Here is a 72,089-nt window from a genome sequence, read left to right as displayed (position 1 = left end):
GAAGGGGTGAGATGTCCCTATATTATCAAGGATGTGAAGGGGTGAGATGTCCTATATTATCAAGGATGTGAAGGGGTGAGATGTCCCTATATTATCAAGGATGTGAAGGGGTGAGATGTCCCTATATTATCCAGGGTGTGAAGGGGTGAGATGTCCCTATATTATCAAGGATGTGAAGGGGTGAGATGTCCCTATATTATCAGGATGAGAGGGGTGAGATGTCCCTATATTATCAAGGATGTGAAGGGTGAGATGTCCTATATTATCAAGGATGTGAAGGGGTGAGATGTCCCTATATTATCAAGGATGTTGAAGGGGTGAGATGTCTCTATATTATCAAGGATGTGAAGGGGTGAGATGTCTCTATATTATCAAGGATGTTGAAGGGGTGAGATGTCTCTGTATTATCAAGGATGTGAAGGGCAGAGATGTCCCTATATTATCCAGGATGAGAAGGGGTGAGATGTCCCTATATTATCAAGGATGTGAAGGGGTGAGATGTCCCTATATTATCAAGGATGTGAAGGGGTGAGATGTCCCTATATTATCAAGGATGTGAAGGGGTGAGACGTCCCTATATTATCCAGGATGTGAAGGGGTGAGATGTCCCTATATTATCAAGGATGTGAAGGGGTGAGATGTCCCAATATTATCAAGGATGTGAAGGGGTGAGATGTCTATATTATCAAGGATGTGAAGGGGTGAGATGTCCCTATATTATCAAGGATGTGAAGGGGTGAGATGTCTCTATATTATCAAGGATGTGAAGAGGTGAGATGTTCCTATATTATCAAGGATGTGAAGGGGTGAGATGTCCCGATATTATCCAGGATGTGAAGGGCAGAGATGTCCCTATATTATCCAGGATGTGAGGGGGTGAGATGTCCCTATATTATCAAGGATGTGAAGGGGTGAAATGTCTCAATATTATCAAGGATGTGAAGGGCAGAGAAGTCCTTATATTATCAAGGATGAGAAGCGGTGAGATGTCCCTATATTATCAAGGATTGAAAGGGGTGAGATGTCCCTATATTATCAAGGATGTGAAGGGGTGAGATGTCTCTATATTATCAAGGATGTGAAGGGGTGAGATGTCCCTATATTATCAAGGATGAGAAGGGGTGAGATGTCTCTATATTATCAAGGCTGTCAAGGGGTGAAATGTCTCTATATTATCAAGGATGTGAAGGGGTGATATGTCTCTATATTATCAAGGATGTGAAGGGGTGAGATGTCTCTATATTATCAAGGATGTGAAGGGGTGAGATGTCTCTATATTATCAAGGATGTGAAGGGGTGAGATGTCCCTATATTATCCAGGATGTGAAGGGGTGAGATGTCTATATTATCAAGGATGTGAAGGGGTGAGATGTCCCTATATTATCAAGGATGAGAAGGGGTGAGATGTCCCTATATTATCAAGGATGTGAAGGGGTGAGATGTCTCTATATTATCAAGGATGTGAAGGGGTGAGATGTCCCTATATTATCCAGGGTGTGAAGGGGTGAGATGTCCCTATATTATCAAGGATGTGAAGGGGTGAGATGTCCCTATATTATCCAGGATGAGAAGGGGTGAGATGTCCCTATATTATCAAGGATGTGAAGGGGTGAGATGTCCCTATATTATCAAGGATGTGAAGGGGTGAGATGTCCCTATATTATCAAGGAGGTGAAGGGGGTGAGATGTCCCTATATTATCAAGGATGTGAAGGGGCGAGATGTCTCTATATTATCAAGGATGTGATGGGGCGAGATGTCTCTATATTATCAAGGATGTGAAGGGGTGAGATGTCTCTATATTATCAAGGATGTGAAGGGGGTGAGAAGTCCCTATATTATCAAGGATGTGAAGGGGTGAGATGTCTCTATATTATCAAGGATGTGAAGGGGTGAGATGTCTCTATATTATCAAGGATGTGAAGGGGTGAGATGTCTCTATATTATCAAGGATGTGAAGGAGTGAGATGTCTCTGTATTATCAAGGATGTGAAGGGCAGAGATGTCCCTATATTATCCAGGATGAGAAGGGGTGAGATGTCCCTATATTATCAAGGATGTGAAGGGGTGAGATGTCCCTATATTATCAAGGATGTGAAGGGGTGAGATGTCCCTATATTATCAAGGATGTGAAGGGGTGAGACGTCCCTATATTATCCAGGATGTGAAGGGGTGAGATGTCCCTATATTATCAAGGATGTGAAGGGCAGAGACGTCCCTATATTATCCAGGATGAGAAGGGGTGAGATGTCTCTATATTATCCAGGATGAGAAGGGGTGAGATGTCCCTATATTATCCAGGATGTGAAGGGGTGAGATGTCCCTATATTATCAAGGATGTGAAGGGCAGAGATGTCTCTATATTATCAAGGATGTGAAGGGCAGAGATATCCCTATATTATCAAGGATGTGAAGGGGTGACATGCCCCTATATTATCAAGGATGTGAAGGGGTGAGATGTCTCTATATTATCAACGATGTGAAGGGGTGAGATATCTCTATTATCAAGGATGTGAAGGGGTGAGATGTTCCTATATTATCAACGATGTGAAGGGGTGAGAAGTCTCTATATTATCAAGGATGTGAAGAGCTGAGATGTCCCTATATTATCCAGGATGTGAAGGGGTGAGATGTCTCTATATTATCAAGGATGTGAAGAGCTGAGATGTCCCTATATTATCAAGGATGTGAAGGGCAGAGATGTCTCTATATTATCCAGGATGTGAAGAGCTGAGATGTCCCTATATTATCCAGGATGTGAAGGGGTCAGATGTCCCTATATTATCCAGGATGTGAAGGGGTGAGATGTCCCTATATTATCAAGCATGTGAAGGGGTGAGATGTCCCTATATTGTCCAGGATGTGAAGGGGTGAGATGTCCCTATATTATCAACGATGTGAAGGAGTGAGATGTCCCTATATTATCCAGGATGTGAAGAGGTGAGATGTCTCTATATTATCAAGGATGTGAAGGGGTGAGATGTCTCTATATTATCAAGGATGTGAAGAGGTGAGATGTCTCTATATTATCAAGGATGTGAAGGGGTGAGATGTCCCTATATTATCAAGGATGTGAAGGGGTGAGATGTCTCTATATTATCAAGGATGTGAAGGGGTGAGATGTCCCTATATTATCAAGGATGTGAAGGGATGAGATGTCTCTATATTATCAAGGATGTGAAGGGGTGACATGTCTCTATATTATCAAGGATGTGAAGGGGTGAGATGTCTCTATATTGTCAAGGATGTGAAGGGGTGAGATGTCCCTATATTATCAAGGATGAGAAGGGGTGAGGTCTCTATATTATCAAGGATGTGAAGGGGTGAGATGTCTCTATATTATCAAGGATGTGAAGGGGTGAGATGTCTCTGTATTATCAAGGATGTGAAGGGCAGAGATGTCCCTATATTATCCAGGATGAGAAGGGGTGAGATGACCCTATATTATCAAGGATGTGAAGGGGTGAGATGTCCCTATATTATCAAGGATGTGAAGGGGTGAGATGTCCCTATATTATCAAGGATGTGAAGGGGTGAGATGTCTCTATATTATCAAGGATGTGAAGGGGTGAGATGTCCCTATATTATCCAGGATGTGAAGGGCAGAGAAGTCCCTATATTATCAAGGATGTGAAGGGGTGAGATGTCTCTATATTATCCAGGATGTGAAGGGGTGAGATGTCCCTATATTATCCAGGATGTGAAGGGGTGAGATATCCCTATATTATCCAGGATGTGAAGGGGCGAGATGTCTCTATATTATCCAGGATGTGACGGGGTGAGATGTCCCTATATTATCAAGGATGTGAAGGGGTTAGATGTCTCTATATTATCAAGGATGTGAAGGGCAGAGAAGTCCCTATATTATCAAGGATGAGAAGGGGTGAGATGTCTCTATATTATCAAGGATTGAAAGGGGTGAGATGTTCCTATATTATCAAGGATGTGAAGGGGTGAGATGTCTCTATATTATCAAGGATGTGAAGGGGTGAGATGTCCCTATATTATCAAGGATGAGAAGGGGTGAGATGTCTCTATATTATCAAGGCTGTCAAGGGGTGAGATGTCTCTATATTATCAAGGATGTGAAGGGGTGATATGTCTCTATATTATCAAGGATGTGAAGGGGTGAGATGTCTCTATATTATCAAGGATGTGAAGGGGTGAGATGTCTCTATATTATCAAGGATGTGAAGGGGTGAGATGTCCCTATATTATCCAGGATGTGAAGGGGTGAGATGTCTATATTATCAAGGATGTGAAGGGGTGAGATGTCCCTATATTATCAAGGATGTGAAGGGGTGAGATGTCCCTATATTATCCAGGGTGTGAAGGGGTGAGATGTCCCTATATTGTCAAGGATGTGAAGGGGTGAGATGTCCCTATATTATCCAGGATGAGAAGGGGTGAGATGTCCCTATATTATCAAGGATGTGAAGGGGTGAGATGTCCCTATATTATCAAGGATGTGAAGGGGTGAGATGTCCCTATATTATCAAGGAGGTGAAGGGGTGAGATGTCTCTATATTATCAAGGATGTGAAGGGGTGAGATGTCTCTATATTATCAAGGATGTGAAGGGGTGAGATGTCTCTGTATTATCAAGGATGTGAAGGGCAGAGATGTCCCTATATTATCCAGGATGAGAAGGGGTGAGATGTCCCTATATTATCAAGGATGTGAAGGGGTGAGATGTCCCTATATTATCAAGGATGTGAAGGGGTGAGATGTCCCTATATTATCAAGGATGTGAAGGGGTGAGACGTCCCTATATTATCCAGGATGTGAAGGGGTGAGATGTCCCTATATTATCAAGGATGTGAAGGGCAGAGACGTCCCTATATTATCCAGGATGAGAAGGGGTGAGATGTCTCTATATTATCCAGGATGAGAAGGGGTGAGATGTCCCTATATTATCCAGGATGTGAAGGGGTGAGCTGTCCCTATATTATCAAGGATGTGAAGGGGTGAGATGTCTCTATATTATCAAGGATGTGAAGGGGTGAGATGTCTCTGTATTATCAAGGATGTGAAGGGGTGAGATGTCCCTATATTATCAAGGATGTGAAGGGGTGAGATGTCCCTATATTATCAAGGATGTGAAGGGGTGAGATGTCTCTATATTATCAAGGATGTGAAGGGGTGAGATGTCCCTATATTATCAAGGATGTGAAGGGGTGAGATGTCCCAATATTATCAAGGATGTGAAGGGGTGAGATGTCTATATTATCAAGGATGTGAAGGGGTGAGATGTCCCTATATTATCAAGGATGTGAAGGGGTGAGATGTCTCTATATTATCAAGGATGTGAAGAGGTGAGATGTTCCTATATTATCAAGGATGTGAAGGGGTGAGATGTCCCGATATTATCCAGGATGTGAAGGGCAGAGATGTCCCTATATTATCCAGGATGTGAGGGGGTGAGATGTCCCTATATTATCAAGGATGTGAAGGGGTGAAATGTCTCAATATTATCAAGGATGTGAAGGGCAGAGAAGTCCTTATATTATCAAGGATGAGAAGGGGTGAGATGTCCCTATATTATCAAGGATTGAAAGGGGTGAGATGTCCCTATATTATCAAGGATGTGAAGGGGTGAGATGTCTCTATATTATCAAGGATGTGAAGGGGTGAGATGTCCCTATATTATCAAGGATGAGAAGGGGTGAGATGTCTCTATATTATCAAGGCTGTCAAGGGGTGAGATGTCTCTATATTATCAAGGATGTGAAGGGGTGATATGTCTCTATATTATCAAGGATGTGAAGGGGTGAGATGTCTCTATATTATCAAGGATGTGAAGGGGTGAGATGTCTCTATATTATCAAGGATGTGAAGGGGTGAGATGTCCCTATATTATCCAGGATGTGAAGGGGTGAGATGTCTATATTATCAAGGATGTGAAGGGGTGAGATGTCCCTATATTATCAAGGATGAGAAGGGGTGAGATGTCCCTATATTATCAAGGATGTGAAGGGGTGAGATGTCTCTATATTATCAAGGATGTGAAGGGGTGAGATGTCCCTATATTATCCAGGGTGTGAAGGGGTGAGATGTCCCTATATTATCAAGGATGTGAAGGGGTGAGATGTCCCTATATTATCCAGGATGAGAAGGGGTGAGATGTCCCTATATTATCAAGGATGTGAAGGGGTGAGATGTCCCTATATTATCAAGGAGGTGAAGGGGTGAGATGTCCCTATATTATCAAGGATGTGAAGGGGCGAGATGTCTCTATATTATCAAGGATGTGATGGGGCGAGATGTCTCTATATTATCAAGGATGTGAAGGGGTGAGATGTCTCTATATTATCAAGGATGTGAAGGGGTGAGAAGTCCCTATATTATCAAGGATGTGAAGGGGTGAGATGTCTCTATATTATCAAGGATGTGAAGGGGTGAGATGTCTCTATATTATCAAGGATGTGAAGGGGTGAGATGTCTCTGTATTATCAAGGATGTGAAGGGCAGAGATGTCCCTATATTATCAAGGATGAGAAGGGGTGAGATGTTCCTATATTATCAAGGATGTGAAGGGGTGAGATGTCTCTATATTATCAAGGATGTGAAGGGGTGAGATGTCCCTATATTATCAAGGATGAGAAGGGGTGAGATGTCTCTATATTATCAAGGCTGTCAAGGGGTGAGATGTCTCTATATTATCAAGGATGTGAAGGGGTGATATGTCTCTATATTATCAAGGATGTGAAGGGGTGAGATGTCTCTATATTATCAAGGATGTGAAGGGGTGAGATGTCTCTATATTATCAAGGATGTGAAGGGGTGAGATGTCCCTATATTATCCAGGATGTGAAGGGGTGAGATGTCTATATTATCAAGGATGTGAAGGGGTGAGATGTCCCTATATTATCAAGGATGTGAAGGGGTGAGATGTCCCTATATTATCCAGGGTGTGAAGGGGTGAGATGTCCCTATATTGTCAAGGATGTGAAGGGGTGAGATGTCCCTATATTATCCAGGATGAGAAGGGGTGAGATGTCCCTATATTATCAAGGATGTGAAGGGGTGAGATGTCCCTATATTATCAAGGATGTGAAGGGGTGAGATGTCCCTATATTATCAAGGAGGTGAAGGGGTGAGATGTCTCTATATTATCAAGGATGTGAAGGGGTGAGATGTCTCTATATTATCAAGGATGTGAAGGGGTGAGATGTCTCTGTATTATCAAGGATGTGAAGGGCAGAGATGTCTCTATATTATCCAGGATGAGAAGGGGTGAGATGTCCCTATATTATCAAGGATGTGAAGGGGTGAGATGTCCCTATATTATCAAGGATGTGAAGGGGTGAGATGTCCCTATATTATCAAGGATGTGAAGGGGTGAGACGTCCCTATATTATCCAGGATGTGAAGGGGTGAGATGTCCCTATATTATCAAGGATGTGAAGGGCAGAGACGTCCCTATATTATCCAGGATGAGAAGGGGTGAGATGTCTCTATATTATCCAGGATGAGAAGGGGTGAGATGTCCCTATATTATCCAGGATGTGAAGGGGTGAGCTGTCCCTATATTATCAAGGATGTGAAGGGGTGAGATGTCTCTATATTATCAAGGATGTGAAGGGGTGAGATGTCTCTATATTATCAAGGATGTGAAGGGGTGAGATGTCTCTATATTATCAAGGATGTGAAGGGGTGAGATGTCCCTATATTATCAAGGATGTGAAGGGGTGAGATGTCCCTATATTATCAAGGATGTGAAGGGGTGAGATGTCTCTATATTATCAAGGATGTGAAGGGGTGAGATGTCCCTATATTATCAAGGATGTGAAGGGGTGAGATGTCCCAATATTATCAAGGATGTGAAGGGGTGAGATGTCTATATTATCAAGGATGTGAAGGGGTGAGATGTCCCTATATTATCAAGGATGTGAAGGGGTGAGATGTCTCTATATTATCAAGGATGTGAAGAGGTGAGATGTCCCTATATTATCAAGGATGTGAAGGGGTGAAATGTCTCTATATTATCAAGGATGTGAAGGGCAGAGAAGTCCTTATATTATCAAGGATGAGAAGGGGTGAGATGTCCCTATATTATCAAGGATTGAAAGGGGTGAGATGTCCCTATATTATCAAGGATGTGAAGGGGTGAGATGTCTCTATATTATCAAGGATGTGAAGGGCAGAGATGTCCCTATATTATCCAGGATGTGAAGGGGTGAGATGTCCCTATATTATCAAGGATGTGAAGGGGTGAGATATCTGTATATTATCAAGGATGTGAAGGGCAGAGATGTCCCTATATTATCCAGGATGTGAAGGGGTGAGATGTCTCTATATTATCAAGGATGTGAAGGGGTGAGATGTCCCTATATTATCAAGGATGAGAAGGGGTGAGATATCTGTATATTATCCAGGATTGAAAGGGGTGAGATGTCCCTATATTATCAAGGATGTGAAGAGATCGCAAAGTCTCTGTTTGAAGAATGGACTCAGTCGAGACTATTTTGTGGACTTTATGGGATTTTTCTGAGGGTATTTTCCGTGTGAAGGGATCGCCCTGAGCAGGTACGTGAAAACCTGGTTTGTTAAAACTGCAGAACACATGGCATTTGGCTGTGACAAAAGAACTGTCAGTCATCGAGAATGTATGGGGTCGCCCAACCGTCCTGGAAAAAGGAATGGGAGGGCCATTGACGAAGGGGCTGAGGATCCTGAGGCACCTGTTAAACTTGAACCTATTAGAAAGCCACTCTAATATGCAAAAGCACTTCTCGCCTCCATCTCAGAAGAGAAGCAGAACATAGTCTAGCCAGCCGAAGAGGACCCAGTTTTTCCCAACACAAAGACTGAAATATGTCCCAGACTTAGGGCCATTAGTCCAATCACAGACTACTCATGGGTCTGCTGATGGCCCATCACTGACTAAGCACTGGCGTGCTTATAAACAAAAGGATTTTAAAGATTGGCAGGGAAGATAGGGGTAGCAAGACTCGCATAAAGATAGATCCTTTTCCACCATTCTCTCTCGCCCCACCAAGATCGACCTAACGAGAAGTACCACCAGAGAAAGAAGCCGCCGAGACTGAGAACCGCATACCCCTCACAGGGAACGGCCTCCGGGCAGTGACTTCCCACAGCTGAGCGGAGCGATCGAGACCGACTGTGTGTGGTGGCAAGCATGGTCTCGAGTGTCCCAAGCCGGTAACCAGATATCCCAGGCAAGCTGGGTGAGGTGTAAGGGCTCAGTGTTTTTCTCAGAAGTGAAGTTTTTGGGTTATTCCAGGGTGGAAGCTTCGTTTGGTTCTGCCAGGCAAAGGGGTTTATGCAACTGGGTGATTTTGTTGGTAGGGGTGGAGTTAGAGTCCACCATAGCAACAAGGGAATTACTGCATGTTATAGTCCCCAGTTGTGTACTGTATGTATGTTGTTTGTAACCTGGATCTTATTCTCCACAGAGACAGTGATTTCGTTTAGTAGTGCATGTTTTAGCCAGTGTATGTTAGACCAAATAAATACAAGTATGATTTTTCAGCGAAGCAGTCCTGTCCGTGACTTATTCCATTTACACTCTGAATAATAATTCCTGGGTATAGAACTTTCGTAAGCCGGGGGTGATTCGAACCATCCATCTAGCAATTGGGCTAGGATCAAAACCGCTTACAGATGTGAAGAAGGGAGATGTCTCTATATTATCAAGGATTGAAAGGGATGAGATGTCCCTCTGTGATCAAGGCTGTGAAGGGGTGAGATGTTCCTCTATTATCAAGAACCAACACTGAAGGAATAGTAAGTCTCTACATTAACAACTGACATTGATAATAAGCACCTTGGGCCGTTTTCTTGTGTTAAGGGTGCGATATCAATGATAAACAGTGAAGAGGTGAAATATGATATTAATTAGTGGAAGCCTATTTCACTTATTGCTCTGTGGGCCAATACTACAATAAAGCATCTTTGAGTAGTTAGTTGACTGATATTGGGAAGGAAAGATGGAGAGACAGGGAAACAACAGTATGGAGAAAAATCAATGTGGACATTAATTTAGTTTTCTAAAAATCTCACGTCAGAAGAGAAAAGCTTCCTTTTTAAAAACAAAGTTCACTCTGGGAGGGTGGGGAATTGGGGCAGCTGAAAGTCAGGCAGGCAGCCCTGAAATTAAAGAACAATTTTATCTCAGAACTTGGTGTGTTAGTACTGTAGAAACATCAAAATAAAATTTAATTAAAAACCGCAAATGCTGGAAATCTGAAACAAAAACACAGCAGAAGGTTCCCTATCTGTTCAACTGTGTTCTGTTGCTGTCAAATGAATGTCATTTGAGCCAATTGGGGTGCAATTGACTTTTTTTGCCTCTGGCAGCAGAATATTGTTTGACTGCAGGGTGGTGGGTGCATATATGGATGGAGTTGATGGTGTGTAGGTTGGAGCAGGCCAGGCCTCTTATCTCTAGAAAAGAGAAGGCAGAAGGAAGGGTGACCTGATAAAGGTCTTAAAGACTATTATTAAGGGTGGATATAGAGAAGATGTTTCCACTTATGGGGGAAACCAGAACAAGGGGCCATAAATAGAAGATAGTTACATGGAGTATTTGAGGAAAATAGTATAGATTCATTTAAGGGGAAGCTTGATAAATACATTAAGAAAGGGAGGGTTAGATGAAGAGGGGTGGGAGGAGGCTCATGTTGAGCATAAACACCGGCATCGACTGGTTGGGCCAAATGGCCTGTTTCTGTGCTATAAATTCTGTGTAATTGGATGTAAGATGCTGGAAACACACTCAGCGGGTTGGTCAGTTTCCTGACTGATGCTGATTGGCCTGCTGTGTTTCCCCCTCATGTGGATTGGCCTGCCCTGAAGAAATAGATCTATTACTGATGGTTCTCAGTTACATCCATCACCATATTGAACAGGCGGTTGGAGATAGTCTAGAAGCAGACATTTATCGACTTATGGGCTTCTGCCGCAGTGACTCCCTGAATTGGGAGCAGTTGTGCTCTTGTTCATCATTGGCGACGCTCCTTTATAGTGAGTCAGATGCACACATTGGTGCAAATATATAAAGAGCACCTGAGCAGTGCCTCCTGTTCATGGACCCAAATCTTGCTGGAAAAGTAACAGCTGTTATTAATGCGCAAATCACTCAGAATGACACTAATTGGTCTGCTCTGTGTTTCCCTCTGACCCATAGTCCCACATGATCCCTGCTGTAAAGTGCACACGTGTGGATGCTTGGGCAATGGCACTTTGAGCTCCGTCCCATCCCAGGATCCAACAGCCAGTCATCGCTCACCACGCCGACTGGTAAGAATGTTCACCCGAGTCTCTGTCTTCAGAGGATTAAAAAACAGTAATCCAAATCTTGGCATTCAGCCCGCTGATCACACACCAGTCGTATCCTCCAGCTGTGGAAGGAAGCAACATTATTTTGATTGACCAGAGCTAAAGTGGCAGAAGAGAGTCTTTAACAAGTTTCAGTACTGTTCCACCAATTGATTTGATTGATTGGGACCCCATCCACCACCTTAAACATTCACTCCCCCCACCACCGGCATACCGTGGCTGCAGTGTGTACCATCTACAAGACGCACGGCAGCAACTCGCCAAGGCTTCTTCAACAGCACCTCCCAAACCCGCGACCTCTTCCACCAAGAAGGACAAAGGCAGTAGGCGCATGGGAACACCACCACCTCCAAGTTACACACCATCCTGACTTGGAAGTATATCGCCGTCCCTTCGTCGCTGGGTCAAAATCCTGGAACTCCCTCCCCAACAGCACTGTGGGAGTACCTTCACCACACGGACTGCAGCGGTTCAAGGCGGCAGCTCACCACCACCTTCTCAAGGGCAACTAGGGATGGGCAATAAATGCTGGGCTTGCCAGAGACGCCCACATCCCATGAATAAATTTAAAAAAATTAACAGGATTGACAGCATCCACTTAGAAAAGGCAATCCTTTCATCAGTCTTGTTCAAGGTTGATTAAAAAAGGGATAGGGGTGCTAAACCAGGCATCTTTGGTGAATATTTCCCCAGTCACAGGACAGATAAAAGGCCGCAATTATAACCCAACATTGTTGATTTAGCCACTAGCTACCACACAATAACATACTGGGAGGCTTGTCTCCAATTCTTCTCCAAACCACCACGCTCCCCCCCCCACCCCAGGAATAAAAGCACCCAGCCTGCTCTACTAAGAAAGCCCTTCCTTGATGGCATGGTGTATACTAGGCTCATGAAGTACAGGCATAAACCCATACCTTGCCCCAGCATACTGCTGCACTAGAACATGCCAAAAGCAAAGGATACATGTGGGCCCATTATACACATACTTGACAGGGAATAAAAGTGGTGCACATTGCAATATCGGCTCACGTATTAACACACAAGGAACCCAACGGCGGTGCCCAATGGCTAAAATCTAGTGATTTAAGGATACACAAACTGACTAAATTACACTGATGTCAGATTTACACAGTTTTTGAAGTAGGCTATACTGCTATGATTTGGGATTTTGGACTGCCAGAACTAGTCTCTGAAATACCCTGTCACCATGTCCCTTTAACAAAACCATTATAAGTAGGAGCTTCACATTAGGTACTCACTCATTAATTACACGAGTCAGTATAAAGTGTTCATCCGAAGCCATTTTATCCAGTCTGCTCATGATTAAAGACAGAGGACAGGAGTGACTGACTGACATATAAATACTCTCAGAACAAAGACATATATCAATACTCACAGAACGAGACAATGAACATAAATTTACCAATGTTACATTTAATGTCCTGAATACTCCACGACATCTACAGCATAATTAAAACAAAGATACTTGCTTGCATAGCTTTGTCGATGACTACTCAGTCATGTACACACACACACACACACACACACACACACACACACACACCACACAAACACACCTTTCCTTGCCAAACATATCTTGCCTGTTTAATGACATATCTAGCCCAGTGCCCAAACCATACAACAGATGGTAGAAATTTCAAGACACCGTATTAAAAATATTCAAAATGCCCTCAACAGGCAGCCCACAGATAATAAATATTGGATGGTGCAGTGCCAATCCTCCAGCAACAGACATGACAAGTACAGTTAGTACAAACATCCAATACTGAAATCATGAGGTGCATCCAATGTTGAGAATCTGATAAACTGAGCACAGGACTTTAATGAGTTTTTTTTGGGGGGGGGGGGGGGGGGGGGGGTGAAATTACAGAAAAAAAACCTTGGTGTGTAAAGCCAAGACCAAAAAATGCAGGTCATCAGGAACAGAGACCTGGGGGTTCACAAACACAAATCTTTTGAAGGTGGCAGGCCAAGTCTGTTCAAAAAGCACACAGGATCCTGGGCTTTATAAACAGAGGCATAGAGGGCAAAAGCAAGGAAGTCATGCTAAACCGCTATATAAAATCACTGGTTAGGTCTCAGCTGGAGTACCATGTCCTACTTTGGGCACCACACTTTAGGAAGGATGTCAAGGCTTCGGAGAAGGTACAGAGGCGATTCCAGGCCACACCACACTCCACCTCCTGGGATTCGAATGGCACCCGCCAGTCAACATTCCCAAAAGGAATCACTGCTCAGTCTTACTGGACTGAATGAGCCCACAGACTATCTACAGTTTGTTCCCCAAGTGGAAAACGCTACACTCAGCTCCCTTTTTAAAACGGAGCAGTCGGAGATGGGTGCCGATTGTACGCCTCACAAGTACTATTGCTCCTCAATTTCCTCTTTCAGCATGCTCCAAAAAGGATTTGATTGGGTTCCTGTGGTCTTGAGTGAGCATAGAATGGTGAGCACTTTGGTGCTGTGGATTCACATCCCTAATGCACCTCATGTAGCATTGCACAGGCTCAACCCACTTCAGAAGATGAGAGTTTCATCCCACGGATCGGGGGCAGGCTGGAGCCAAGGTCTCCGAAATGAAAGGACAATACTGTGATCCAGCAAATACACTCACCCGTTCTACTAGAACTACACTGCTCCCTCAGAGTTATCCAAAGGCATATCATCCATCCTGGAGAGTAGGCTCTCTGACCATGCGACTGGGGCTGTGGATCCCATAGAACCCCCACCAAATACTACACTGCGTAACCATACCAAACAGAATATTCTCAGTCGATAAATAGTACTCAACAGTAAGCTACCAAAAGGGGGGTAACCTAACCGATTGATACAAGGTACATTACACTCCTGTACAGCACACATTCTGATGTAACATGCAATGTCTTATTGTAGTACTACTGCAAGATCTCAATTCCAACCTTGATTATACTAGTTTGTGCAGCACCTGCTTGTGTGGACATTGGTCAAAATGAACTGGGGAGCCAAGTGGGTTTCAATCTGTAATTGGGCCTCTGGTGACTTGTTAATCGACTGTGCCAACAGGCGCTTGATAATTGAACCAGGACCAAAGCCCTGAATACACTGGTACAAATCACGTTTCAGGCACATTGTTGTTTCAAGATGCCACTGTAAAGTCCGCAAGTCTGCACTCACTAACTGCCTGTATTATGTCTCTTATTTCAACCAACTGGGTCAACCGTGTGTAAAGGAATTTTTTTTTTATCCGGCACGGACAGGACCGACGTGGTGCCGGTTCATCAAAAATTCCGGATAACCGAACACTACAGTAAAAGATAGGGAGAGCTGACAGCTCCGTATAAAGCAACAAACCCTGTTGCTTAGCAACAAGTGTAGAACAATGGCCACAAGTTCCAAGCGTCTCTGTAGCTTAGCAACAGCTGCAGCCACACCCTTGCACAGCAACAGACGGAGGAAGGCAAATACAATACGAAGTAAAACCTACTCCTGAATTTTGCCGGTTAACCGAGATTTCCGGTTATTTAGGTGCCGGTAAATCGAAAGTTTCCTGTATTTGTACTCAATCTTTTTTCTACTGAACTATGTCAAATATGTTTCAAATGCACAACATCTCTCAACGTTTCAACCTTATAAATCATTGCGTTACTTCATTTCTTCCAAACCCATTCAGGTATCTTGTACCACAGTCCAACCCGATCTATTGCATGTAGTACATCTATTAAAAAAATAATTGAGTATAACTACTCTGGGTGAAGCAAAGTGGTATCACAATATGCATGAGTCACAATCTCCCAGTAAAAATAAAGCATATGGATCAGCAGATTTATTCAGTAACAAAGCCAGACTCGACGTTGTTTTCTATTACTCCATCAAAACACTACCGGGAAGACAGTAATGAGCCTGCGATTGGCCACACTGGCCTTGGGTTAGGAAGAGGCAGAACTGGCAAGGGATCCTGCTCTTGACCACGATCCTCTGCTGCAAGGGTGCGTGCAAGCGTGGAAGGGTTTGGGTTCAACTGCAACACCTGTGCAGTCAAACAGTCTGCCAACACTGGCGGTCAAGGCTCACACATGAACGACTTGGGTGAGGTATCGAAAGATGATGGACACTCAGAGTCAATGGCTTCAGGAGAGGAGGAGGAGAGGGGAACAATAAAACATTCAAATATATACAGGAGAATGAATATTGCAAGTGCATCGTATTTTCTATTAAAACAAAACTCACCCAACAGATTTTGTCTTCTGCATTTAAAAAATACCACTCCTCTCATCGCACGATATGAAATTCGTCCAACACAGCTAGCCAGCTCACAGTGGCAGAAATGTCCCCCCAGTGATAGACAAGAAAGCTCACTAATAAGTAGATTTTTCATTCCAATGCAACAAGAATGGGTGAGTACATTGTCTCTAATGCAACCATGGCAAATTGGATGACCTTACAAGAATGGTTGAAATTCAGTCTCAGTATATGACATCTGAACCACCAATTCTCTATCACGTTATATAACACAGCTAACTTCTGTTCTCCAACATACTCCTCTCCAAACACAGCAGCAAAAAAAAAAGGGGAGGAAACGGGAAAATAGAGGTAGGTGCATAATGGGAATCAAATGTTTAGGCCGAGCGGCACAGGCACTTTATTCAAACCCACAAGTCAAGGTTTATTTTCAGTGAAGGGATTAAAATGAGATCAGCTGTCGGACAAAAAGCAGAAGGGGGAAAAAAGCTATTTTAAGGCGAGAGGGAAAAAAAATACAAACATCAAAACTTGGCACGAAAATTACTTTGGGGATCGTAAATGTTATGTTGTCAAAATAATCAGGTACCTTGTTTTCCCCCACCCCCAACAGTTGCTAGAAGGGAACAGACCCTCAGTACTGTGCAGCCTGTGTTCGGCCTCAGTTACTGGATGATGCTAATTGTATATGTGAAATGCATCAGCAGGTCTCTAACTAAGGGAACGAGCACTACAGCCACGAGGCTCCATGCAACACCCGCTCATATTAAATCGGGATGGTCAACTGATCACAACAGAAACAAAGTCAAACCTCAAAACATGACCCTGAACTCAAAACACAATCGCACCCAGCACTAGAGGACACAGAAGCAATGGTATGTAACAGTTCAGATTTATTCTATTCCCCAACCCAAACTGAAATAATGTCCTCTCGTTGGCCTTGCATCAAGACCCAAACAATTTCCAGCCGGTCCTTCTCTCCCGAGATTCAGCAGTCCCTTCCGCACTCTTCAAAGCCAAAAAGCTGTGGCAGTCTTATTGTGGCGAATAGATGGAAGGAATAAGCAAGCAGATAGCAATTATTTTGGTCCTTTTCCCCTCCCCCGCTCATTACTTCTGTTCCTTGGTGGGGGCGTAGTACAGCTCAAGAGGCTTGCTGACCTTCCAATATTTCTCATTCACCAATTCCAGCGTCAGTGATCCATTCAGTGTCTGCACAAAAATTCAAAAAAAGATATAATTAAACAAACAAAGACACTTCCCATCAAGAAGCTTTCCCAGGAATAACATGGCAGTTTGTTTAAATAGACTGCTTATTGTGGCAGTGAATCAAAACAGCACAGTAAGGCCCGAGGTCCGTTCTGTGCTGAGTTAGCAAATCTCACCTAGGGTGCTACAATTAACCCGAGGCTGGGGGCTGGAGAAGAGAATCATTGTGCCAAATCTCACCCTATTGCCAAGTACATCTCAGTGCATCTGGTCAAGATCAGGATCCTGCTCTGTTCTGATGCAACAACTTGCATTTATATAGCGCCTTTAACGTAGCAAAACATTCCAAGGAGTTTCACAGGAATGCAATCAAACAATAAGAGACACCGATCCACATAAGGAGATGGGCGAGAAGAGGTATGTTTTAAGGAGCATCTTAAAAGGAGAGAGGAGTAGAGATTTAGGGAGGGAATTCCAGAGCTTAGGGCCTAGACGGCTGAAGGCACAGCTGCTAATGGTAGAGCGATGAAAATCAGGAATGCACAGGAGGCCAGAACTGGAGGAATGCAGAAATCGCACAGGGTTGTAGGGCTGGAAGAGGTTACAGAGATGGGGAGGGACGAGGCCATTGAGGGATTTGAACACAAGGATGAGAATTTTTTTTTTTTTTTTTTTTTTTTTAAAAAGTGATCTTTTAAGTCATCTGCCAAATTCACCACATCACTGAAGAACAGCCACTTGGGAAAAGCAGCAGAGGCCAATAAGCACCTTTTGAAGAGTGGAGGGAGCAGAGAAAGAGGAAAGAAAATTGAACAAAAAAAGGCAGCTGTGCAGCATGCATGCGTTATGACCCTGTCCCTACTGAGGGTGCTGCGCGTGACACACATACATGGTCATCGCCATGTCAAATACAATGCTGTTCCCTGGATGCGTTGGTGCCGACAACCATGTGAACACCGTTACTTCTCTCTCCTACAGGAGGGGCAGAATACACATCATTGTAGCAAATCCTCTCATTTATTAATTGGGAAACCTCGGAGAAAGGCCAAGGCCCACAGTGCAGGACAACACCAAGGTAGAAAAAAAAGAGAAGACAAGATAAACAAAGTAGTGGTGGCGAAGTGAAGACTGTAGAAGGGAAGGGTGAGGTTAGGTAAGGAACAGCAGTTTTGAGGGCCAGGGAAAGAACAAGTGAAGAGTAGGACACAGCATGATGAAAGGCCATTTCTGCAGTGATGATACAGGAAGGAGGAAAGACATACATGTCGACAAAAGTGGAACTCAAGAGGAACAGAAAGATCAGAGAAAGATGAAAGAACCTTTCAACTGAGTTGCGTAGAACAGGTCAAAACAAGGAGAGTTTACCTACCGTAAACTGGCCCCCCGAGGTAGTGATGTAGATCGTGTACTGCTTCTCACTGACTTCCTCCAGAGTGACGGCGTTGTTCCCAATGCTTTTCTGCTGTTCCTCCAAGGCAATCCTCAATGCCAGGTACTTGGACAAATGGTCCACAGTGGCATTTGCAGTGGTCTTCACATATCTGAGCCATCAGAACACATCATGGTTTCAGAATTAGGTAGGAAGGGGAAAAAGAAATGCAAAAATAAAACTCATAAGCCATTTTCTTCTAAGACTTTAGGGCGCTCAGTATTTCATTTGATATATGGCAGAGTAACTAGGAGATAACTTGAAAATGCTAAACTTGACTAATTTGTGACTCTTAAGTTGGCCCTCAACCAACATCACAAAAAACAGTTATGACCTGGCCATTTACCTCACTGTTGCTTGCGGGAGCTTGCTGTGTGCAAATTGGTTACAGCATTTGCTACAATACAATAGCGACTACACTTCAAAAGAGTACTTGATTGGCTGTAAAGTGCTTTGGGATGTCCTGAGGTTGTGAAAAGTGCTATATAAATGCAAGTCTTTCTTTCAAGCTGCCATTTTGAAAGAGTGCATGCCGGAGAAGGAGGGCGGAGGCCTATAATCTAAATGGGGATCAAGATAAAAAGTGGTGGCTGGTGGCGGAGATTTGCACACTGCTTAATCACATGGTGCAAAATCAGATACCCACCATATTATACTATGAAGTATTTTTGCTACACATTTTAAAAACCACGAGCAATTGGGCAAGAAGGGGCAATAAAATTATAATTCCACCATGCAGACATTGGAATGAGTCAGTCCATTTTTCAGCCATGTTTCCATATTCATTCCCCTCTAACTGCTCCCAGCATGCAGCTCAGATTTCCCCCTTCTCCCCATACAATCTGATTGATCAGCAGCAGAGATGTAAGAGTGACTTCCCTAATGGGAACAAACATTTTTTTTTTTTTTTTTTTAAAAACAAGAACCACCTGCCCCAATATACAGATCAGTTGTAGAAATCAAACAAGTCAGAAAACAGGCACAATGGAACGGCGAGTTCTACCATGCCAAGAAAAATAATCCTGGTCAAATTTCACCCCACATTCCACTGCAATGAACTATCCCAAAGGCACAATGGGACTTTTTACAAGGACCAAGGAGCTTCCAACGTCGCAGTAACATAGTGGGGAAACTGGATTGATGGAAGAAACCCAACTCATTGGTAGCTCTCTAGCTGTGGAGTCAGGCAGCTATGGGTTCAAGCTCCACTCCAGGACATGATCGCAGTTCAGAGGTGCCGTCTTTCGGGACGAGACATTAAAAAGTAAGGGAAACGTAAAAGATCCCATGGCTCATTGGAGATGATCAGGGAGCTCTCCTGGTGCCTAGGCCAACATTCGCCCCCCACCCCACCCCCCCTTTCTCGTATCCATCTTGTTCACCAGCAAGGTTACACCAGCTAAAATGACATTCATGCTTCCTCATCCTCCTTAATGTGAGAAAAGCATCCCAAGACCTTATGAAGTAGCTTCACCTACAGCAAGAGTATGCACAATGATCATTTTTACTGATATAACACAGCCAGGTTGGAAACAGCAGGATGCATCTGAGTCGGGACCAAAGCCATCACATTGGCACATTAGGTCCAAAACAACCTGGAGACTGCTCGGATACTTTACAAACACGGGAGTTTTAACACTTTAACTTTGAATCTTATCTGCAAAGGCCACTCCCCATACCTGGTTTGTGAATATTCATCTTTTTCCACCAACACTGGATGAGGTCTGAAGACCAGCTCAATTTCACTGCAGGAGTCCACCCCAACATCTGGGCTTCCGGCCCCCTCCCGCGAGTTATCGAGATCGGGACAGGAGTCATCCGAAGCTTTGGAGCGCTTGCGGCTTGGACCAGCCTCCTGGTTGCTGTGCGTGGACACGTTGCTGACGTGAGAGCGGCTGTCGCAGTTGTCCTCCCCGCCACTGAAAGTGGTATTGTCTGATTCGTGCTGTGCCTTCCTTACTCGCTGAGCTCTACGAAGAGGAAATGGGAGGGGGTGGTGGGAGGGGGTGAGCATGTTTAAAATGTATCGGTGCCTCCAGCGACATAAAGAGGGTGGATACAGCCATCTGGCACCCACCAGAACAGTGCTCTAAAATCCTACAATAAAGCATCTGCATTATCTGCTCGAAGTAACCCGGTAAAGGTCCCACAGTTGCCGTCAGTAAATTGACTTGTGCAGTGTAGAACGGAGTCATACTGTCCAGAAAAACTCTGGGTTTGACCAATTAGCTTATCTCAGCCAGGATAGTAGAGGCACTACAGCTGGCTTCTGTGCCTCTGGGCTAGGCAGAAGAGAAACACAGCCAAGGGCTTCCACATCTGATTACTATTCAGCAACTCCAGCTGGAAAACACACACAGCCAGACACTGGCTAAAGATCAACAGGATTTAATAATCCCACTAACCCTGACTGTCAAGTGAGGTCGGTCACTTGACCGAGATACTGGAGGGTAGCAAGAGTCACCTGTCTTCAAGAGAGGTGGGGAAATTAACACTGTAGGTCCTATGTCACCAAAAAAACTACGGATGTGAAATTACACGGTGTGATACTAGCGCACAAGCACTTAGTGTGTCAGAAATCCCCTTCTATTTTTACAAACGTGTTAACGTGTTTAAAATAAGGATTAGCGCCTCCACTGAAATAGCAGACACAGGAATTTCAGACCACCACATAAGCATTCTTACACAATTACCCCAGGATGGAATTTCAAGGCTCTAGTGTCATTATAAACCACAACAGAAACATGAACACTGGCTGCAAAATATCTCCTAAACAAGATACCATTCAGTGACTAGGATAATCATTCGAGTTTGGAGCTATTTTCTGAAGCAGTACATACCCTCTCTCAAAATACTGGCTTGTGTAATTCAATCTTCTATATTGCAAACTGTCCTGTTTACCGATCCATCTCCTCACATCTACTTGCAAACTTTGTTTTAATATCCTTCAAACAGTGAAGCGCTTAAATTTTTCAGATTCCAACCCGAGCCTCCAGCACTTTCATATCCCAGTGAGTTTTTTTTACCCTTCCTGCAAACATCGTGCTTTTCACAACTCTCTCCTTAACAGAATGACTCTTGGCTTCTTCCATTTACCATTTGAACGTCCTGGAATACAATGCCCCTCTTTTGCCCCAGCAGCAACAACTTGCATTTATATAGCACTTTTAGCGTAGTAAAACGTCCAAAGCCGCTTCACACCGGAGCGTATTTGAACAAAATTTGACACCGAGCCACATAAGGAGATATTAGGACAGGTGATCAAAAGCTTGGGTCAAAGAGGTAGGTTTTATCTTAAAGAAGGAGAGAGAGGTAGAGAGGCGGAGAGGTTTCAAGAAAGAAATCCAGAGCTCAGGGCCGAGGCAGCTGAAGGCACAGCCACCATTGCTGGGGCAATGGAAATAGGGGGTGCACAAAAGGCCTGAATTGGCAGGCGCAGAGATCTGGGAGGGTTGTAGGCAATGTTCCCTCTGATTTTTTTTTCTGGTGCGCAGTCCCTTTAAGTTTGCTGCGCGGCCACGCATGCGTGGGATTTTTTTCCAGCAGCAGCTGGCGAGCGGCCTGCGTGGGACCTTCGATTGGTGCGTGGCCGCACACCTTGGGGGAACATTGGTCGTAGGGCTGGAGGAGGTTGCAGAGAGATGGAGGGACAAGGCCATGGAGGGATTGAACACAAGGATGAGGATTTTAAATCTGGCATGTTGCCAATGTAGGTCAGCGAGCACAGGGGCGATGGGTGAACGGGACTTGGTGCGAGTTAGGATACGAGCTGCAGAGTTTTGGATGAGCTCAAGTTTATGGAGGGTGGTTGGTAGGAGGCCGGCCAGGAAAGCGTTAGAATAGGCGAGTTTGGAGGTAACAAAAGCATGGATGAGGGTTTCAGCAGCAGATAGGCTAAGGCAGGTGTGGCGAAGGGCAATATTACAGAGGTGGAAGTAGGCGGTCTTGGATGACGGCGAGGATATGGGGACAGGAGCTCAGCTCAGCGTCAAATTTGATGCCGAGGTTGAAAACAGTCTGGTTCAGCCTTAGGCGGTGGCCAGGGAGAGGGATGGAGTCAGTGGCTAGAGAATGGAGATTGTGGCCACTGCCTTCGGTCTTCCGAAAAGTTAAGTGGAGGAAAATTCTGCTCATCCAATACTGGATGTCTGACAAGCAGCTTTACTAATCAGGCAGTGGAGGGTTCAAGAAAGTTGGTGGTGAGGTAGAGCTGGGTGTCGTTTGCATACATGTGGAACCTGACGTTGCCTTTGCGGATGATGTCGCGGAGGGGCAGCACGTAGATGGGAAATAAGAGGCGGCCAAGGATAGATCCTTGAGGGACACCAGAGGTAACGATGCAGGACCAGGAAGAGAAGCCATTGCAGAAGATTCTCTGGCCATGACTGGACAGATAGCAATGGAGCCAAGCTGGACGAGAGAGGTGTGTTGGAGGAGGATGGTGTGGTCAACCATGTCAAAGGCTGCAGACAGGTCGACAAAGATGAGGATGGATAATTTACCACGGTCAGTCACATGAGATGTCGTTGTGGCTTTGATAAGGGCTGTTTTAGTGCTGTGGCAGGGGCAGAAAACTGAATGGACAGGTTCAAACATGGAGTTGTGGGACAGATAAACACCGGCATTCAGGGCAAGTCGGTCTTACCTGTGCATTGCCTGCATTTTCAGTCCCTCCTCAATGCTGCTGCTGAGGGCCTGTTGGTTATGGAGCCTACTCAATCGTGCCAGCACACGGTCTTGATGTGCCTCGTACTCATCCCTGCTCGGATAGATCTTACAGATCAGCGCATCAAAATTTGGATCTGGTCGGAGCGATCGCTTAGAAACCAGCTTCTTTCGACACGTGGGGCATTCTTTGTTCCTAAAAGAAATGGTAGCCAAAAATATTCTCTCGTTAGTTCAGCAGATAACCACACACCAGGGACACAGCATTAGAGCAGGTCTTAGTCTGAATTCTTCAGTTAAGAACAAGTGATATAGGCCAGCCTGGAAGAGCAGCGCTTTAGCTACAGCAGAGATCCCAGGCTAAGGTGGTCCCTTAACAAAAAGCAGAATACAATTAAAAAGAGACTAAAAAAAATATACCAGGAACTAGTCACCTGCTCACCCATTCAGTTATGTGTTGGGTTCATAATCGCAGGAGAACCTAAAATGGCGGAAGGGGACGAAGTCACTTGAAAATAAATATGGACAGAGAAAAATAAATGTTTAAACATATGTAGGTCAGGAAGCTACAGTGCAGTGTGTTAGGCACTAGCCTTTCACCTGGATCCCAATCCAGACAAGACTATGAAGTGAAACGACCCAACACAAAATGAGTTTTGTCAAGTCTCAATTTTGGTTCTTAGTGGGAATGGGTCCATAACGCAAACCTGCCAATCTCACTCAGAGATTGCAGGATGGCTAGTGTAGGAAATGGCATAATCGCAGAGTGTTGCTGTAAGGAGTCCCCATCTGTGGTTGAGGCAGAGGCTCGTTACTGGGACAGCGTTGGGGATGATTTACACTACAATTCATCACCCTGTACATGACCCAAGAGCACTTGATGCAGACACCACACACAGGATCAGGTACGGCTGTGACATCTTCCACTGTGAAATAGTCCTCCGACACTCACTGGCCGGGCTCACATGTGGAAAACTGCCAACTGGGCGAGGTTCCACGCGTTAGTGCATTCAGGACAGCAGGGAGAAAAATTTAAATTGAGAAAATGGAGAATGGAAAGTGCTCCACTCCCCAGCAACAACACCCCTGATCTAGAGTACCAAATTCACAAAATTAAACTTTGTAAAAGGTCAGAGCACAGCATGCTCTACGTGAAACTTAAATGGAAGATTCTGAAAGCAGCAGCAACACAGCTGTGGGCTATATTGCATCTGAAACAGGACAGAAGTATTTCTCTTAAAAAAAATAAAAAAAAACTATTTTTCTTGGATACAATCACAACTACTCATGGGCTACTTTGAAAAATGCTGCACTGTAGAGTACGGAGAAGTGGGGTCTGTGCTTGCAATTCGCCCACACAGTGAGCTCCTTTGGGACAGCTGCCAAGTGGAAGCCAGTTAGAGACAGAAAAAACTACGGAACCAAAAGTTCTATATTTAAGGCGGCCCTGTCACTTGGTGCGTGGAAACTGAAAAACAAAATAGGTTTTAAACAGCAGCTTCTTGCCTCCTTTTCCTGAACAACAAGAAAAAGACACGACAGCACCAAATCCTAACCCGATCGACATTGCAGAGTCAGACAGGCCAGAATGGAAGCCTAGAGTAACAGGAAGCAGCAAGCCTTCCCCGGGATACCAATGGTTCCCAAGACCATGTTATGAGTGCCATGCTAATCTTCTGTACCGTTCCAATTTTAGATGTGCTGTCGAAGCAAGGAAGATAGCAACAGATTTCAGGAGGACATAGAAAGACTTGTGAAATGGGCAGACACCATTGTTCCCTTTATGATTTGGAATGCACCGCCCGAAAAGTTAGTGGAAGCAGGTCGAAAAGTAACTTTCAAAAAGGGAACTGGATAAATACTTGGAAGGGGAGAAAATTGCAGGGCTGTAGGGAAAGAGCAGGGGGGAGCAGGACTAATTCGATAGATCTTTCAAAGAGCCGGCACAGGCACAATGGGTCGAATGGCCTCCCCCTGTGCTGTATGATTCTGGTAGCACCATGATGAAGGGACACAGGACCAGTAGGTACACAGTCATTTTAAAAAAGGAGCACCTATTTTTAAGAAAGTGTGGGTGAAACTTGTGTTTTAAATGCAATCTCACCCCATTCCCGAGGTGGTGGCACGAGAGCCTGAGAGTGCGATAATAAATCATGTACTGCTGTCTCTCCAGCTGTCCTGCAGCAAGCAAAGCCCACGGTGTTGGAGGTACACAGGAGCACCTTAAATGAAACCCCTCCAGGAGGAAAGAGAACGCAATATACTTTGGATCAAGATAACTTGAATATAAAGCCTATTATCAACTCCTTGAAATGGGAACTCAATCTCTAGAAAGCTGCCACTATCACACCACACAGCTATCAGATATCACGCCAGCGCAGTCCCACCCGGAGTACAGCCTTTGGTTAACTACTTGGAAAGTTAGTCAGCTCTGAAGGAAAGTGCTATATTCAGGGTCATAGATTTGCTTTGAGTTACTGGCGCACTGACACAAGAGGTGCCATGATTTTCCAAGTGTCTGAACCAGTTTCTTGCCTGATCTCTACTTGCTTAGAAATTGCCCATTTTCTCTCTTCTTCCCGCCCCCACTCGTACAGGCACCAGCAGCCATCTGGTGTCTCTCTCAAAGGGCAATTCTTCACATGAGGCTAGTGAGTGTTGGCAGGCTATTTTCACTGTCGAGGTATCATAGCACAGTCTAATCCTGTCCTCACTGAATGTCCGCACACGCTAACTTTCCAGCAAGTGTCACTCAATAGCAATCTGCACAGGAGCCCTAGCTGATTTTTCCTCTCTCGTCCAGAGACCAATTCTACAGGTATAAATGTTAAAACTTCTCTCTTCAGGTGGACATGAAAAGGATCCCATAGCATTATTTGATCAAGTGCAGGGAGTTCGCCCATTGCCCTAATTAACCATTACCCTTCAGCCAACATCAAAGCAGATTAACTGGTCATTTACCTCATTTCTGTCCCCAAGACCTTGCAATGCACAAAATGGCTGCTGCAGATGCCTACATAACAATAGTGACTATGCTTTAAAAGTATTTAGCTGTAAAGCACTTTGGGTTATCTTTTGGATGTAAGCAACAATAATTGCTGTAGTAGCTGATCCCGATCCCTGGATGGCGCTGTAACTCCTACTGGAATACACAGCAGACGATTACAGTCTGAACCGCTGGGATTCAGCAACGCCTCAAAGCGACTTGCTGCAGCATGAGAATGCAGATTCTCAGGAAGTCTGATTAGCAGTATATAATGATAATAAAAACAGCTTGTTGCTTTATGGTATAACTAGATATCGAACAGTACACACTTACAGGCGTGACTAGTAGCACGGAACCACAGAGGGCTCAGACCCGAAATCTGTAACACCCCATGGGTTAGCAGCTGACTAATCCCTATTCATTGAACACCTGGCACACTTGGTTGGAAAACAGGACTCAGACCCTCTGCAGGCATCTGACAAAGGTGCACCTGACCACTAAGCTACCAGAGCTTATATACATTAATCTCACACTCGCCCATGTGTGTACAAGTAGTAATAAATCCAAAGCTGGCAGCGCCCAACTATCCCCTACCCGCTGCGGAGTGCGGTGACGATACAGTCCGAGCAGAAGCGGTGTAAACACTCCTTCGTCGTCATGGTGTTCTTTAACATGTCCAGGCAGATGGGGCACATCAGCTCGCTGTGCAAGCTCCGGGGCGACACCGCGATCTCCGTCCCATCCATAATTGCCTCCTGAAAGGAAAGACAAGAGGGTCACTGTAACAGGAGGCCAACCTTCTGCCATCATTATATCTGCAAACAAAGACAACAGGTGTGTCAGGGAAATTATTGGAACTTGGGTCCACGTGGCTGTAATTTTGTCTGTAGAGTTTTACCAAAGACCACTGATCGATCAAAGCTCACCCCAAGTAATAAATGCACTCCAGCGCCCAGGCATGAAAGCTATTATTTTTAAAGTTGTTCTTTGGACTTGGGCAACAGTGGCAAGGCTGTATATACTGACCCCTAGTTGCCCTGGGAAAGTAGTGGTGGGCTACTACAATTGAGTGACTTGCTGGATCACTTCAGAGGGTAACCACGCAGCATGGACTCGTCATGTGTAGACCAGACCAGGTCAGTGATCCAGCAGGGTTTTGATCATTTCATAGCCATTTTTCTGCAGTTAGCCAATAAATTACCAGATTTATTGAATGAAATTTCACAACTTGCCACGACCTCTGGACTGCTAGCTCAGTAACATAACCGCTACACTACCGAGATCTATAGCCTCCTGCAGACCCATCTGAGGGGCAGCGAGAATATGGTTTTAAATTTCAAAGTGCCAACGTTTGTTAGACACTGCTTCCACCAACTTGTAGTTTTGCAAGCTTAATTTTGAACCTTGCAGTCCCGACTAAGGTAATAAAAATGATGGGATCAGCTTTCAAGGGCCGCAAGACTCCTGTGACAAAGTTACAGCCTTAACCTAAAGTAAGAGCAGAAAGTGGTGGAAATGCACAGGTCAGTCAGTGGTTCAAAGAGAAAGACAAGTTAACACTTCAGAACGGAGATGAAGAGTCACATCCAGATCAGTAGCCTACCTCCCTCTTTCAAATGCTGATTAACTTGCCGTGCAATTCCACCACTTTGCTTTTACTTCAGATTCCCAGCGTCCGCGTAAACCTTACATTGATATATAAATATTTGGGTGGGAAGCAGATTGTATATTTGGGAAGAAGTTGTAAAGGTGTACAAACAAGGGGGCCAGCCAGTAGATCATTAATAAGCTATTAAGGGGAAAGTAGAACAATTACTGAATCAAATAATTTTACAGCACAGAGACTATTGCACATGCGGAGGCACCCAAGGAACAACCCACTTAGTCCCATTCCACCACCCTTTCAAATCTTTCTCATTCAAATATTTGCCCGCATCCCTTTTAAAAGTTATTGTAGCTTCTGATAGGACATTACATGTCACAAGAACCCTCTACATAAACAAACTTCGCCGTACCTCTCTTTTGTTCTTATGATCATCTTGCATTTATGCCCAGTCACCAATTCATTGAAATAGTCTTTCACAATTTACCTGATCAAAATCCTTCTCAGCATCTCGTAACCTTCCCTGTTATAGTGCCTAATTTCTCCTCCTAACTAAAGCTTCTCATCTCTGGTACTGTCTCAGTAAATCTCTTCTGTACCCACTCCATGGTCTTGATATCCTTCCTAGAGTAGAGTGCCCAAAACAGGAAACAATATTCCCACTGCAGCCTAGCCAACTATCGGTATTACTCCTGCTTTTACACTCTTATGCTCCTATTTATAAAACCTATGATTCCATATACATTTTTCGTTAAAACTTTATTAACTTATCACTGTGCACCTGAATCCCTAACTCTCTATGCTCTTCCAACTCCTTTTAAAGTTTGACCATTTTGTAGGTTTTCTTTCCTTATTCTTCCTCCCAAAATGCACCTAATTTCCTCTGCATTAAATTTCATCCAACATCCGCCAAATCTACCAGCCCCTCTGTACCCTCCTGAAGTTTCTTAGTTCTCTGTAGGTTAGCCACCCTCCCTTTTTTGCGCTGTCCGCAAGTTTTGATATTGGTCCAACCACCCATACCCTTCTAATTAGTCTAATACTAACCCCCCAAGGGACACCTTTATTTACATCCCTCCAGGCCAAAAGATGTCCATTAGCCGCTAGTCTTTTCCTGTCCTGTAGCCAACTTCCCATCCATGCTGCCACACTCCTTTAATACCACATGTATCAATCTTAGAGATATTTCCAGTGCAGCACTATCAAATGCCTTTTGAAAATCCAACTGCCACAATATTTCCTTTTTCAATACACTCAGTTAACTCCTCAAAGAACTGTATTAAATGTACCAAACATGACTGGCCTTTTACAAATCCATTCTGGCTGCTCATAACCGGCCCATCTCTTGCTGATGAATTCTATCCATACTATGCTCCCGAGTTACCTACTGCCGATGTTAGGCAGACTGATCTACAGTTACCCAGTAATCCCTTTCTCCCAGCTTGAACACCAGTGTGATACCGGCAACTTTCCAGTCCAATGGCACAGCTTCCCTATCCAAGGATGTTTGAAAGATTGTGGTCAAAGCTTCTCCAAATTCTTGTAACATTTTAGGTTGCATGCTGTCAGGGCCTCCTAGTGCCTGTTCCACTTTGAGTTCAACAATATTTTTCTGTATCACTTTATTACCTACAGTTATCTTTTCTAATTACTCGGTTTCCTCCATTTGTCACACTCATCTTTGAAAACTGAGGTAAGTACTCTTTTGAGGAGATTTTCTGCTCGTTCTGCAATAGAAGCTCTGATAAATACTGCCATCCCTCCTTTATTTCCTATTCTATCCATCAAACATTATGTAACCAGGAATATTTAGCTCCCAGTCCTACCCTGACTAGCGCCGGGTCTTTGGTAACCCGCCCCTACAATACGAATTACTCTCTGCCAGGACACTGTCCCAGGTGGCCGTGCATCCTGTGCTTAAGGGACTAGCTAGGGTAACCAACAAAAAACAAATTGTTGCCAAAGGGGATTTCCCTTGTGTAGCTCACTATACATGTCCTCTAATGTGCTCACAGATCAAAAAAGAACTCTGTAACCACCCCCCCCCCCCTCACTTTCCCAGGTACCTCCCCACAGCTGCCTGGAAAGAAAGGACCATTAACACTTCAGAATGGACTTCACACCAGCCTTATCTGTAAAATAATTGGCAACTCTTGTTGTCGGGTGTGCACATTTTGTTTCTACAAGTAACAATTTAAATGTTACAGATCATTTTTGGCCAGAAATTTGATCTGCCCTAAAATTTTAAGGGTCATGAAAGAAAAATAAGGTTAACAAAGAGAGACTATACAGTGCGGACTGACTGGCTGGCCGGCCTGCCTTCATGGTGATGAATAAAACTTCTCTTAGGGTGAGGCTTTCAGTTACACAATTCAGCCCCAAAAAAAAAGTCGCTCAGAGTACAAAAGCCAGGAAGTTATGCTAAGCCTTTATAAATCACTGGTTCGGCCCCAGCTGCAGTATTGTGGCCAATTCTGGACACCACACTTTAGGAAGGATGTGAAGGCCTGGGAGAGGGAGCAGAGATTTACTGGAATGGTAGCAGGGATGAGGAACTTCAGTTATGTGGAGAGACTGGAGAAGCTGGGATTGTTCTCCTTCGAGCAGAGAAGATTACGGGGGGGATTTAATAGAGGTGGTCCAAATTAGGAAGGGTTTTGATAGATTTAATAAGGAAAACTGCTTCCACTGACAGGAAGGTCGGTAACCAGAGGGCATACAAGATAATTGGCAAAAGAACCAGGAGAGATGAGGAGAATCTTTTTACGCTGCGAGTTATGATCTGGAACGCACTGCCTGAAAGGGTGGCGAGAGCAGATTCAATAGTAACTTTCAAAAAGGGAATGGGATCAATACTGGAAAAGGAAAAATGTACAGGGCTATGGGGAAAGAGCTGCAGAGTGGGACTAATTGGATGGCTCTTTCAAAAAGCCAACACAGGCTCGGTGGGCCAAATGGCCGCCTTCTATGCCGTACTCCAGTAGTCCTCCTACGATTCTATAGGAAGTAGCCTCCATCACCAAAGGCCTGGCAGCCTCCACCTCAATGTAATCTCCCCATCCCCCCCCCACGGAGGGAGCAAGACTGATCGGATGGTAATTTTTTTGTTGTTGCAGCATTCAAATGAGTTGCAGATGCAGAGTCCTCAAGTACACATACACAAGCTGAATGTACCCCTGCCAATAGCAGTGCAGTTTTAATTTCCCAAAATACAACCTGCTGCTTATTAATGGATTCCACAGAAGTTACAACAATCGTACAACCTTATACTTTATTCTCAAAACAATAAATAGTTCGAGACAAGAAAATAAAAAAAAAGGGGAAAAACTGCAAATGCTGGAAATGCACAACTCAGTCAGCACCTGCAAAGAGAAAAAACACGTCATGATATTTTGGTTGGGTACCTTTGCTCAGACTGAGGGTTGATCAGACTAGCCTGAAACATTATAGTCTGTTTCTTCTCTTTACAGATGCTGACTGACCTTGTGTGTGGTTCCAGCATTTTCTGTTTTTATTTTAAGACAGAAAACCAACACGATTCCACCTCCAAAAACACAGCAGGAGAACGCCCCTAGCTGTGCAGTGCCTCTCGGGAAATGGCAGGGTTGCAAGTTCAGCCATGCAATGCACCATCGCAACTGGGCCATTCAGACAGGGTGGGACGGCAAGTGGGGGAAGGGGAATAGTTAAGAGGGCGAGTCAGGTGCGCAGACTTTTGCCAAATCTCCCAGCCAGGTAGAATGGTGCCAAGAGGACTGGCACCGCACTGAACTCTCTCTCAAATCAAGGAAAGGTGTGTTTGGAGATCAGGAAAGAAGGTACAAGAGGAACGAGTAAAAAAGTTATAAAATGGGAGAGAAAATATAACAACTGCTTATTTGTAAGAAGCACTGAGCTGGGGACCACTGTATAGCAGGTCAGCCCCTGTTGTGATAAAAATACCTAGCAGCTCTCAGAATGGCGAAAAAAATAATTGCCAAATTTCACACAGTGTATTCAACTTAAAATTGATTTTTTTTTATTTTTAAAAAAAAGCAAACATATGCAATTTAAAAATCTGGATTTTACAGCAACTCAAACATTGTAAAGTTTAAAAAAAAAAAAAAATTTGAATATTTCTCATGCAGACATGCAAGATATTCACAAAGGGATATTCCCTCTGCTCCACACGTACCTGCGGGGTCCTGTGCAGTTCGTAGAGGCTGAGCTGCCCGGTTTTACTCACCTGTGGGGTCCGGTGCAGTTCATAGAGGCTGAGCTCCCAGGTTTTACTGGGGTTCTGAGTATTCACTGGTGCTGCCATAGTTTGTTTTGTTTTATTTTAAATGAATGACTGATGGCTTCTGCACGCCGTTCTTAGCTGGGAGGAACAATAGGCAAAAAACAAAAAGATAGCATTAATCAAAAAAATTAAAAAGATCAATTATTATTATAAAATATAGGTAAGACATAAGCAATGGAGTAAAAATGGGCACTCAGTGAGCTGGTCCTCTACCCTTCCCTAAAACTAACTGCACAGCCTGCAATACAACAAACATTCCCCAACTCAGACAGGTGAACAGTCACAGGCAAACACCTTTTCGAAGATAAAATCTTGTGAACCTTCTAACTCAGTCCTCAAAGGCAATCAAGTGAAAACAAAGCTCAAACTCTCCCACGAGCTCAATTGGCACATGCCTAGTGGAGAAACAAGCCATAGATACATGGAAGATCCCACGTTCTCGCCCACCCCCATCCACTCTGTGCAAGACTGGATATTCTTAACCAGGAACAGCTGTAAGAAGTCACACAACACCAGGTTATAGTCCAACAGTTTTATTTGAAATCACAAGCTTTATAGTCCAACAGTTTTATTTGAAATCACAAGCTTTCGGAGCGCTGCTCCTTCGTCAGGTGAAGTGGAGAGATGCATAAAGACACAGCTTATATAGTCAGAGAATAATGCCAGATGTTTACAGGTAATCTTTCTAACTGCCATTTATCACACCTCGGCAGAGAGATAATCACAGCAATCAAAGGTGTGAATGGTGTCCAAACGGGTCAGTCAGGGAAACATTACATCAAAGAACAATGAGGTGGGGTCACAAGGGGTCAAATGTTGCAGATGCTGGGGTCTGTATGAAAAACAAAAAACATTTTTTTTGCTGGAAATCACAGCAGGTCCGGCTGCATCTGTGTAGAGAGAACAAGCCAACGACGACTCGAATCTGGATGGCCCTACGTCAGGTGGGATTACATGTAGCGTGACATGAACCCGGTTGAGGCCGTCCTCATGAGTGCGGAACTTGGCTATCAGTTTCTGCGCGAAGATTTTGCGTTGTCGTGTGTCTCGAAGGCCGCCTTGGAGAATGCTTACCCGAAGATCGGAGGCTGCACAGGACCTCCAACCAACGCAATACACCAGACATTTTCTTCCTATAGACCCACGGCGAAGAATCACTGAAAAGACTACACGATAACATCAACAAGTTCCATCCCACCATCAAACTCACCATGGACTACTCCTCAGAACTGGTTTCATTCTTGGACACATGAATCTCCATCAAAGACGGACACCTCAGCACTTCACTCTACCGCAAGCCTACGGACAACCTCAGGATGCTCCACTTCTCCAGCTTCCACCCGAACCACGTTAAAGAAGCCATCCCCTATGGACAAGCTCTGCGAATACACAGGATCTGCTCAGAGGAGGAGGAACGCGATGGACACCTGCAGACGCTGAAAGACGCCCTCGTAAGAACGGGATATGACGCTCGACTCGTCGATCGACAGTTCCGACGGGCCACAGCAAAAAAAATCGCATAGACCTCCTCAGAAGACAAACACGGGACACAACCAATGGAGTACCCTTCGTCGTCCAGTACTTCCCCGGAGCGGAGAAACTACGCCATGTTCTTCGCAGCCTTCAACAGGTCATCGACGACGAACACCTTGCTAAGGCCATCCCCACGCCTCCACTACTCGCCTTCAAACAGCCGCCTAACCTCAAACAGACCATCGTTCGCAGCAAATTACCCAGCTTTCAGGAGAACAGCGACCACGACACCACACAACCCTGCCACGGCAACCTCTGCAAGACATGCCAGATCATCAACACAGACACCATCATCACACGTGAGGACACCACCCACCAGGTACATGGTACATACTCATGTGACTTGGCCAACGTTGTCTACCTCATATGTTGCAGGAAAGGATGCCCCGGAGCATGGTACATCGGCGAGATCATACAGACACTGCGACAACGGATGAACGGACACCGCGCAACAATCACCGGGCAGGAGTGTTCCCTCCCAGTCGGGGAACACTTCAGCAGTCAAGGACATTCAGCCTCCGATCTTCGGGTAAGCATTCTCCAAGGCGGCCTTCGAGACACACGACAACGCAAAATCGTAGAGCAGAAACTGATAGCCAAGTTCCGCACTCATGAGGACGGCCTCAACCGGGATCTTGGGTTCATGTCACGCTACATGTAACCCATCCAGACTCGAGTCATCGTTGGCTTGTTCTCTACACAGATGCAGCCGGACCTGCTGTGATTTCCAGCAAAAAAATGTTTTTTGTCTGTTTTTTGTTTTTCATACAGACCCTAGCATCTGCAACATTTGACCCCACCTCACTGTTCTTTGATGTAATGTTTTCCTGACTGACCTGTTTGGACACCATTCACACCTTTGATTGCTGTGATTATCTCTCTGCCGAGGTGTGATAAATGGCAGTTAGAAAGATTACCTGTAATCATCTGGCATTATTCTCTGACTATATAAGCTGTGTCTTTATGCATCTCTCCACTTCATCTGAGGAAGGAGCAGCGCTCCGAAAGCTTGTGATTTCAAATAAAACTGTTGGACTATAACCTGGTGTTGTGACTTCTTACATTTGTCCACCCCAGTCCAACTCCAGCATCTCCACACCACAGGATCAGCTGTAGAAGTGTTACAGTTGCCATCAGTGCCCCAGGCTATAGAGGGGTAAAATTAATCCTGATCGTCATCCAGTAGTCCCTGCTACAAAAGTGCATACATGTCAGTGAGCATAGCTGAAGACAGGGTCGGAATCCTCTAATTTGTCTCCTCCTCTACCCCCCCACCCCAATGCAGTCCGAATGATACTCTTGTCTAGCCTCACTGAAGAATAATGGCCAATTCAGCGAGCTATAGCATGAAGTCCAGCACCTATGGAACCATAAATCAGCATGGGTTAGCAGCAGCAAAAGAGACGCCACTGGAGAGTGAAAAAAATGGATAGAATTCTCGAGGTCCCAGACGCAGCTGTTGGCTTATTTTGAAAATCGTGAATATACGGTCTGTGATTTTCCAACCATTAAATGGCAATGGAGAGTTGGTGGCATGGGGATTCAGAAAATTCTGCGCGGTATCTCAATGGCAGGATTCCCTAAAAATGTAATTTAAAAACTCAAAACATGGCAATACACCATACACATTATTCAACCCTGACCAATTGCATCAGCCATGCTGAGGGAAAATTCTGGGAATATAAACAAATTTGTAATCTGCTCTTAGCAACAAGAAACCAGTCTAATATTAGAATTCCTCAGTGAAAATACTCCCAACAGGAACTACATCGGATTTTATTAGTTTAATCTTACAAGCAGCTCCCCTATTCTACCAGAAGTCTATCTCTGTGCTCCTCATACAGATCCTCTGTTCCATCACCTGTACTCTTCAGCTTCCCTCAGATCTTCTTGCACACATATCCTGCAAGATCTTTTTTCTGTACTTCCCCAATTCTGTCAGATCAGTTTATGTTAGTCTCTTCCCCTCCCATATAGACTTTCTACTATTCTATTATATTCAGGACTAACTCCTGCCCTTCTTGAATTGTTGCTGCTGCTAATGTCACTAATAGGCAAATAATTAGCAAGTGCCAATGCAGTCAGGGAGTCCTCCACTGGATCTTAATTTAACTCCTTGTGCTGTTCAGGTCAGAGAATATCAGTGCAGGGGATGTTAGGTACCAATAGCCCTAATATTTGTGATAACAGTGGTTGCAGCCAATGAAACAGCTGTGGAGACCAGAGGAACTGGAGTGGTTGTGGCAGATACACATTTACTGACCACCCTACATTTGTGCATGCAAATGAAAATATCAGGGTCAGTGGGCGACACAATAACTGGGGCCTGTTGGCTCTATTGGAAGGAAGCAACATTAAGAAGGCATAGAAAAGATTTGGTATAAAGACAGCCACCACTGTCAGCTGTGGTCTGCATGGTACAGCAGCATACGCTGTTCAGCCAATAGAAGCAGCAGCCTGCTGCAATGGCAATAGTATGGTATGGTATGCCTCAAGATTAAAAAGAGCGAAGCAGTCACCCTGAAGGCATCCCATAGAAGGAGGAGTCAACCGTCCTAAAATGAATGAGCTAAAAGCTCTAGGAACCTGCAACGTGAAATAGCTGAGCTTTTAGCGTATATATGGCAAACAAACTTAAGAACTGAAGGAGGCCAGGTAATCTCCTTTCCTGTGTACCCTGTGCACAAACCAGGACCAAAGAGAACCATATTCCAAGATAATTAGACCAAGCAGAAAAAGTTACTAAATATTTACCAGGCATAATCTGTGTGCCATAATTTGCATTATAGTGATCTTGCCATCATTCTACTTTGTGCAGGCCAAGGCCACACATAATGCTCAAATACAGGCGATGGCTGTTACAATGTGAAATCACCACGCCCCTTACAACAGTGCGTGCTCGATTTTAATAGGCCGTGATACGCACTGGTCTCTTTCTGTACTCCTCTTATAGATACCTTATTACAAGATCTTTCCCTCTTTGCTACCCACACAGATCACAAGTTCCATCAAATCCCATTCTTTGTCCTCTCAACAGATTCTCTACTCTACCAGATCCCACGACACTTCCTGCAGAAATCCCTTTTCTATCAGATCTCCCTCTTTACAGATGTCCAGTCTGATATAATTGAATCTTTGTACTTCCTGTACAGTTCTATCAGATCTCACTATACTCCCCATACAGATTCCTTCAAAACAGATCACTCTGTACTGCTTCTATAGATCTTTCTGCACTTCCCCTACACATCCCCTCTGCTATACAATCTCTCTCTATTCCCTGTAGATATCTCTATATTCCTCATTCTATCAGATCTCTTTGTACTCCATGTTTAAAATGTTTCTTTCAGCTCTCTCAGTAATGATTCCTTCTCAAAATCAGCATCCTGCAAATACAGGTCCCTTCTTGGAGCAACTGTGCTCCTTGTACTGATTCTGTTTTCCGAGATCTGTAGTCTCTGTAGATATTCCTATTCTAGCAGATCTCTGTTCTCCCCATACAATACCCATTCACTTCAAATTTATCTCTTAATATTACTATATTTCCACATTTGTATGTACATTTAACAATTGCTGCTGTTTCTCTGTCAGATAGGGCAAGCTCCCTAATTTTATTAGTGAATAATGAGCTGTAAACCAATATTTTACTGTCCACAATACAGGCTTAGGAAAGCAAGAAGCCCATTCGACCCATTGAGCCTGATCTCACATTTTGTTAGCCATGGCTAAATTATGAGCAGGTTGCATTCCCTGGAATTTAGAAGATTAAGGGGTGATTTGATCGACGTTTAAGATATTGAGGGAGAGAGACTATTTCCGCTGGTTGGGGAGTCTAGGACTAGGGGGCTTAGTCTAAAAATCAGAGCCAAGCCTTTCAGGAGTGAGGTTAGGAAATACTTCTACACACAAAGGGTGGTAGACGTTTGGAACGCTCTTCCGCAAATGACAGTCGATTCTCGTCCAATTGTTAACAAAAATCTATCATTCTCAGATTTTAACTTAACTAAAAGGTATCAAGGGATATGGAGCAAAAGTGGGTAAGCAGAGTTAAGTCACAGATCAGCCATGATCTCTGAATGGCGGAACAGGCTCGAGGGGCTTAATGGCCTACTCCTGTTCCTATGGCAGCTCTATCTTTTTAATTCATTTCTCTTGCCTTTTTTCCATGCCCATTAATATTGTAACTTCCAATACCTACCTCCCTTTGCAATATCTCAATTAACTTTGCATCTCTGACCTTCTGGGCCAGTGCATTCTAGATTCACAACCCTTTGCTTTAAATGGAGCACCTGCTACTAGACCCAAATAATAAAATGTTTATTTCCCACAACATCCACCCTGTGGTTTCTCTGAACAAGTCTGCCAATTAATACCAAACTATGGACAGTTTTCAGCTGTATGCTTATGACCACTAGGATTTGGAATCAACTGCCCAGACTTATTTCATACAAGGCCCTTAATGCCAGTTAACTTTCTGCCCATCAATCGGGGCGAGGCACATCCGAGGAACAGTGTCTAACGCATTTTACCAGTCTACTTTAGTGAATTTTCTACTTTTTACCCAAGTTAGCTGCTGCTTGGTTGTAAAGCCCTATCCGTGTCCTTCCCACCCACATTTCTAGTTGCATTATACACATTGTACTATTGTGATGGCACTAAAATTTCAGTAAAAAAAAAACAATGGCAAGTGAGAGAAATTTTCAGTTAAACAGGCATTTTTTAAACATTTCCACAAGGATTCCAATTCAAGTACAATTCTGGGTGCATGAAATCGTTATATTTAAGACCACACAAACTGTGAAAAACACTCAGCAATTTACCTGGAGCGATCATTTTGAGCTAAATAACACCAACATAAAGTAAAGTACCGATGATTCCAGGTCTGTCAGTGACACAAAACTGAAGTATAGGCTGAAAGATTATCGCTTCCCAATACCAAAACACTCATTAAGCCCAGTGACACTGTATATTCTATCTATTTGCTGGATCCCAATTACCAGTACCAATCTGGTTATTCAGTTCTTTCTGCATTTCTAGTTGTATTACAGAATGCACAGTTCCTACTTTTTGTTTCGCTTGAAACACATTTAGTTTCCAGCCTCCCCTCCCCCCAAGGCTTTCTATTCTAGTTTCTAGTCTGTATTTTCACATCTATATTGCGCGCCGAGGTTGTTGAGTAACTCAGGTTCAATAGATGCTCAGACTTCCTCTCGCCTCCCGCAACTCCATAGATACCCTTCAATTCATCTGCATTGCAGAAAATTATCTGCACTTTGATATATACACACTTATCTATCATTATCCAATGTGCTGGCACATTTTGCACCATACAGAACAAACGATGGGTATTAAGGTACTTCTTTCCAGGGTGCGGTGGGTCAAAAGTAGCCCCTGAAACTACAGTTAACTTGTATACACCTCACAGCTTCAGCAAACGGCTAGGTCTTCATACAATTACACGTAAACAGGCTATTCATTCCAACTAATTCGTGTTGCTGTTTATCCTCCAGTAGTCCTAATCCCATGTGCCTGTCTTGTTCCTATATCTCCTTATCCCTGTCAATCACTGATCCAACCTATTCTTAAATGTTGACACAATCTCTGCTTCAATTCTACAACCTCACCACCCGCTGTGTCAAAAAAATGTTTCTCCTGCTGTTAAAGCTATTGCATTTAATGTTGTATCAATGTCCCCTCATTACAGACCCCCTCAGTCACTGTAAACAGTCTGTTTCTATATACGTACACTCTCGCACCCCATCGGAATTTTAAACTACTGTCAGAGCACGCCTTAATATCCCTGTTCTAACAAAAAAAATCAGACGTAAAAGATCCCATGGCCACTATTTTGAAGAAGAGCAGGGAAGTTTATATTTATCCCTCAATCATCGCTAAAAACAGATGATCTGGTCATTATCACATTGCTGCTTGTGGGAGCTTGCTGTGCGCAAATTGGCTGCCGCGTTTCCTACATTACAACAATGACTTCACTTCAAAAAAGTACTTCATTGGCTTTAAAGCACTTTAGGATGTCCGGTGGTCATGAAAGGCGCTATACAAATGCAAGCCTTTCTTTTCTTTATGTTTACACAGGATCGCTCCCGCACACGGCGATTCAAACAGTGTGCGCGCGCACACACACACACACACCACTGTTACATGTTCAAGCGGCGCAGGCGCGCTCTACCCTCCCCTTCATATCAGCTGTGGCTCAGTGGGTAGTACCCTCATCTGATTCAGAAGATTGCGGGTTCAAGCCCCCTCTAGGAACTTGAGCACCAAAATCTAGCCTGACACTCTGGTGCAGCGCTGAGAGGAGTGCTGCACTGTCGGAGGTGCCATCTTTCAAATGAGACGTTAAAACTGAGGTCGATTATCAGCCATGATCTTATTGAATGGCGGAGCAGGCTCGAGGGGCCGAATGGCCTACTCCTATCTTCTATGTTTCACAAGCGCTGGCCCCAGGTACAAGGGGGGGGGCAGAGAGGGAGAAAAGAGAGAAATTTAACGTCCCATCCGAAAGACGGCACCTCCGGCAGTGCAGCAGCAGCAGCATCAGCCGCCCATTCACAGTAGCGGCGGATCACGGCCGGACAGCAATTGGCGCACCATTGTAACCTGGTCAAACCGCGCAGGCGCACTCGCCCCCCCACCTCCACATGCCCGCCTCAATCAAAACTCGGCGAGCGCGCGCGCACCATTGTTACCTGTTCGGGCGGCGCACGCGGGCTGCCTCGCTGCCCCTCCCGCGCGCACGCACACACACTGACGCACGCACTCGCATGGACGCGCACGCAGCGTCGGCAGCTCGAGCTGGTTACCTGCCCTCAGGTTGCTGGGCCCCAGGCTCGCTCGCTCTCTCTCTCCCCTCCCTCACCTTTATCCTTCCAAACCCCGTTGTTCTTTGTATTTATTTTTATATATTATCTCACGCGCGGTGCCGCCCGGTTTAATCGTTCGTTACTCCACTCCTCCCCCACTTCCCTTCGTCATCTCACCTCGGTTTTATTCTGTGCGTGTTTTTCCCCCCCCTTTGCTCGGCTTTATTATTTTTTTCCTCTCTCTCTCTCTCCCTCTCGCACAGCCACAACAACGACAAACCGTCCCCGAACAACGTCATTTCCACTTCCGGCCCAGGCTCCACCCTCTCCTCCTCCGTCACGTGGTCACAATCAACGCCACCAGCCTTTAAAGCGACACCTGCCCGCAAGGGTCGGCATGCGAATTGTCACTTGCTTGGGGTTTATTTTAAATGTTCAGTTGTAAACGTGTTTTGTTAAAAATATTTCCGTGCCGTCTTTTTTTTAAATGTAAGAAAATAACCAGTCGTTCTATTTAATGGTGCACACCTTTAAATCCCCCCAATGAGGGTGCAGAGGAGATTTACGAGGATGTTGCCTGGGCTGGGGAATTTTAGCTATGAGGAAAGATTGGATAGGCTGGGGTTGTTTTCTTTGGAACAGAGGAGGCTGAGGGGAGACCTAATTGAGGTGTATAAATTTATGAGGGGCCTGGATAGAGTGGATAGGAAGGACCTATTTCCCTTAGCAGAGTGGTCAATAAAGTAATTGTTCGGAGGTTTAGAGGGGATTTGAGGTGAATAATTTTTCACCCAGAGGGTGGTGGGGGTCTGGAGCTCACTGACTGAAAGGGTGGGAGAGGCAGAGACCCTCATCACATTTAAAAAGTGCTTGAATATGCACTTGAAGTGCCGTAACATACAAGGCTACGGACCAAGAGCTGGAAAGTAGGATGAGGCTGGATAGCTCTTTGTCAGCCGGCATGGACAAGATGGGCCGAATGGCCTCCTGTGCTGTAAATTTCTATGATTCTATGATTTTTTTGTTGCAGTGTGTGGGTGTTTAGTTCCTAGGGTTTAACTGCAACGTCTGCGAGATTCTTGCTGCCGTTTCAGTGACAAATAGACTGCCGTGTATTTAAGTTCAGCTAACTCCTTTTTTGCAATGGGCTCAGTGGCTATTTGGCTGAAATTGTAATCAGATCCACAAATCTTTACAAGTAGGATAACAAGTTGAGTTAAAAAAAAGCATTTTTTTGGATCCTAGACTTTTAGAAATAGACGCAGCGACTACAAAGTGAAGAGGGAGTGCTGAGCCTATACAAATCATTGGTCATGCAGCAGTTAGAATATTGTGTCCAGTTTTGACTGCTACCTCCATAACAGCGCCCAAATCCATCCTGCCTCAGCTCATCCGCAGCTGAAACGCTCATCCATGCTTTTGTTACCTCTAAACTTGACTATTCCAACGCACCCCTGGCTGGCCTCCCATCTTTCACCCTCCATAAGCTTGAGGTCATCCAAAACTCTGCTGCCCATGTCCTAACTCGCACCAAGTCCCGTTCACTCATCTCCCCTGTGCTCACTGACCTATATTGGCTGCCAGTTAAGAAACGCCTCAATTTAAAAATTCTCATCCTTGTTTTCAAATTCTTCCATGGTCCTCACCCCTCCCGATCACTGTAACCTCCTCCAGCTCTACAACTCTCTGAGATCTTTGCGTTGCTCCAATTCTGGCCTCTTGCGCATCCCCAATTTTAGTCGCGCCACCATTGGCGGCTGTGTTTTCAGCTGCCTGGGACCTAAGATCTGGAATTCCTTGTCTAAATCTCTCTACCTCTCTCTCCTTCTTTAAGACGCTCCTTAAAATCTACCTCTTTGACCAAGCTTTTGGCCATCTGCCCTAATATCTCTTTATGTGGCTCGGAGTCAGATTTTGTTTGTTAATGCTCCTGTGAAGCGCCTTGGGACGTTTTACTACGTTAAAGGCGCTGTATAAATACAAGTTGTAGTTGTTGAACATAAACCTCGTCATTAAAAAGGTACTTACTCTGTTAAGTACCAGCCCTAATTTTCCGCGGCGAGTTTAATGGGCAATTAATGCGCCAATGCAGCAATTTCTTGAAACTGAGGGCAAGCTGCCATTTTCAGGAGACTAACGGTGGAGAGTGCAAATCGGTCAGCAACTTGAGGCGATTCGCAATTGACGGGGTACCTCTTCCTCGTTACAAGTTGCTGGGCGATTGGCACATTAATAATGGCGAGCGCCATTGAACTCGCTGTTATTTTGGCCCAATATTCATTCTATAACCTGCACTATCTCTGCATTGTATTCTGAGTCTGCTGTTGCTTTCATTTCTGCGCTCTGTCTCTGCGCTGTGGACTCTCCATGGGAATGATGCCGAATTGAAGGGTACGATACCACGGTCCACTGACGTTCAACTGCCAGTGGCTCACCTCCCCTTGACATTCAACGGCATTACCATTGCCGAATCCCCCACTATCAACATCCTGGGGGTCACCATTGACCAGAAACTTACCTGGACCAGCCACATAAATACTGTGGCAACAAGAGCAGGTCAGAGGCTGGGTATTCTGCGGCGAGTGTCTCACCTCCTGATTCCCCAAAGCCGTTCCACCATCTACAAGGCACAAGTAAGGAGTGTGATGAAATACTCTCCACTTGCCTGGATGAGTGCAGCTCCAACAACACTGAAGAAGCTCGACACCATCCAGGACAAAGCAGCCCGCTTGATTGGCACCCCATCAACCACCTTAAACATTCACTCCCTCCACCACTGGCGTACCGTGGCTGCAGTGTGTACCATCTACAAGATGCACTGCAGCAACTCACCAAAGCTTCTTCGGCAGCACCTCCCAAACCCACAAACTCTTCCACCTAGAAGGACAAGGGCAGCAGGCGCATGGGAACACCACCACCTCCAGGTTCCCCTCCAAGTCACACACCATCCTGACTTAGAAGTATATCGCCGATGCTTCATCGTCGCTGGGTCAAAATCCTGGAACTCCCTCCCTAACAGCACTGTGGGAACACTTTCACCACACGGACTCCAGCGGTTCAAGAAGGCGGCTCACCGCCACCTTCTCAAGGGCAATTAGGGATGGGCAATAAATGCTGGCCTTGCCAGCGATGCCCAGATCCCATAAGCGAATAAAAAAAAACATTATTGCAGCCGTCGCAATGGCTAAGAAGTAAAGTTGCCATCTCTGAGCCATGAGAAACCAGGTTCAAATCCCTGATCTGTACTCAGTTAGATGATGTCAGCTGAGGCAGCAGCAAGAGCACGGTAATTCGCCGCAACGTGGGAATGGAGCGTTGATCAGGGTTCCTGCCACTGATGAAAGTGCATATGAGATAAGAATTGGGGTTGGTTGTGTGCCCACCACAGTTGAGTAGCTTGCTCCACAGACTTGAGCACATAATCTGAGCTGACACTCCAGTGCAGTGCTGAGGGAGTGCTGCACTGTCGGAGGTGCCGTCTTTCGGATGAGACATTAAACCGAGGCCCAGCCTGCTCTTTTGGGTGGGCGTAAAAGATCTCACAGCCACTATTTTGAAAAAGAGCAGGGGAGTTTTCCCCGGTGTCCTGCAGCCAATAGTTACCCCACAGCCACCATCACTGAAACAGATAATCTGGCCATTATCACGTTGCTGTTTGTGGGATCTTGCCATGTGCAGAATGGCTGCCGAGTTTCCCACATTACAACAATGACTGCACTTCAAAAGTACTTCATTGGCTGTAAAGTGCTTTGGCGTGTCCTGAGGTTGTGAAAGGTGCTGTATATACCTGTGGAATTCTCTACCACAGAAGGCTGTGGAGGCCAAGTCACTGAATATATTGAAGAAGGCGATAGATAGATTTCTAGACACAAAAGTCATCAAGGGGTATGGGGAGAGAGCGGGAATATGGTATTGAGATAGAGGATCAGCCATGATCATATTGAATGGCAGAGCAGACTCGAAGGGCCGAATGGCCTACTCCTGCTCCTATTTTTTTATGTTTCGAAATACAAGTCTTTCTTAAATACTCTCCAGCCTCACACATGAGGCATTGAATGCACTCACAGGCCGTGGAACCATTCCCCCAGCCCGTACGTCAGCGCCTTCATGGGAGGAGAAGAGGGAAGAAAACTGTGGGGGGTGGACGGGGAGGGGAGGGATCAAATAAATGTGTCCTTGGTCGAGGTGTGGGACCAGGTCACCTTCATGGCCATCCATCCTCCGGGCTGCTCAATGGTCCTTGAGTCTGGGACACCGAGACAGAGGGAGAAGTGAGAAGATAAAAAGACCCAGTAGGCAGGGGGTACACACAGTCCTTTACACGGGTCACTGACAGCGGGTATGTAATACTGACCTCCCGCCCACTCCCAGGAACCGCTGTCCTTATGTGGAGTGGAGGGGGGTCACGCAGAGTTCTGACACTTTCGCAAGAGTGCACGCTTTGTACGGGCTCCTACTGACAGGAGGCTCACTGGCATCCTTAAAGGGGCCACTGATGTCTTAGATGACACCTCACAACGGGGTGTGAGCAGGATGACATGAGAGCCAGTTTTCCTCTGTTCACTGGCGTGAGCTTCACATTCAGATTAGTGAAGGGAGGCAAATATATATCCTGCGATGAGTAACGTGATGATGATTTGGTTGGAAGAATAAGGAAGTCATACAGTCCTTGGAAAATAAAAGTATAAATGGGGTAGAGGAGCAGAGGGATCTGGGGGTACTAATACACAAATAATTAAAAGTAGCGACGCCGTTTAATAGTACGGCCTGGCATATGAGCGGCCAGTGATGGTACGGCCTGGTATATGAGAGTGCAGTGATGGTATGGCCTTGTATATGAGCAGTCAGTGATGGTACGGCCTGGTGTGTGAGCGATCAGTGATGGCACGGCCTTGTATATGAGCGGTCAGTGATGGTACAGCCTGGTATATGAGTGATCAGTGATGATGCGGCCTGGTGTATGAGCGGTCAGTGACGGTACGGCCTGGTATATGAGTGGCCAGTGATGGTACGGCCTGGTATATGAGAGTGCAGTGATGGTATGGCCTTGTATATGAGCAGTCAGTGATGGTACGGCCTGGTGTGTGAGCGGTCAATGATGGTACGGCCTGGTATATGAGCAGTCAGTGATGGTACAGCCTGGTATATGAGTGATCAGTGATGATACGGCCTGGTGTATGAGCAGTCAGTGACGGTACGGCCTGGTATATGAGCGGTCAGTGATGGTACGGCCCTGGTATATGAGCGGTCAGTGATGGTACGGACTGGTATATCAGCGGTCTGTCATGGTACGGCCTGGTGTATGAGCGGACAGTGATGGTACAACCTGGTATATGAGCGGTCAGTGATGGTACATCCTTGTATATGAGTGGTCAGTGATGATACACATTGGTATATCAGTGGACAGTGATGATTCGGCCTGGTATATGAGCAGTCAGTGAAGGTACGCCCTGGTATATGAGCGGTCAGTGATGGTAAGGCCTGGTATATGAGCTGTCAGTGATAGTACGGCCCTGGTATATGAGCGGTCAGTGATGGTATGACCTGGTATATGAGTGGTCAGTGATGGTACGGCCTGGTATATGAGTGGCCAATAATGGTATGGCCTGGTATATGAGCGGTCAGTGATGGTACGGCCTGGTATATCAGTGGTCAGTGATGGTACAGCCTGGTGTATGAGCGGTCAGTGATAGTACGCCCTGGTATATGAGCGGTCAGTGATGGTCCGGCCCGGTATATGAGCGGTCAGTGATTGTGCGGCCTGGTGTATGAGCGATCAGTGATGGTACTGCCTGGTATATGAGCGGTCAGTGAAGGGATGGCCCGGTATATGAGCGGGCAGTGATGGTTAGGCCCGGTATATGAGCGGTCAGTGCAGGTACGGACTGGTATATGAGCGGTCAATGATGGTACGGCCTGGTAGATGAGTGGTCAGTGATGGTACGGCCTGGTATATGAGCGATCAGTGATGTTACGGCCTGGTATATGTGCAGTCAGTGATGGTATGGCCTGGTATATGAGCTGTAAGTGATGGTACGCCCTGGTATATGAGCGGTCAGTAATAGTACGGCCTGGTTTATGAGCGGTCAGTGATGGTACGACCTGGTATATGAGCGGTCAGTGGTGGTATGCCCTGGTATATGAGCGGTCAGTTATGGTATGGCCTGGTATATGAGCTGTCAATGATAGTACTGCCCGGTATATGAGCGGTACGTGATGGTGTGAACTGGTATATGAGTGGTCAGTGATTGTACGGCCTGGTATATCAGCGGTCAGTGATGGTACGGCCTGATATATGAGCGGTCAGTGATTGTACTGCCTGGTATATGAGCGGTCAGTGATGTTACGGCTTGGTATATGTGCAGTCAGTGATGGTATGGCCTGGTATATGAGCTGTAAGTGATGGTACGCCCTGGTATATGAGCGGTCAGTAATGGTATGGCCTGGTTTATGAGCGCTCAGTGTTGGTACGGCCTGGTATATGAGCGGTCAGTGATGGTACGGCCTGGTATATCAGTGGTCAGTGATGGTACGGCCTGGTGTATGAGCGGTTAGTAATGGTATGCCCTGGTATATGAGCGGTCAGTGATGGTACGGCCTGGTATATGAGCGGTCAGTTATGGTATGCCCTGGTATATGAGCATTCATGGATGGTACGGCCTGGTATATGAGCGGTCAGTGATGGTACGCCCTGGTGTATGAGCGGTCAGTGATGGTATGCCCTGGTATATGAGTGGTCAGTTGTGGTATGGCCTGGTATATGAGCGGTCAGTGATGGTACGCCCTGGTATATGATCGGTCTGTGATGGTACGGCCTGGTACATGAGCGGTCAGTGATGGTACGGCCTGGTTTATGAGTGGTCAGTGATGGTACATCCTGGTATATGAGCGGTCAGTGATGGTACGTCCTGGTATATGAGCGGTCAGTGATGGTACGTCCTGGTATATGAGCGGTCAGTGATGGTACGCCCTGGTATATGAGTGGTCATTGATGGTACGGCCTGGTATAAGAGCGGTCAGTTATGGTACGGCCTGATATATGAGTGATCATTGATGGTATGGCCTGGCTTATGAGCGGTCAGTGATGTTACGGCCTGGTGTATGAGCAGTCATTGATGGTACGGCCTAGTATATGAGCAATCAGTGATGGTGCAGATCGGTATATGAGCGGTCAGTGATTGTATGGCTGGGAATATGAGTGGTCAGTGAGGTACGCCCTGGTATATGAGCGGTCATTGATGGTACGGCGTGGTATATGAACGGTCAGTTACAGTGCAGACTGGTATATGAGTGGTCGGTGATGGTATGGCTTGGTATATGAGCGGACAGTGATGGTGCGGACTGGTGCATGAGCGGACAGTGATGGTACAGTCTGGTATATGTGCCGTCAGTGGCGGTACGGCCTGGTGTAGGAGCGGTCAGTGACGGCACGGCCTGGTATATGAGCGGTCCGTGATGGTATGGCCTGGTGTATGAGCGGTCTGTGATTGTGCGGCCTGGTGTATGAGCAGTCAGTGATGGTACGGCCTGGTTTATGAGCGATCAGTGATTGTACGACCTGGTATATGAGCGGACAGTGATGGTGCGGACTGGTGCATGAGCGGCCAGTGATGGTACAGCCTGGTATATGTGCCGTCAGTGGCGGTACGGCCTGGTGTATGAGCGGTCAGTGATGGCACGGCCTGGTATATGAGCGGTCAGTAATGGTATGGCCTGGTATATGAGCGGTCTGTGATTGTACGGCCTGGTATATGAGCGGTCAGTGATGGTACAGCCTGGATTGTGAGCGGTCAGTGATGGTACGGCCCAGTAAATGAGCATTCAGTGATGGTACGGCCTGGTATATGAGCGCTCAGTGATTGGGCAGCCTGGTATATGAGCGGTCAGAGATTGTACGGCCGGGAATATGAGCGGTCAGTTATGGTACGGCCTGGTGTTTGAGTGGTCAATGATGCTACGGCCTGGTATATGAGCGGTCCGTAATGGTACGCCTTGGTATATGAGCGGTCATTGATGGTTCGTCCTGGTATATGAGCAGTCAGTGATGTTACGGCCTGGTATATGTGCAGTCAGTGATGGTATGGCCTGGTATATGAGCTGGAAGTGATGGTACGCCCTGGTATATGAGCGGTCAGTAATGGTATGGCCTGGTTTATGAGCGCTCAGTGTTGGTACGGCCTGGTATATGAGCGGTCAGTGATGGTACGGCCTGGTATATCAGTGGTCAGTGATGGTACGGCCTGGTGTATGAGCGGTTAGTAATGGTATGCCCTGGCATATGAGCGGTCAGTGATGGTACGGCCTGGTATATGAGTGGTCAGTTATGGTATGCCCTGGTATATGAGCATTCATGGATGGTACGGCCTGGTATATGAGCAGTCAGTGATGGTACGCCCTGGTGTATGAGCGGTCAGTGATGGTATGCCCTGGTATATGAGTGGTCAGTTATGGTATGGCCTGGTATATGAGCGGTCAGTAATGGTACGCCTTGGTATATGAGCGGTCATTGATGGTTCGTCCTGGTATATGAGTGGTCAGTGATGGTACGTCCTGGTATATGAGCGGTCAGTGATGGTACGCCCTGGTATATGAGCGGTCAGTGATGGTACGGCCTGGTATATGAGTGGTCAGTGATGGTACCACCTGGTGTAAGAGTGCTCAGTGATGGTACGGCGTGGTGCATGAGAGGTCAGACATGGTACAGCCTGGTATATGAGCGGTCAGTTATGGTACGGCATGGTATGTGAGCGGTAGGTTATGGTATGGCCTGGTATATGAGCAGTCAGTGATTGTACGGCCTTGTATAGGAGCGGTCAGTGATGGTATTGCCTGGTGTATGAGTGGTCAGTGATAGTACAGCCTGGTATATGAGCGGTCAGTGAAGGTACTGCCTGGTATATGAGTGGTCAGTGATGGTACGGCCTGGTTTATGAGCAGACAATGATGGTACGGCCTGGTATATGAGCCGTCAGTGATGGTATGGCCTTGTGTATGAGCGGTCAGTGATGGCACGGCTTGGTTTATGAGCGGTCAGTAATGGTACGGCCTGGCATATGAGCGGTCAGTGATTGTATGGCCTGGTATATGAGCGGTCAGTGATGGTACGGCCCGGTATATGTGTGGTCAGTGATGATACGGCGTGGTATATGAGTGGTCAGTTACACTGCGGCCTGGTATTTGAGCAGTCAGTGATGGTATGGCCTGGTGCATGAGCGGTCAGTGATAGTACGGCCTGGTATATGAGCGGTCAGTGATGGTACATCCTGGTTTATGAGCGGTCAGTGATGGTCCAGCCTGGTATATAAGCGGTCCGTGATGGTACGGCCTGGTACATGAGCGGTCAGTGATGCTACCTCCTGGTATATGAGTGATCAGTGATGCTACGGCCTGGTTTATGAGTGGTCAGTGATGGTATGGCCTGGAATATGAGCAGTCAGTGATCGTACGGCCTGGTATATGAGCGGTTTTTGATTGTACGGCCTGGTATATGAGCGGTCAGTGATGCTACAGCCTGGATTGTGAGCGGGCAGTGACGGTACGGCCCGGTAAATTAGCGGTCAGCGATGATACGGCCTGGTATATGAGCAATCAGTGATGGTGCAGATCGGTATATGAGCGGTCAGTGATTGTACGGCCAGGAATATGAGTGGTCAGTGATGGTATGGCCTGGTGTATGAGCGGTCAGTTGTTGTACGGCCTGGTGTATGAGCAGTCAGTGATGGTACGGCCTGGTATATGAGCCTTCAGTGGCGGTACGGCCTGGTGTATGAGCGGTCAATGATGGCACGGCCTGGTATATGAGCGGCCAGTGATGGTACGGCCTGGTATATGAGCGGTCTGTGATTGTACGGCCTGGTATATGAGCGGTCAGTAATGGTACGGCCTGTTATATGTGCGGTCAGTGATGGTATGGCCTGGTATATGAGCGGTCACTAATGGTACTGCCTGGTATATGAGCGGTCAGTGCTGGTACGGCCTGTTATATGAGTGGTAATTGATGATACACACTGGTATATGAGCGGTCAATGCTGGTACAGCCTGGTATATGAGGGTCAGTGATGGTACAGCCTGGTATATGAGTGGTCAGTGATGGTACGGCCTGGTATATGAGTGGTCAGTGATGGTACGGCCTTGTATAAGAGCAGTCAGTTATGGTATGGCCTGGTATATGAGTGGTCATTGATGGTATGGCCTGGCTTTTGACCGATCAGTGATGTTACCGCCTGATATATTAGCAGTCAGTAATGGTACGGCCTGGTATATGAGCGGTCAGTGAAGTTACACCCTGGTATATGAGCGGTCAGTGAAGGTACGGCCTGGTGTATGAGCGGTCAGTGAAGGTAGGCCCTGGTATATGAGCGGTCAGTGAAGGTACAGCCTGGTGTATGAGCGGTCAGTGATGGTACGGCCTGGTGTATGAGTGGTCAGTGATGGTACGGCCTGGTATGTGAGCGGTCAGTGATTGTATGGCCTGGTATATCAGCGGTCAGTGATGGTACGGCCTGGTATATGAGCGGTCAATGATGGTAAGGCCTGGTATATGTGCGGTCAGTGAAGTTATGCCCTGGTATATGAGCGGTCAGTGAAGGTACGGCCTGGTCTATGAGCAGTCACTGATGGTACGGCCTGGTGTATGAGCGCTTAGTGATGGTATGACCTGGTATGTGAGCGGCCAGTGATTGTACGGCCTGGTATATCAGCAGTCAGTGATGGTGCGGCCTGGTATATGTGTGGCCAGTGATGGTACGGCCTGGTATTTGAGTGGTCAGTGATTCTACACCCTGGTATATGAGCGGACAGTGATGGTACTGCCTGGTATATGAGCGGTCAGTTACAGTACGGCCTGGTATGAGTGATCAGTGATGGTACGGCCGGGTATATGAGCGGCCAGTGATGTTACGGCCTGGTATATGTGCAGTCAGTGATGGTATGGCCTGGTGTATGAGCTGTAAGTGATGGTACGCCCTGGTACATGAGCGGTCAGTAATGGTACGGCCTGGTTTATGAGTGCTAAGTGTTGGTATGGCCTGGTATATGAGCGGTCAGTGAGGGTACGGCCTGGTATATCAGTGGTCAGTGATGGTACGGCGTGGTGCATAAGCGGTCAGACATGGTACAGCCTGGTATATGAGCGGTCAGTTATGGTACGGCATGGTATATGAGCAGTCAGTGATTGTACGGCCTTGTATAGGAGCGGTCAGTGATGGTATTGCCTGGTGTATGAGTGGTCAGTGATAGTACAGCCTGGTAAATGAGCTGTCAGTGAAGGTACAGCCTGCTATATGAGCGGTCAGTGATGTTATGGCCTGGACTATGAGCAGTCAGTGATGTTACGGCCTGGTATATGAGTGGTCAATGATTGTATGGCCTGGTATATGAGTGGTCAATGATCAGCACAGAATCACAGAAACCCCACAGTGCAGATAGAGGCCATTTCGGCCCATTGAGCCTGCACCGACACATATCCCACCTGATCCCCGTAACCCCTACACCAACACATATCCCACCCTATCCCCGTAACCCCACGTATTTAATCCCCCTAACACTAAGGGTCAATTTATCATAGCCAATCAACCTAACCCGCACATCTTTAGACTGTGGGAGGAAACCGGAGCACCCGGAGGAAACCCACGCAAACACGGGGAGAATGTGCAAACTCCACACAGACAGTCACCCGAGGCCGGATTCGAACCCGAGTCCCTGGCGCTGTGTGGCAACAGTGCTAACCACTATGCCACCTGTGGTAAACCACTGTTGTTAGTATTGTTGTTCACCACTGTTGTTAGTACTGTTGTCACTGTTAGTACTGTTGTTCACTCTTGCATATTGTTGTACTTGTCTGTGCATGCCTCAGCTGACTCCGCCCCTGGCTCCACCCTCATGGCTGGATATAAAGGTGGCTGCTCGGCAGCCCCCGGCCCTTTTGGATACCAGGCAACCACAAGAGGCATGCTCTGTTCTTTGGTAATAAAAGCCTGTCTGTTACTTTCTCAACTTCAGTCTTTTGTAGCAATTGATAGTGCATCAATTTTATTACCAAAGTTAAATGTTGGCTGCGAATGCTGAACAACCGATGGCGCAAAACGCCGAGCAAAACGCTGAGCAGCAGGCGCTGCTGCGAGCCCTCAGACCAACATGCCTGGACCTAGACCCCCAAGAAGCGGGTTCGTCGACTAAATTCGCACAATGGCTGCGTTGCTTTGAGGCGTATCTGGAAGCCTCAACCGTGACTCTTGATGAAAATAAACTGAAAATCCTGGCCTCGAAGGTGAGCCACCAAGTCTATACTTTAATCCAAGATGCGACGACCTACGCGGCGGCTATCGACCTACTGAAAGGGCAGTATGCACACCCGGTTAACACGGTCTATGCCAGGCACCTTTTAAGATCTCGCAGACAGCAGCCCGGGGAATCGTTGGAGGCCTTCCTACGGGCACTGCGGGTACTCGGACGCGGCTGCGACTGCAAGGAAGTATCGGCCGCGGCACATGCGGAGGGACTGATACGAGACGCTTTCGTTGCGGGTCTAAGGTCCGACTACTCCCGGCAGAGGCTGCTGGAGAAGGGTGAAATAGACCTGACAAAGGCAGTGTCCCTCGCGCTCTCGCTCGACGCGGCCCACAGAAATATGGACGCTTTCTCCCCTAATCGCCCCGCGCCGTGGACGCCGCAATCTTGGGCCATGGGACCGCCACCTCCGACTGCTGCAGCGATGTCCAAGGCACAAAAATTCTATTTTTGTGGCCAAGCTAAACACCCTAGAGCACGCTGCCCCGCGAAGAATGCTACCTGCTCCGGCTGCGGGAAGAAAGGTCACTACGTTAGCGCCTGCAAAGGGAAGACCGCTAACGCCAGCAGCGCCACGTGCGAACCGTGGGCGCAGCCATCTTGCCTGCCATCTTGGGCTCCCCCAGCCGCGTGGGGATCGGGACCGTGGGCGCCGCCATTTTGTCCGCCATCTTGGACGCCTCCGACTTCGGTTACGGGGGACCCGGACTCCACCACCGCCTCATCGGACGACCACATCGACGCGCTTGAACATACGCTGGCTTCCGTGACGCTGGATCAATCTCTCCCGCATCAACTGTCCAGGTCCATGATGGACATTACGGTAAACGGCCGCGCCACTACCTGCCTTTTTGACAGCGGGAGCACGGAGAGTTTTATACACCCCGACACGGTGCGCAGTTACTCTCTCCCGGTCCTGCCGACGCGTCATCGCATCTCTATGGCTTCCAAAGCCCAGTCAGCGGAAGTCGGTGGCTACTGTATGGTGACTCTTTCAGTGCGGGGTACTGAATACAAAAATTTTAAACTTCTGGTCCTGCCCGATCTCTGCGCTGCCGTCCTACTGGGGTTGGATTTTCAGTGCCACCTTAAGAGTGTCACTTTAGCGTACGGTGGACCCCTCCCCCCTCTCACGGTTTGCAGCCAGCAGTTTTTAAATCACCCGCCGCGCGCCATTTGCAGCCTCTCCACCCTTAAAGTCCCCCCCACCTCCTTGTTTGCTAACCTCACCCGCGACTGTAAGCCCATCGCTACCAAAAGTAGGCGTTACAGTGCCGGGGATAGGGGTTTCATTAAATCCGAGGTAGCGAGACTCCTGAAGGAAGGGATTATCGAGAGCAGCAATAGCCCATGGCGAGCACAAGTGGTGGTGGTGAAGACTGGCGGAAAACAGCGCCTAGTTATTGACTACAGCCAGACGATCAATCGCTACACCCAGTTGGATGCATACCCACTCCCCCGCATATCTGACATGGTCAATCAGATAGCACAATACCGGGTGTTCTCGACGATTGATCTGAAGTCGGCATACCACCAGCTCCCCATCAGGGCTGAGGACCGCCAGTACACAGCTTTTGAAGCTGACGGTCAGCTCTATCACTTTCTCAGAGTTCCCTTCGGCGTCACCAACGGAGTTTCTGTCTTCCAACGGGAGATGGATCGGATGGTTGACCAGAACGCGCTCCAGGCCACTTTCCCATATCTAGACAACGTCACCATCTGCGGCTACGACCAGCAGGACCACAACGTTAATCTAGGGAAATTCCTCCGGACGGCCCAGCGGCTGAATCTCACATACAACAAAGACAAATGTATGTTTCGTACTAAGCGCCTTGCTATTCTTGGCTGCGTAGTGGAGAACGGAGTCATCGGCCCCGACCCTGACCCCGATAGAATGCGCCCTCTTATGGAGCTCCCCCTCCCCCACTGCCAGAAAGCACTGAAGAGATGCCTAGGGTTTTTCTCGTACTATGCTCAGTGGGTGCCCAACTATGCGGACAAAGCCAGACCCCTCATCAAGTCCACCTCCTTCCCCCTGACAGCAGAGGCCTGTGCAGCCTTCACTTTCATAAAAGGAGATATTGCGAAGGCTACAATGCACGCTGTGGATGAGTCCCTCCCTTTTCAAGTGGAGAGCGACGCATCCGACTTTGCCCTAGCTGCAACCCTTAACCAGGCGGGGAGACCCATGGCCTTTTTCTCAAGGACCCTCCAGGGCCCCGAGATTCGACACTCCTCTGTCGAAAAGGAGGCCCAGGCCATTGTGGAAGCCGTGCGACATTGGCGGCATTACCTGGCCGGAAAACGATTTACCCTGCTCACTGACCAGCGTTCAGTAGCTTTTATGTTTCATAATAAGCAGCGGGGCAAAATCAAGAACGACAAGATATTAAGGTGGAGAATCGAACTCTCCACCTACAATTACGATATCTTGTACCGGCCCGGGAAACTCAATGAGCCCCCAGATGCCCTATCACGTGGTACATGCGCCAACGCGCAGGTTGATAGATTACAGACCCTCCACAATGACCTCTGCCACCCGGGGGTCACCAGGTTCTTCCATTTTATCAAATCCCGTAACCTGCCCTACTCCATCGAGGAGGTCAGGACCATGACCAGGAACTGCCAGATCTGTGCCGAGTGCAAGCCGCATTTTTATAGGCCAGACAGAGCGAGCCTGATCAAAGCCACGCGCCCCTTCGAGCGGCTGAGCATCGATTTTAAAGGGCCCCTCCCCTCCTCTGACCGCAATGTGTACTTCCTCAATATAATTGATGAGTACTCCCGTTTCCCGTTTGCCATCCCTTGCTCGGACATGACCAGTACCACGGTCATTAAATGTCTGAATGACTTCTTCGCATTGTTCGGTTTCCCTAGCTATATCCATAGCGACAGGGGCTCATCTTTTATGAGCGACGAACTTCGGCAGTACCTGCTCGCGAGAGGCATTGCTACAAGCAGGACCACCAGCTACAACCCCCGGGGTAACGGCCAGGTGGAAAGGGTGAATGCGACAGTCTGGAAGGCAGTCCTTTTAAACTTAAAATCTAAGGGCCTTCCGACCTCCCGCTGGCAGGAGGTCCTCCCTGCGGCGCTCCATTCCATTCGGTCGCTGCTCTGTACACCCACCAATGCCACTCCTCACGAGAGAATGTTCTCCTTCCCCAGGAAGTCCACGTCGGGGATTTCGCTACCAACATGGCTGACTTCTCCAGGACCCGTCCTACTGTGGAAGCACGTGAGGACCCATAAGGCGGACCCCCTGGTCGAGAGGGTGAGCCTCCTCCACGCCAACCCGCAGTATGCTTACGTGGTGTACCCGGACGGGCGGGAGGACACAGTCTCCATTCGAGACCTCGCACCTGCGGGTGCTCCTGAAACACCCTCTTCGCCACCCACCGCTACTCCTGCCTACCCCCAGGACACAGTCCCCGCACGAGACCTCGCACCTTCGGGTGCCTCTGAGAGACCACCGTCGCTACCTCCCATTACCTGCGCTCTGACCCCTGTAGACGGCATGCAGCAGCCCCAGGGTCCGCCACCTGCTACACCTCCTCTGAACGAGACACCGGGTTCAACGTTGGATGCTGCACCATCACCGCCGCTGCTGCGACGCTCAGGACGGCTTACTAGGCCTCCTGATAGACTTCAGTACACGAATTTTTAGTGCACTTCACCCTGCCGGACTCAATTCTAAACAAGGGGTGAATGTGGTAAACCACTGTTGTTAATATTGTTGTTCACCACTGTTGTTAGTACTGTTGTCACTGTTTGTACTGTTGTTCACTCTTGCATATTGTTGTACTTGTCTGTGCATGCCTCAGCTGACTCCGCCCCTGGCTCCACCCTCATGGCTGGATATAAAGGTGGCTGCTCGGCAGCCCCCGGCCCGTTTGGATACCAGGCAACCACAAGAGGCATGCTCTGTTCTTTGGTAATAAAAGCCTGTCTGTTACTTTCTCAACTTCAGTCTTTTGTAGCAATTGATAGTGCATCACCACCGTGCTGCCCCAGTGATGGTATATTTGCCGTCAGTGGTGGTACGGCCTGGTGTATGAGCGGTCAGTGATGGCACGGCCTGGTATATGAGCGGTCAGTAATGGTATGGCCTGGTATATGAGCAGTCTGTGATTGTACGGCCTGGTATATGATTGGTCAGTGATGGCACACTCTGGTATATGAGCGGTCAGTGATGGTACGGCCTGGTATATGAGCAGCCAGTTATGGTACGCCCTGCCATATGATCGGTCAGTGATGGTACGGCCTGGTATATGAGTGGTCAGTGATGGTACGCCCTGGTATATCAGCGGTCATTGATGGTACGGCCTGCTTTATGAGCAGTCAGTGATAGTACGCCCTGGTATATCAGTGGTCAGTGATTTTACCGCTTGCTATATTAGCGGTGAGCAATGGTACAGCCTTGTTTATGAGCGGTCAGTGATGGTACGGCCTGGTATTTGAGTGGTCAGTGATTCTACACCCTGGTATATGAGCGGACAGTGATGGTACTGCCTGGTATATGAGCGGTCAGTTACAGTACGGCCTGGTATGAGTGATCAGTGATGGTACGGCCGGGTATATGAGCGGCCAGTGATGTTACGGCCTGGTATATGTGCAGTCAGTGATGGTATGGCCTGGTGTATGAGCTGTAAGTGATGGTACGCCCTGGTACATGAGCGGTCAGTAATGGTACGGCCTGGTTTATGAGTGTTCAGTGTTGGTATGGCCTGGTATATGAGCGGTCAGTGAGGGTACGGCCTGGTATATCAGTGGTCAGTGATGGAACGGCCTGGTGTATGAGCGGTCAGTGATGGTATGGCCTGGTATATGAGCGGTCAGTGATGGTACGCCCTGGTATATGATAGGTCTGTGATGGTATGTCCTGGTATATGAGCGGTCAGTGATGGTATGTCCTCGTATATGAACGGTCAGGGATGCTACACCCTGGTATATGAGTGGTCATTGATGGTACGTCCTGGTATATGAGCGGTCAGTGATGGTACGCCCTGGTATATGAGTGGTCAGTGATGGTACGCCCTGGTATATGAGCTGTCAGTGATTATACGGCCTGGTATATGAGATGTCAGTGTTGGTGCGGCCTGGTATATATGCGGTCAGTGATGGTACAGCCTGGTATATGAGTGGTCAGTGATTGTATGGCCTGGTGTATGAGCGGTCAGTGATGGTACGGCCTGGTATATGAGCGGTCAGTGAATGTACAGCCTGGTATATGAGCGGTCAGTGATGGTACAGCCTGGTATATGAGCGGTCAGTGATTGTACTGCCTGGTATATGAGCGGTCAGTGATGGTACGGCCTGGTTTATGAGCAGACAGTGATGGTACGGCCTGGTATATGTGCCGTCAGTGATGGTACGGCCTTGTGTATGACCGGTCAGTGATGGCACGGCTTGGTTTATGAGCGGTCATTAATGGTACGGCCTGGTATATGAGCGGTCAGTGATGGTATGGCCTGGTATATGAGCGGCCAGTGATGGTACGGCCTGGCATATGAGTAGCCAGTGATGGTACGGCCTGGTGTATGAGTGGTCAGTGACGGTACGGCCTGGTTTATGAGCGGTCAGTGATGGTCCAGCCTGGTATATAAGCGGTCCGTGATGGTACGGCCTGGTACATGAGCGGTCAGTGATGCTACCTCATGGTATATGAGCGGTCAGTGATGGTATGGCCTAGTTTATGAGTGGTCAGTGATGGTATGGCCTGGAATATGAGCGGTCAGTGATCGTACGGCCTTGTATATGAGCGGTTTGTGATTGTACGGCCTGGTATACGAGCGGTCAGTGATGGTACGGCCTGCATTGTGAGCGGGCAATGACGGTATGGCCCGGTAAATGAGCGGTCAGCAATGATACGGCCTGGTATATGAGCAATCAGTGATGGTGCAGATCGGTATATGAGCGATCAGTGATTGTACGGCCTGGTATATGAGCGGACAGTGATGGTGCGGACCGGTGTATGAGTGGACAGTGATGGTACAGCCTGGTATATGTGCCTTCAGTGGCGGTACGGCCTGGTGTATGAGCAGTCAATGATGGCACGGCCTGGTATATGAGCGGGCAGTGATGGTACGGCCTGGTATATGAGCAGTCTGTGATTGTACGGCCTGGTATATGAGCGGTCAGTGATGGTACGGCCTGGTATTTGAGCGGTCAGTAATGGTACGGCCTGTTATATGTGTGGTCAGTGATGGTACGGCCTGGTATATGAGCGGTCACTAATGGTACTGCCTGGTATATGAGCGGTCAGTGCTGGTACGGCCTGTTATATGAGGGGTCAGTGATGGTACACACTGGTATATGAGCGGTCAGTGCTGGTGGTCAGTGATGGTACGGCCTTGTGTATGAGCAGTCAGTGATGGTACGGCCTGGTATATGAGCGATCAGTGATTGTACGACCTGGTATATGAGCGGACAGTGATGGTGCGGACTGGTGCATGAGCGGACAGTGATGGTACAGCCTGGTATATGTGCCGTCAGTGGCGGTACGGCCTGGTGTATGAGCGGTCAGTGATGGCATGGCCTGCTATATGAGCGGTCAGTGATGGTATGGCCTGGAATATGAGAAGTCTGTGATTGTACGGCCTGGTATATGAGCGGTCAGTGATGGTACGGCCTGGATTGTGAGCGGTCAGTGATGGTACGGCCCAGTAAATGAGCATTCAGTGATGGTACGGCCTGGTATATGAGCGGTCAGTGATTGGGCAGCCTGGTATATGAGCGGTCAGAGATTGTACGGCCGGGAATATCAGCGGTCAGTAATGGTACGGCCTGGTGTGTGAGTGGTCAATTATGGTACGGCCTGGTATATGAGCGGTCAGTAATGGTACGCCCTGGTATATGAGCGGTCACTGATGGTTCGTCCTGGTATATGAGCGGTCAGTGATGGTACGCCCTGGTATATGAGCGGTCAGTGATGGTACGGCCTGGTATATGAGTGGTCAGTGATGGTACGCCTGGTATATGAGCGGTCAGTGATGGTACAGCCTGGTATAGGAGTGGGCAGTAATGGTACGGCCTGGTATATAAGCGGTCAATGAAGGTACGGCCTGGTATATGAGCGGTCAGTGATGGTACAGCCTGATATATGAGCGGTCAGTGATTGTACTGCCTGGTATATGAGAGGTCAGTGATGGTACGGCCTGGTTTATGAGCTGTCAGTGATAGTACGGCCCGGTATATGTGCGGTCAGGAATTATACGGCCCAGTATATGTGGGGTCAGTGATAGTACGGCCTGGTATATGAGCGATCAATGATGGTACGGCCTGGTATATGAGTGGTCAGTGATGGTACGCCCTGGTGTATGAGCGGTCAGTGATGCTACGGCCTTGTATATGAGCTGTCAGTGATGGAATGGCCTGGAATATGAGCGGTCAGTTACAGTACAGCCTGGTATATGAGCTCAATGAGATTACGGCCTGGTATATGAGCCGTCAGTGATGGTACGCCCTGGTGTACGTGCGGTCAGTGATTTTACAGCCTGGTATATGAGCGGTAAGTGATGGTATGGCCTGGTATATGAGCGGTCAGTGAGAGTACAGCCTTATATATGAACGGTCAGTGATGGTACGTCCTGGTATATGAGCGGTCAGTGATGGTACGGCCTGGAATATGAGCGGTCAGTGATGGTACGGCCTGGTATTTGAGCGGTCAGTAATGGTACTGCCTGTTATATGTGCGGTCAGTGATGGTACGGCCTGGTATAAGAGCGGTCAGTGATGGTACGGCCTGGTATATGAGCAGTCAGTGTTGGTATGGCCTGGAATATGAGTGGTCAGTGATGGTACGGCCTGGTATTTGAGCTGTCAGTAATGGTACGGCCTGCTTTATGAGCAGTCAGTGATAGTACGCCCTGGTATATCAGCAGTCAGTGATTTTGCCGCCTGCTATATTAGCGGTGAGCGATGGTACAGCCTTGTTTATGAGTGGTCAGTGATGATACGGCCTGGTATTTGAGTGGTCAGTGATTCTACACCCTGGTATATGAGCGGACAGTGATGGTACTGCCTGGTATATGAGCGGTCAGTTAAAGTACGACGTGGTAAATGAGCGGTCAATGATAGTACTGCCCGGTATATGAGCGGTACGTGATGGTGTGGCCTGGTATGAGTGGTCAGTGATGGTACGGCCTGGTATATGAGCGGTCATTGATGTTACGGCCTGGTATATGTGCAGTCAGTGATGGTATGGCCTGGTATATGAGCTGTAAGTGATGGTATGCCCTGGTATATGAGCGGTCAGTAATGGTACGGCCTGGTTTATGAGCGCTCAGTGTTGGTACGGCCTGGTACATGAGCTGTCAGTGATGGTACGGCCTGGTATATCAGTGGTCAGTGATGGTATGGCCTGGTGTATGAGCGGTCAGTTATGCTATGGCCTGGTATATGAGCGGTCAGTGATGGTACGCCCTGGTAAATGATCGGTCTGTGATGGTACGGCCTGGTACATGAGCGGTCAGTGATGGTACGGCCTGGTTTATGAGTGGTCAGTGATGGTACGTCCTGGCATATGAGCGGTCAGTGATGGTACGTCCTGGTATATGTGCGGTCAGTGATGGTACTGTGGTAAACCACTTTTACCGTTTACTATCGTTACACTATAGTTATCACTGTTAGATCGTTTCCCTATAGTTATCACTGTTCACATTGTTGTATCACTGTACGAGGTCGCCTCTTGTCACGCTGCTATACCTGGGCTGACCACTGCCGACTCCGCCCATGGCTCCACCTACCTGCCCGGGTATAAAGGTGGTCGACTGGCTGGTATTCCTCCTTCTTGGATCCGATCACCCACGAGGGTGGGCTCTGTTATTTAGTCAATAAAAACCTATAGTTACTTTCTTAACTCGTCGCTTTTCATTGGACGAATTGATAGGTATATCAATTTTATTGACTAAATTTTAAAATGTCGTCACTTGAGCAGCCAAACAACCAGTCAACGGAGCAGCCAAACGACCAGCCAGACGCCCAGCTACAACAGCCACAGCAGCCGGCTTGGCTGCGAGCCCTCAAACCACCGTACCTGGATCTAAACCCACAAGCAACAAACGCAGCCCTCGACTTCAAACACTGGCTGTGCTGCTTCGAATCCTACCTGGAAGAATCCGGCGTCCCTCAGAGATCCAAACTAAGAGTTCTGACCGCCCAAGCGAGCCCTAAAGTATACGCACTCATCCAGGACATTACTACTTACGAGGCCGCTATCAACCTACTGAAACAGCAGTACCGGAGCCCGGTAAATTCCATGTATGCCAGACACCTCCTAAGATCCCGCCCGCAACAGCCAGGAGAGTCTGTAGCTGAATTTTTACGGGCGCTACGAACACTCGGCAGGGACTGTGACTTTAAAGCAGTATCGGCTGCAGAAAACACTGAAGATAACATCCGCGATGCCTTCGTGAAAGGCCTTCGGTCCGACTACTCACGGCAGAGACTGCTGGAATCAAAGGACCTCGACCTGAACACAGCTGCAGCCTTGGCCTACTCCCTAGAAGTGACCCAGCGGGACCTCGAGGTGTATTCCAGGTACAGTTCGCGACTCTGGGACTCGGGCCCGACCCCGACCGCAATACCCCTCGTAGCGCCGCCCCCGGGACCTACCTCAGCGTCGGCGTCCCGGACCCGATCGGGACCGCCACCCCCGGTACCGGCTGCGACTTCGGACCCCCGCGACCGGGCCGCCGGCTGCTTCTTCTGTGGGCAGGCGAAACACCCGAGGTCGCGCTGCCCAGCTAAAACGCGACGTGCTCCAGCTGCCTGAAGAAAGGCCACTTCGCGAAGGCCTGCAGAGGGAGAGCAGCAGAGGCCAGCAGTGCCTCATGCGAACTGTGGGGGTGGCCATCTTTGATCCAGGCAACCGACGCCAGCAGTGCCTCATGTGGGTTGTGGGGGCAGCCATCTTCTCCGCCATTTTGCCCCACCTCGTGGGCGCCTCCATTTTACCCACCACGCTCGACCGCCACCTTACCTCCAGACCTGACGACCGCTTCACCTACAGACTACAGCGACCCGCTCAGCCACACACTAGCCTCCGTCACACTGGACCAAGCTCGCCCGCATCAGCTGTCCAAGTCAATGATGGACATCAAAGTAGACGGCCACGCCACGACCTGCCTGTTCGACAGCGGAAGCACGGAGAGCTTCATACATCCAGACACGGTGAGCCACTACTCCCTCACTGTCCAGCCAACGCACAACCGGATCTCGATGGCATCGAGGTCCCACGCCACAGACATCAGCGGCTACTGTGTTGTGACCCTGTCGGTTAAGGGCACGGAGTATAAAAACTTTAAACTCCTCGTCCTGCCCCAGCTATGCGCTGCCGTCCTACTAGGGCTGGATTTTCAATCCCACCTCCAAAGCGTCACTCTAGCATACGGTGGACCCCTCCCCCCGCTCACAGTCGACAACCAGCAGCCTTTAAATCGCCCACCGCGTTAACACCTGCGGCCTATCCACCCTCAAGGTCCCGCCACCTTCCCTGTTCGCTAACCTCACCCCCGACTGCAAACCCGTCGCTACCAAGAGCAGGCGGTACAGCGCCGGGGACAGAGCTTTCATTAGCTCTGAGGTGCAGCATCTCCTGAAGGAGGGCATCATCGAGGGGAGCAGCAGCCCCTGGCGTGCCCAGGTTGTAGTCGTTAAGACCGGCAATAAAAACCGCCTGGTCATCGACTACAGCCAAACCATAAACCGGTACACCCAGCTGGACGCATACCCCCTTCCCCGCATATCTGATATGGTCAATCAGATTGCTCAATACCGGGTATTCTCTACCATCGACCTTAAGTCGGCCTACCACCAACTCCCTATCCGTCCCGAGGACCGCCAGTATACCGCCTTCGAGGCGAATGGCCGCCTCTACCACTTCCTTAGGGTCCCCTTCGGCGTCACCAACGGGGTTTCGGTCTTCCAAAGGGAGCTGGACCGGATGGTTGACCAGAACGGGCTGCAAGCCACGTTCCCCTATCTAGATAACGTCACCATCTGCGGCCGCGACTGGCAAGACCATGACGCTAACCTGGAAAGATTCCTCCGTACGGCCCAACGGCTGAACCTCACCTACAATAAGGAGAAATGTGTGTTTAACACCTCGCGCCTTGCCATCCTCGGCTGCGTAGTAGAGAACGGAATCATCGGCCCCGATCCCGAAAGAATGCGTCCCCTCATGGAGCTACCCCTTCCCCACTGTCCAAAGGCGCTGAAGAGAACCCTGGGGCTCTTCGCCTACTATGCCCAATGGGTGCCGAATTATGCGGACAAAGCCAGACCCCTCATGAAGTCCACCTCCTTCCCCCTTACGGAAGAAGCGCGCGCGGCCTTCTCCCTCATCAGGGGAGACATTGCTAAGGCCACTATGCACGCAGTGGATGAGTCCATCCCCTTCCAAGTGGAGAGCGATGCATCCGACTTCGCCCTAGCCGCTACCCTCAACCAGGAGGGGAGACCGGTGGCCTTCTTCTCAAGGACCCTCCAGGGCCCTGAGATCCGACACTCTTCGGTCGAGAAGGAGGCCCAGGCGATTGTGGAGGCGGTACGCCGCTGGAGGCATTACCTCGCAGGCAAGCGATTTACCCTCCTCACCGACCAGCGTTCGGTCGCTTTTATGTTTAATAACAAGCTGAGGGGTGTGGTAAACCACGTTCACTATCGTATCACTGTTAGTAGTTAGCACTGTTCACCACTGTTCGTTATAACTGTATCACTGACCACTATTGTATCACGGTACGAGGTCGCCTCTTGCCACACTGCTATACCTGGGATGACCACTGCCGACTCCGCCTTGGCTCCACCCACCAGGCCAGGTATAAAGGTGAGCGACTGGCTGGTATTCCTCCTGCTTGGATCGGATCACGCACGAGAGTGGGCTCTGTTATTTAGTCAATAAAAACCTTTAGTCACCTTCGTAACTCTTCGCCTTTTATTGGAGGAATTGATAGGTATATCAATTTTATTGACTAAATTTAATGATGTCCGACAACGAGTCACAACCGGCGGAGGAGCCACCAGCGCAGCTCCCAGGAGCACAGCCACACCAGCCAGCTTGGCTGCGAGCCCTCAGACCGCCGTACCTGGACCTGAACCCACGAGCAGCAAACTCAGCCGCAGACTTTAAACACTGGCTGGTCTGCTTCGAATCATACCTGAGAGAATCCAGCGTCCCTCAGGCATCCAAACTAAGTGTCCTGCAGGCACAACTGAGCCCGAGAGTATACACTCTCATCGAGGACATGACTACCTACGAGACCGCCATCAACCTGCTGAAACAGAAGTACCGGACCCTGGTAAACTACATGTACGCTAGGCACCTCCTAAGATCACGGCCGCAACAGCCAGGAGAATCAGTAGCCGAATTCTCACAGGCGCTATATGCACTCGCCAGGAACTGTGACTTTAAATCGGTGTCGGCAGCCGAAAATACTGAAGATAATATCCGCGACGCATTCCTGAAAGGCCTACGGTCCGAGTACTCACGGCAAAGACTGCTGGAAGCTAAAGACCTCAGCATGGAAAAAGCTGAAGCCCTCGCTATCTCCCTGGAAGTGGCCCACCAAGATCAGGAAGCATTCACCAGGTACTGCTCGCGACCCTGGGACTCGGGCCCGACCCCTACCACAGCACCCTTCCCAGCGCCGCCCCCGGGACCTACCTCTGCGTCGGCGTCCCGGACCCGACCGGCCCCGCCACCCCCGGCACCGGCCCCGACATCGGGCATCCGCGATCGGGCCGCCGGCTGTTTTTTTTGTGGCCAGGAGAAGCACCCGAGGTCGCGCTGCCCAGCCAAGAACTCCATATGCAAAACCTGCCTGAAGAAAGGCCACTTCTCCAAGGCCTGCAGGAGCGGATCCTCAGAGGCCAGCAGTGCCGCATGCGAACTATGGGGGCGGCCATCTTTGTTTAGGGCAACTGAGGCCAGCATCCCCACACATGAGTCATGGGGCGGCCATCTTTGATTAAGGCAACCGACCCCAATAGTGCCTCATGTGAGCTACGGGGGCAGCCATCTTCTCCGTCATTTTGCCCTACCTCGTGGGAGACGCCATTTTACTCACCACGCCCGACCGCCTCGCCCGCAGATGACAACGACTCGCTCAGCTACACACTAGCTTCCGTCACCCTGGACCAAGCCCGCCCGCACCATCTGTCCAAGTCAATGATGGACATCAAAGTGAACGGCCACGCCACGACCTGCCTGTTCGACAGCGGAAGCACGGAGAGCTTCATCCACCCAGACACGGTGAGCCACTACTCCCTCTCTGTCCTACCAACGCGCAGCCGAATCTCGATGGCATCGAGGTCCCACGCCACGGACATCAGCGGCTACTGTGTCGTGACCCTGTCGGTTAAGGGCACGGAGTATAAAAACTTTAAACTCCTCGTCCTCCCCCATCTCTGCGCTGCCGTCCTACTAGGGCTGGACTTCCAATCCCACCTCCAAAGCGTAACCCTAGCATACGGTGGACCCCTCCCCCCACTCACAGTCAACAACCAGCAAACGTTAAACCGCCCACCGCGTAACACCTGCAGCCTCTCCACCCTCAAGGTCCCGCCACCCTCTCTGTTTGCTAACCTTACCCCTGACTGTAAACCCGTCGCTACCAAGAGCAGGCGGTATAGCGCCGGGGACAGAGCCTTCATTAGCTCTGAGGTGCGGCGCCTCTTGAAAGAGGGCATTATCGAGGGGAGCAGCAGCCCCTGGCGTGCCCAGGTCGTAGTCGTAAAGACCGGCGATAAAAACCGCCTGGTCATCGACTACAGCCAGACCATAAACAGATATACCCAGCTGGACGCATACCCCCTCCCCCGCATATCTGACATGGTCAATCAGATTGCACAGTATAAAGTATTCTCGACCATCGACCTGAAGTCGGCCTACCACCAACTCCCTATCCACCCTGAGGACCGCCAGTATACCGCCTTCGAGGCGAATGGGCGCCTATACCACTTCCTTAGGGTCCCCTTCGGTGTCACTAATGGGGTCTCGGTCTTCCAAAGGGAGATGGACCAGATGGTTGACCAGAACGAACTGCAGGCTACATTCCCCTACCTAGATAACGTCACTATCTGCGGCCGCGACCGGCAGGAACATGACGCGAATCTGGAGAAATTCCTCCGTACGGCCCAACGGCTGAACCTCACCTACAATAAGGAGAAATGCGTGTTTAACACCACGCGCCTTGCCATCCTCGGCTGCGTAGTGGAGAACGGAATCATCGGCCCCGACCCAGAAAGAATGCGCCCCCTCATGGAGCTACCCCTCCCCCACTGCCCTAAAGCACTTAGGAGAACCCTGGGGCTTTTCGCCTACTATGCCCAATGGGTACCCAATTACGCGGACAAAGCCAGACCCCTCCTGAAAGCCACTTCCTTCCCCCTCACGGAGGAGGCGTGCGCGGCCTTCTCCCTCATTAAGGGAGACATAGCCAAGGCCACGATGCACGCAGTGGACGAGTCCATCCCCTTCCAGGTGGAGAGCGACGCATCCGACTTCGCCTTAGCCGCCACCCTAAACCAGGAGGGGAGGCCAGTGGCCTTCTTCTCAAGGACCCTACAGGGCCCCGAGATCCGACATTCGTCGGTCGAGAAAGAGGCCCAGGCGATCGTGGAGGCAGTACGGCGCTGGAGGCACTACCTGGCAGGCAAACGATTTACCCTCCTCACCGACCAGCGTTCGGTGGCTTTCATGTTTAATAACAAGCTGAAGGGCAAAATCAAGAATGACAAGATTTTGAGATGGAGAATCGAGCTCTCCACCTACGATTATGAGATCTTGTACCGGCCAGGCAAGCTGAACGAATCCCCTGATGCCCTTTCACGAATGACATGCGCCAGCGCGCATATCGATAGGCTTCAGACCCTCCACGACCAGCTCTGCCACCCCGGAGTCACCAGACTCTACCATTTCATTAAGGCCCGCAACCTGACCTACTCCATCGAGGAGGTCAGGACCATGACCAGGAACTGCCAGACCTGTGCGGAGTGCAAACCGCACTTCTATAGGCCGGACCGAGCAAGCCTGATCAAGGCCACCCGCCCCTTCGAGCGCCTGAGCATCGACTTTAAGGGGCCCCTCCCGTCCTCTGACCGTAATGTGTACTTCCTCAACATCGTTGATGAGTACTCCCGTTTCCCCTTTGCCTTCCCCTGCCCCGACATGACCAGTAGCACGGTCATTAAGTGCCTGAATGCCCTCTTCGCCTTGTTCGGGTTCCCGAACTATATACACAGCGACCGGGGCTCCTCCTTCATGAGCGAGGAACTCCGGCAATTCCTCCTAGAGAGAGGTATTGCAGCAAGCAGGACCACCAGCTACAACCCCAGAGGTAACGGTCAGGTGGAAAGAGAGAACGCGACGGTATGGAAGGCCGTCCTCTTAGCCTTAAAGTCTAAGGGCCTCCCAACCTCCCGCTGGCAAGAAGTCCTCCCGACAGCGCTGCACTCCATCCGGTCATTACTTTGCACGGCCACTAACACCACCCCCCATGAACGAATGTTCGTTTTCCCCAGGAAGTCGACTACGGGAACCACTCTACCAACCTGGCTGACCGCCCCGGGGCCGGTCTGGCTGCGGAAACACGTGAGGGCCCATAAAACGGACCCCCTGGTCGAGAGGGTGAACCTCCTGCACGCCAACCCCCAGTACGCCTACGTGGCGTACCCAGACGGGCGGGAGGACACTGTCTCCCTACGAGACCTCGCACCCTCAGCCGATCCGGAAACACCGCCACCACCCCCCCCAACCCCAGCCCAGGTAGACGGCATGCCGGAACCCCACGAGCCCTCGCTGACCACGCAAACACCAGCATCAACACCGGATAAGGCACCAGCACCGGATAAGGCAACACCACCGCTGCGGCGATCGGAGAGGCTTACTAAGCCTCCGGACAGACTGACCTACCAGAATTGGTAGTACACTTCACCCCGCCGGACTTAATTCTAAACAAGGGGTGAATGTGGTAAACCACGTTCACTATCGTATCACTGTTAGTAGTTAGCACTGTTCACCACTGTTCGTTATAACTGTATCACTGACCACTATTGTATCACGGTACGAGGTCGCCTCTTGCCACACTGCTATACCTGGGATGACCACTTCCGACTCCGCCTTGGCTCCACCCACCAGGCCAGGTATAAAGGTGAGCGACTGGCTGGTATTCCTCCTGCTTGGATCGGATCACCCACGAGAGTGGGCTCTGTTATTTAGTCAATAAAAACCTTTAGTCACCTTCGTAACTCTTCGCCTTTTATTGGAGGAATTGATAGGTATATCAAGGGGTAAAATCAAGAACGACAAGATCTTGAGGTGGAGAATCGAGCTATCCACCTACGATTATGATATCTTGTACCGGCCTGGTAAGCTGAACGAACCCCCTGACGCTCTATCGCGAATTACATGCGCCAACGCGCAAATTGATAGACTTCAGACCCTCCACAACGACCTCTGCCACCCCGGGGTCACCAGGCTTTACTACTTCATTAAGGCCCGCAACCTGACCTACTCCATCGAGGAGGTCAGGACCATGACCAGGAACTGCCAGACCTGTGCCGAGTGCAAACCGCACTTCTTTAGGCCGGACAGAGCAAGCCTGATCAAGGCCACCCGCCCCTTCGAGCGCTTGAGCATCGATTTTAAGGGGCCCCTCCCGTCCTCTGACCGTAATGTGTACTTCCTCAACATTGTTGATGAGTACTCCCGTTTCCCCTTTGCCTTCCCCTGCCCAGACATGACCAGCACCACGGTCGTTAAATGCCTGAACGACCTCTTTGCCTTGTTCGGATTCCCAAACTATATACATAGTGACCGGGGCACCTCCTTCATGAGCGAGGAACTCCGTCAGTTCCTACTAGCGAGAGGCATCGCCACTAGCAGGACCACCAGCTACAACCCCCGAGGGAACGGCCAGGTGGAAAGAGAGAACGCGACGGTATGGAAGGCCGTCCTCTTAGCCTTAAAGTCTAAGGGCCTCCCAACCTCTCGCTGGCAGGAGGTCCTCCCGGCAGCGCTGCATTCCACCCGGTCACTACTTTGCACTGCCATTAACGCCACCCCCCATGAACGAATGTTTGTTTTCCCCAGGAAGTCGACTACGGGAACCACGCTACCAACCTGGCTGACCTCTCCGGGGCCTGTCTTGCTGCGAAAGCACGTGAGGGCCCATAAAACGGACCCCCTGGTCGAGAGGGTGAACCTCCTGCACGCCAACCCCCAGTACGCCTACGTGGCATACCCAGACGGGCGGGAGGACACAGTCTCCTTACGAGACCTCGCACCCTCGGGCACTCCGGAGACACCACCGCTAACCCCCCCCCACCACCCCCCCAATTCCAGCCCAGGTAGACGGTACGCCGGAACCCCAAGAGCCTTCGCCTACCTCGCAGACGCCAGCATTAACACCGGAGAACGCAACACCGCCGCTGCGACGATCAGACAGGCTTACGAGGCCTCCAGACAGACTGACATACCAGAACTGGTAGTACACTTCACCCCGCCGGACTCAAATCTAAACAAGGGGTGAATGTGGTAACCCACTTTTACCGTTTACTATCGTTACACTATAGTTATCACTGTTAGATCGTTTCCCTATAGTTATCACTGTTCATATTGTTGTATCACTGTACGAGGTCGCCTCTTGTCACGCTGCTATACCTGGGCTGACCACTGCCGACTCCGCCCATGGCTCCACCTACCTGCCCGGGTATAAAGGTGGTCGACTGGCTGGTATTCCTCCTTCTTGGATCCGATCACCCACGAGGGTGGGCTCTGTTATTTAGTCAATAAAAACCTATAGTTACTTTCTTAACTCGTCGCTTTTCATTGGACGAATTGATAGGTATATCAGGTACGTCCTGGTATATGAGTGGTCAGTGATGGTACGCCCTGGTATATGAGCTGTCAGTGATTATACAGCCTGGTATATGAGATGTCAGTGTTGCTGCGGCCTGGTATATATGCGGTCAGTGATGGTACAGCCTGGTATATGAGTGGTCAGTGATTGTATAGCCTGGTGTATGAGCGGTCAGTGATGGTACGGCCTGGTATATGAGCGGTCAGTGATTGTACAGCCTGGTATATGAGTGATCAGTGATGGTACGACCTGGTTTATGAGCAGACAGTGATGGTACAGCCTGGTATATGTGCCGTCAGTGATGGTATGGCCTTGTGTATGAGCGGTCAGTGATGGCATGGCCTGTTATATGAGCGGTCAGTAATGATACGGCCTGGTATATGAGCGGTCAGTGATGGTACGGCCTTGTATATGAGCGGTCAGTGATGGTATGGTTTGGTTTATGAGCGGTCAGTAATGGTGCGGCCTGGTATATGAGCGGTCAGTGATGGTATGGCCTGGTATATGGGCGGCCAATGATGGTACGGCCCGGTATATGTGTGGCCAGTGATGATACGGCGTGGTATATGAGCGGTCAGTTACAGTGCGGCCTGGTATATAAGCAGTCAGTGATGGTATGGCCTGGTGTATGAGCGGTCAGTGATGGTACGCCCTATTATATGAGCGGTCAGCGATGGTACGGCCTGGCATATGAGTGGCCAGTGATGGAACGGCCTGGTGTATGAGCGGTCAGTGACGGTACGGCCTGGTTTATGAGCGGTCAGTGATGGTCCGGCCTGGTATATAAGCGGTCCGTGATGGTACGGCCTGGTACATGAGCGGTCAGTGATTGTACAGCCTGGTATATGAGTGGTCAGTGATGGTACGACCTGGTTTATGAGCAGACAGTGATGGTACAGCCTGGTATATGAGCGGTCAGTGATTGTACTGCCTGGTATATGAGTGGTCAGTGATGGTACGACCTGGTTTATGAGCAGACAGTGATGGTACAGCCTGGTATATGTGCCGTCAGTGATGGTATGGCCTTGTGTATGAGCGGTCAGTGATGGCATGGCCTGTTATATGAGCGGTCAGTAATGATACGGCCTGGTATATGAGCGGTCAGTGATGGTACGGCCTTGTATATGAGCGGTCAGTGATGGTATGGTTTGGTTTATGAGCGGTCAGTAATGGTGCGGCCTGGTATATGAGCGGTCAGTGATGGTATGGCCTGGTATATGGGCGGCCAATGATGGTACGGCCCGGTATATGTGTGGTCAGTGATGATACGGCGTGGTATATGAGCGGTCAGTTACAGTGCGGCCTGGTATATAAGCAGTCAGTGATGGTATGGCCTGGTGTATGAGCGGTCAGTGATGGTACGCCCTAATATATGAGCGGTCAGCGATGGTACGGCCTGGCATATGAGTGGCCAGTGATGGAACGGCCTGGTGTATGAGCGGTCAGTGACGGTACGGCCTGGTTTATGAGCGGTCAGTGATGGTCCAGCCTGGTATATAAGCGGTCCGTGATGGTACGGCCTGGTACATGAGCGGTCAGTGGTGCTACCTCCTGGTATATGAGTGGTCAGTGATGGTACGGCCTGGTTTATGAGTGGTCAGTGATGGTATGGCCTGCAATATGAGTGGTCAGTGATCGTACGGCCTGGTATATGAGCGGTTTGTGAGTGTACGGCCTGGTATACGAGCGGTCAGTGTTGGTACGGCCTGGATTGTGAGCGGGCAGTGACGGTACGGCCCGGTAAATCAGCGGTCAGCAATGATACGGCCTGGTATATGAGCAATCAGTGATGGTGCAGATCGGTATATGAGCGGTCAGTGATTGTATGGCCGGGAATATGAGTGGTCAGTGATGGTACGGCCTTGTATATA

General features: G+C 48.2%; 1 protein-coding gene across 4 annotated transcripts; it reads right to left on the bottom strand.

Annotated features, from left to right (window-relative positions):
* Positions 1–12,723: 12,723 nt before the first annotated feature.
* On the bottom strand, positions 12,724–40,373 carry LOC147095689 (E3 ubiquitin-protein ligase RING2-A-like). Of its 4 annotated transcripts, none has more exons than XM_085974732.1 (7): positions 40,247–40,373; positions 31,611–31,796; positions 26,428–26,588; positions 22,828–23,043; positions 19,862–20,152; positions 18,123–18,294; positions 12,724–16,756 (listed from the first exon to the last, which is right to left on the bottom strand). In XM_085974732.1, the coding sequence occupies exons 2-7, from the start codon at positions 31,737–31,739 to the stop codon at positions 16,655–16,657; spliced, it is 1,071 nt and encodes a 356-aa protein (XP_085830858.1). In that variant the 5' UTR covers positions 31,740–31,796; positions 40,247–40,373; the 3' UTR covers positions 12,724–16,654. The 4 variants fall into 4 exon arrangements, with proteins under 4 accessions (XP_085830858.1, XP_085830860.1, XP_085830859.1 ...); XM_085974734.1 differs by having other exon boundaries at positions 31,662–31,796; XM_085974733.1 differs by lacking the exon at positions 40,247–40,373 and adding an exon at positions 39,956–40,107.
* Between the last annotated feature and the right edge of the window lie 31,716 nt (positions 40,374–72,089).

This window comes from Somniosus microcephalus, unplaced genomic scaffold, assembly GCF_052327205.1.
Source record: "Somniosus microcephalus isolate GS21.2 unplaced genomic scaffold, FLI_Smic_1.0 unresolved_chr1, whole genome shotgun sequence".
NCBI classification, from domain to species: Eukaryota; Metazoa; Chordata; class Chondrichthyes; order Squaliformes; family Somniosidae; genus Somniosus; species Somniosus microcephalus.
This window is presented reverse-complemented; position numbering and strand designations above follow the sequence as displayed.

Excerpts from the sequence above, each read along its gene's own strand:
- LOC147095689 (XM_085974732.1), bottom strand. The coding sequence starts at position 31,739 with ATGGCAGCACCAGTGAATACTCAGAACCCCAGTAAAACCTGGGAGCTC. Across the intron at positions 23,044-26,427 it reads GTCACCGCACTCCGCAGCGG|GAACAAAGAATGCCCCACGT; the intron begins GTAGGGGATAGT and ends CATTTCTTTTAG. Across the intron at positions 20,153-22,827 it reads AAAATGCAGGCAATGCACAG|AGCTCAGCGAGTAAGGAAGG; the intron begins GTAAGACCGACT and ends TCCTCTTCGTAG.